The sequence below is a fragment of the Arachis ipaensis genome, chromosome B1, assembly GCF_059453495.1.
Source record: "Arachis ipaensis isolate K30076 ecotype BB chromosome B1, ASM5945349v1, whole genome shotgun sequence".
NCBI lineage: Eukaryota > Viridiplantae > Streptophyta > Magnoliopsida > Fabales > Fabaceae > Arachis > Arachis ipaensis.
In genome coordinates, this window is record NC_142436.1 from 23,074,394 (window position 1) to 23,146,482 (window position 72,089).

General features: G+C 36.7%; 2 protein-coding genes and 1 non-coding gene across 3 annotated transcripts; 1 reads left to right on the forward strand and 2 right to left on the reverse strand.

Annotated features, from left to right (window-relative positions):
• Positions 1–2,798: 2,798 nt before the first annotated feature.
• On the forward strand, positions 2,799–5,857 carry LOC107648310 (putative indole-3-acetic acid-amido synthetase GH3.1). The gene is made up of 3 exons (XM_016352232.3): positions 2,799–3,241; positions 3,376–3,477; positions 4,227–5,857. The coding sequence occupies exons 1-3, from the start codon at positions 2,916–2,918 to the stop codon at positions 5,605–5,607; spliced, it is 1,809 nt and encodes a 602-aa protein (XP_016207718.2). The 5' UTR covers positions 2,799–2,915; the 3' UTR covers positions 5,608–5,857.
• Positions 5,858–30,934: 25,077 nt separating this feature from the next.
• Positions 30,935–31,472, reverse strand: LOC148575956 (uncharacterized). Its single transcript, XM_088502630.1, has 2 exons — positions 31,283–31,472; positions 30,935–31,149 (listed from the first exon to the last, which is right to left on the reverse strand). The coding sequence occupies exons 1-2, from the start codon at positions 31,470–31,472 to the stop codon at positions 30,935–30,937; spliced, it is 405 nt and encodes a 134-aa protein (XP_088358756.1).
• A 31,124-nt stretch (positions 31,473–62,596) lies between these two features.
• Positions 62,597–62,704, reverse strand: LOC148575957 (small nucleolar RNA R71). Its single transcript, XR_015904319.1, has one exon. It is a non-coding gene; the product is annotated as a small nucleolar RNA R71 (small nucleolar RNA).
• Positions 62,705–72,089: the final 9,385 nt, after the last annotated feature.

A 72,089-nucleotide genomic window follows, 5' to 3' on the forward strand; every position in this document is an offset into this window, starting at 1 on the left:
AAAATACATCCAAATTTCTTCGTGTTACACCCAAATTTATTGCAGATACAGAAAAATATTTTCTCTAATGCAGCATTTTTTTTTCTTCTTCTTTTTCTTATTTTTTTCTTTCTTTTAGTTAAATGAATGTAATTTCATCATCTTCCAAGTAATTTTGCAGCATTATGTGTTTCTTCTTCTTCTTCTTCTTTATTTGATTTTTTTGTTTTTATTCTTGTTAAGAGAGTAAAATAAGAAGAAAATTGAGAAGGTAAAACAAAAAAAAAAGATGAATAAAAAAAGAAAAAGAAGATGGTGATGATAATGATGAAGATGATAAAAAAGAAGCAGTAGAAGATGAGAAGGATGAAGATGAAGAGTTTTGAATTATGGAGAACTTATTAGAATAAAAATACACACAAATTCTTAAAATACACCCAAATATCTTCGTGTTATACCTAAATTTACTGCAAATATAGAAAAATGTTTCCTCTAATGCTGCATTTTTTCTTCTTTTTTTCCTTTATTTCTTTATGTCTTTTTAATTGAATAAATGTAAGTTCATCCTCTTCCAAATAATTTTGCAGCATTATATGTTTCTTCTTCTTCTTTGTTTGATTTTTTTATTTTTATTCTTGTTAAGAGAGTAAAACAAGAAGAAACTTGAGAAGGTAAAACAAAAAGAAAAAGATGAATAAGAAAAAAAGAAGAAGATGGTGATGATGATAATAAAAAAAAAAGAAGCAGTAGAAGATGAGGAGGAGGAAGAGGAAGAGTTTTGAATTATGCAGAACTTATCAGAATAAAAATACACCCAATATCTTTGTGTTACACCCAAATATCTCCGTGTTATACTTAAATTTGCTGTAAATATAAAAAAATATTTCCTTTAATGTTACATTTTTTTCTTCTAAATTGAACCACACCTCAGCCACTTGATTGGATTCAAAACAATAAAAAGAGGAGAAGAAATTCCGATGAAAAAAGAGGGAGAAAGAGGAGGAGGAGGAAGAGGTGGTGTTGATGACGACAATAACGAAAAAGAAAAATAACGAAGAAGCAGAAGAAGAACGTGCAGTAACAAGAAGAAGAAGAAGAACGTGCAGTAACGACACAAACCGCGTGAATATAAATGACTTATAAAGATTTGTATAAAAAAATGCTTATAAGTGGAGAATAATTCGGTAGGATAATATAATAATGATTAATTAAATCTCTCATTAAAGCAATCAAATTATTTTCATAAAATAACACTAGATGCATAATCGACATTACCATTAATGTGTGATTAAAAAATCATAATAATATCCTTATACTATCAAAACATAAAAGCGAGATTTTGCTATATGGTGAACAAGATTTCATTAAGGCCTTTAAAAAGAAAATAAAGTAATATTAATGCCAATTAAAAGATATTATTTCATTAGTCTTTAGTACAATTAATGTATAAAAAAATTATTTAATAAATGACAAATTAATATGTGATAGTGGCGTGAATTTTAAAAATAAAAAATATTTGATAACAAAAAAATTAATAAAAAATAATCAGAATTTTTTTAACTTATTTAATATTCATTAATTATTGTAATAATTAATGAATATTAAATAAGATAAGTTCTAGTTATTTTTTTTTGTCTTTTTAGCATTATGATTTATAAATAAAAAAGTCTAAAGAACCAACTATAATATTAGTCAACCTTCTTTTATTTCTAATTTTAAAATTTAAAAAATTAGAGTAATATAAATTTTTTTTTATAACAGACTTGTATTTAACTAGTTGGCCGAAATTAGTTTCTCTTTTAATTGGTCTCTTAACAAAACCGTTAAAAATATAATACAAATGATATAAATAGAACCAAAATTAAAAAATTTTTGACTGTTTTTAGCTGAATTTTGTTCACAAATATTTTCGCTTAAATATTATCACAATTTCATAGCTACTTAACACATTGTTTGGATTAAAAGATAGAGTATGAAAGAAAAAAAAAATATGAAGAAAGGAATTTGATGAAAATGTAAATTTTTTGTTGTTTATTTGAATGAAAAAGAAAAATGAAGTGGAAAAAAAATAATGTACCACCAAAATATTTTTCTAAAAAATGAGATTGAGATTAAAAAAATGTATAAATAAATATAAAATTATTAATTCACTCTTTGATTAATTAAAAAATAAAAGACATAAGACTACTAATATAATTTTTTTCATATATTTTTTTATCTGAACAATACATAAAATAATTTATTTTTTATTTTCTTTTTTTTCTTTATTTTTTATTTTCTTTTCTTCCATTCAAACAATATGTGAGTCTATCAACACCTTCGAAAGTCCAAACAGAAATCCACCACTTTGTTGTTGATTATTTTGAGCCGAGTGATAGTGTTTGTAATAACATCTGGCTCTGCAAGAGAAAAAGCCGTTGCCGCCTTCAGCTTCGGTATCCATCACTTTCGAAGACCAACAAAAAACGATATTGCCGCGTGTTTCAGACAAGTGATAAATCAGGCTCATACAAGTTATTGATGACGTGGCACAACATTGGGCCCTACATGTCGGTTAAAGTGTCGAAACCTTGCGTGGTTCGTGGCCCACATGTCCCATACTTACGCTACAAACAAAATAATGAAAAATACTAAAAGTTCATATCTTGTCCCCCTAACCTAGCTAGTATTCAAGTGTAACAAGTAGAAGTAGAACGAATAGTATTTGCTTCCTGCTACCTACATGCACGTTTTCAATTTTTCATTATTTTTTTTCAATTCAATTAATTTTAGACCGCCAATATCACTCTATAAATACCCACATCTCATTTCACAAATCCATTGCTCCCATTCTTCTAAGTTTCTCACTCACCTCTATCGACCTAGAGCTATATAGCTAGCAATCCCATTTTCATTTGCAAAGCCCATTCCTCTATATACTTCAATTAGTTATTATCATGGCCATTGTTTCTGAGTTCTCATTGTCTTCTCATTATCTTGGTTGTGATGATGAGAAGAATGCTAAGGCTATTCAGTTTATTGAAGAAATGACCCAAAATCCTGACAGTGTGCAAGAGAGGGTACTGGCTGAGATTTTGGGCCAAAACGGCGAAACCGAATACCTGAAACGGTTTCAGCTTACTGGTGCAAAAGACCGTGAGACTTTCAAGTCTAAGGTTCCTATTGTTAGTTATGAAGATTTGCAGCCTTATATTCAACGCATTGCTAATGGCGACCGTTCCCCTATCTTATGTGCTCACCCAATCTCTGAATTTCTCACTAGGTATGTACACATAGTCACATACATTTTGAGATGTATTAGTCATATTAATTAGTATATTATAATTCTTTATTGTTTTTGTTCTTTTAATTCTGCTCAAGTAAATGCGAATTGTGACTATTGTGAATTGCATGCAGTTCTGGAACTTCCGGTGGAGAAAGAAAATTGATGCCAACCATTGTTCAAGATCATGACCGCCGTCAATTACTTTACAGCCTCCTCATGCCAGTGATGAGCCTGTAATTCTCTTTTCTTTCACTAGTTAATTCTTATATATTGTTAAAAATTTATCAGATATTCTAAGAAGATAAAATTTGCTGCATACCATTCCTTACCTAGTTAAACACTCCTATTAAAGATGAAGAGATTTTTCATAGAAAAATATGACAAAATATAGAGAAATAATATTTTTTTATCAACTTAAATAATAGGTTAAAAAAAGTTAATTTTAATTTCAAAATTTAAATTTGAATTAATTAGGTTTATTTTAAATTTTACTTGAATTAATTTTTTTATTTTAATTTTAATTTTAAATTTTAAATTTTTATTTTTAGAACATGTATTTAAATTTACTTAATGAACTTGTGATGATTTTTTTCTATAATATGTATTAAATACAAATTTAAAAAAATGAATAAATCATGAAAAGTATAATAAAATTTAAAATATGTTAATTTAAAACTTTAAATATCGAATCTTCAATTTCTAAAAATTTATTAAAATGTTTTTTTTTTTAGAAAATTACAGTTTTATATTTGAGCTAAAATGATAAATTCAGATGTTTAATTTATTGGAATTCATGTGAATTTGTACGAGTTTATCAAGTTGAGCCAAATTTATCTAGATGTCAGTCAACAAGAGAGTTAGCTTGTTGGTGATGCAATATACTCCAGAGCTCATAAAAGTTGAAGAGTTGAAAAAAAAAAAAAATCGTATGACTTTTACGTTTTTCAAGTTAATTAACACAAACATGCATGGTTTTTCACAGATACGTGCCTAATTTGGACAAAGGCAAAGCTCTCAACTTCCTCTTCATCAAAGCAGAAACCAAGACCCCAAGTGGCTTAGTGGCACGCCCAGTGCTTACCAGCTATTACAAGAGCGACCACTTCAAGAACCGACCCTACGACCCATACAACGTCTACACCAGTCCAAACGAAGCAATCCTTTGCCCAGACTCCTTCCAAAGCATGTACACTCAGATGCTATGCGGCCTCATCATGCGCCACGACGTCCTCCGTGTCGGTGCCGTCTTCGCCTCCGGCCTCCTCCGCGCCATCCGCTTCCTCCAGCTAAATTGGGATCAATTAGCACACGACATCGCCACTGGGACCCTAAGCCCCAAAATCACCGACCATTCTCTCAAGGAGTGCATGTCCAAGATCCTGAAACCGGATACGGAGCTTGCCAATTTCGTCAGAAACGAATGCGTCCAAGAAAATTGGGAAAGAATAATCACAAGAATTTGGCCTAACACGAAGTACCTTGACGTGATTGTAACTGGCGCCATGGCGCAGTATATTCCAACGCTTGATTACTACAGCGGTGGGTTACCTCTAGCGTGCACCATGTATGCCTCGTCGGAGTGCTACTTCGGGCTTAACCTTAAGCCTATTTGCAACCCCTCGGATGTTTCTTACACCATAATGCCGAACATGGGTTACTTCGAGTTCTTACCCCACAACGACTCAGCTTCAGCGCGTGGCTCCCACTCGCCAGAACCGCGCCTGGTGGATCTAGCCCAAGTTGAATACGGAAAGTTGTATGAGTTAGTTATAACTACCTATTCGGGGCTGTGCCGTTACCGTGTAGGGGACATTCTCCAAGTCACGGGGTTCCACAACAAAGCGCCGCAGTTCCGGTTCGTGAGGCGAAAGAACGTCTTATTAAGCATCGACTCGGATAAAACCGACGAGGCGGAGCTCCAGAGAGCTGTGGAGAGTGCGTCGACGCTCCTGAAGGAGTTCGACACGAGCGTAGCGGAGTACACAAGCTTCGCCGACACGGGTTCCATCCCTGGACACTACGTGATATACTGGGAGCTTTTGATGAAGGAGGCTTCGATGGCACCATTACCAGAAGAGGTTCTGAACCAGTGTTGCTTGGCGATGGAGGAATCGCTTAACTCGGTCTATCGACAGGGAAGAGTGGCGGACCGTTCTATTGGGCCGTTGGAGATTCGTGTTGTGAAGAGTGGAACGTTTGAGGAGCTTATGGACTATGCTATTTCGAAAGGCGCGTCAATTAACCAGTACAAGGTTCCGAGGTGCGTGAGCTTCACGCCCCTAACGGAGATACTAAACTCTAGGGTGGTTTCTGTGCATTTTAGCCCAGCTGAACCGCACTGGACTCCAGAACGACGCCGTTGAATGGTTACCCTGAAGTGGTACAAAAGGAGAAGAACAAAAGGGGTGTTTGTTATGCGCTTTTGCACAGTGTTGTCTTTCTATGTTACCTTTTTGTTTCCCACTTCTACTAGTTGGCATGTGGCTAGTGGAAATTGAACAGTTAGTTGGTTGTCTGCGTTCATGAAATAATTGCAGCTCGGTGCATTATGTAATTGTCATTTATATGTTGGCGGCCACTTAAATGAAGTAATGAAAAATGACTTATGCTGAAGTTGTCCTTTTGATTGAGACAAGTGTCTCACATAATTTACTTTTTAGTTTAGTTTGATTTTAGTTATAGTTTATTTATGGTATAGTTATCAGAATCAAATCGGGAATTGATTTGGTCATGCGATTGGGTTATTGAGTTACTAATTTAACCGATGGGTCATTGATTTACTTGGTTGACTCGGTTATAATTAAACAAAAATAAAAAATTATAAAAATAAAAATAAAAATAAAAATTAAATACATATTTTTAAAACATATATTAATGATTAATCAAATATCAATTATAAGATATAATTTATGGTGTAAAAACAGATAATAAATTAGTCACTAGTATAAAATAATTTCTCAATTTAAACGAACGAGAGAAAATAAAAGATAACATAACCAATATCAATATATCAATATGTTTATATATTAGATATTGTTACTTATTTAGTATCCATGTCAATCCATACTTAAAAGGATAAAAAAAAAATAAAAAAATCATTCATGGTTTATTATATATTTAGTTTTTGTTACATCCTATAACATATATTGAAAAGAATGTTATTCTCATAGTGGAATTCTTACGTGTCATCTTCCAGGTTCATTCTCAATTTTCTGATAAGTGTGTTCATCATTAAAATTTCCATGTCTTCGGTCATTAATATCATGACTTTTATTACCATAATACCACTTGCATCAAGCTATTTTCATTACACCACATTTCTTATGACTTTATCTGAGCTTTTTATCCTCCTTTTTCAATTTGCTTTATATGTACAAATAACCTGAAATTTTCAAATTTCAAATTTTAAATTCAAAATCAAAATTATTATTCTTTCCTTTCTTTGTTTTCAGTTTTATCTCTTCCTCCTCTTATTCGGTTCTTCTCCGTCTTCACCTTCTTCACCTTCAGTTCCTCTTCCTTTTTTCTCCTCCGTTTACTGATTCTGTTTTTGTATAATCTTCTTCTTCTTCTTCCTAATTTAAGTTGGAGGTGGAGATTATAGAGTTCATGTACGCACCAAGGCAAAGTTACGGCCATGGATGAGGTTGTGACAGCTATGGTGGTGGATCATAATATGGCGGTGGTGTTGCAGTGAGTGCGGTGGAGTTTGTGGTGGTCATCGATGATGTGGTGATAGATACGGAGGACGCAGCGGCGAAAGAGAGCAAATCATGGAAAGTACTGAGTCGCGCGGCCACAGCACATGCAATGACACTATGAAAGAGAGCACAACAGCAATTTGATATTTTTTATATTTTTCTTTATCTTTCTATCCAGTTATTTCACGTATTCATCTTCATTTTCAATACGTTCCTGATGTCTGTTCTTTTACATTTTTTCAAATTTTAATTCCAACAAAATATGCATGTAATTTGAAATTAAAATTTGAATTTTAAATATGTGCAACCTTATCAAGCATTCAATCCATCTCTCAGATAATCAACTTTCGATTTTCTTCTTACCATAACCGTCTTTCTTTCTCTATCTTCTGTAATGTCTTTCTCTCCTAGAACTATATATCTTTTCTGCATCACTTTTTTTTTCTTTTATTTTTGTTCTCTCTGTCTTCTCTTTGTCAAGCGGAAAGTTCTTGATAGTATTATGGCACGGTATTTGTTGTAGGGAAGCAAAGGAAAAAAGTAGAGACACGATAGGGAGGAGCGAGAGATGCATACTGGCATCGACAACAATGGAATGATTCCGATGGTGATAGATGGCACGGAAGAGAACTCACAGTTGTAGCACCGAGAGCGGCCAGCAACGGTCTTGGTGCGATGATTCTGTATGCTCTGCTTATGTAAGTAGTCGTCGTCTTCTTCAAATGAAAGTATATACAAGATTTCTAATTTTATCCCTACTCGTACAGTCATACACTCCTTTTTTTTCAATATTATTTTTTATATAAAATGTGCCTTCTATGATGAAGTTAAGTGTGTTCCTTATTATTTGATCTGATGTATATGTTCTAATTTTGGTAAGATTTGAAATATTATTGTCGTTGTGCAGAGCTTCTTTGTCTGGTGTGGAGTTGTTGATGCAGAAAATCCAGAACCTCATTGTTGTTGTCGGGATTCTATTTGTATTTCGCTAAAAGGTTTTAATCTCTTTTCCTTTTATATTCAATTTACATCCAATATACAAAATTAAATGAGATTTCAAAGTAATGCAGCATGAACTATTCATTTTTCCTTTAGTTTTTGATGTCCTGGATTTTGTATTTTCAGAGTAATTTAGAAACTAAGGCAAAAGAAGTTCTTGCTGTGTAGCTACTGTGGAAGGTTTGCATCCATTCTATTGTGTTTTTATTACTAATTTTTTTTGTTCAATTGCTAAAATTTGTTGTTTGCTTTTGCTTATTATTATTCTTCTACTTATTATTTCCGTATCTCTTCTCCTTCCTCTCAAACTTGGCTATGTTCTTTACTCTTCAAGGTGGTAGTTTCAATTTTTTATTTTTAGGTCTTTTTCCTTCTAAAACTGGGTTAATTTCTTTTCCCCCCACGAACCATTTGAAAAAAATTGTGGAACAAATTATGGGATACCACCAAGATTTAAGCTTTGTTGCTTTCAACGTAGTTTCAGTTTTTAAGGTGGTTCGTAATTATGTACATTTTACCTGCTTAATTCTGTTTTGAAATGTCTTTACATTTGGTTTTCAGGATTTAGGGCTTTATCCCAGAGTAATTGATGGGACCATCGGTATATTTGCTATTTAAGTGTGTTTAATTAACTGCTCTATTTAAAATTTTTGTTTTCTGCCTTTGAATTAGATTCTACATTGATTTTTTGCTTTTCTCATTTACTGATGTCACTGTGAAAGATAGAAAATAGAAGAGGATAATAATGATCATGCTTAGTAAAATATATAATAGTAATTATAATTATAATTATCCAGAGTGCCAATACCGAATTAGTACATGGCACTACTAGCCTCTATTAAGTATAAGAGCGATTTTGCTGGCGTTGATTTCATGTTTAATATAACTTTTAGATGGTGCCAGGTTCTCCTTCCTCTTAGATAAAGGAACTAATTAGCTTTAGGGTAATTTGTACCCTAGGAAACTTTGAAAATTTTATATTTATGTTAACTTTACTACATGATTATGTACTTCTTTCTGTGCTTAATATTGCGTGCGTTAAACTATTTTCATTACACCACATTTTTTATGACTGTATCTAAGCTTTTTATCCTCCTTTTTCAATTTGCTTTATATGTACAAATAACCTGAAATTTTCAAATTTCAAATTTTAAATTCAAATTCAAAATTATGATTCTCTCCATTCTTTGTTTTCAGTTTTATCTCTTCCTCCTCCTATTCGGTTCTTCTCATTCTTCACCTTCAGTTCCTCTTCCGTTTTTCTCCTCTGTTCACTGATTCTATTTTTGTATAATCTTCTTCTTCTTCCTAATTTAAATTAGAGGTGGAGATTATAGAGTTCATGTACGCACCAAGGCAAAGTTACGGCCGTGGATGAGGTTGTGACAGCTATGGTGGTGGATCATAATATGGCGGTGGTGTTGCAGTGAGTGCGGTGGAGTTTGTGGTGGTCATCGATGATGTGGTGATAGATACAGAGGAGACAGCGGCGGAAGAGAGCAAATCATGGAAAGTACTGAGTCGCGCGGCCACAACACATGCAATGACACTATGAAAGAGAGCACAATAGCAATTTGATATTTTTTATATTTTTCTTTATCTTTCTATCCAGTTATTTCACGTATTCATCTTCATTTTCAATACGTTCCTGATGTCTGTTCTTTTACATTTTTTCAAATTTTAATTCCAACAAAATATGCATGTAATTTGAAATTAAAATTTGAATTTTAAATATGTGCAACCTTATCAAGCATTCAATCCATCTCTCAGATAATCAACTTTCGATTTTCTTCTTACCATAACCGTCTTTCTTTCTCTATCTTCTGTAATGTCTTTCTCTCCTAGAACTATATATCTTTTCTGCATCACTTTTTTTTCTTTTATTTTTGTTCTCTCTGTCTTCTCTTTGTCAAGCGGAAAGTTCTTGATAGTATTATGGCACGGTATTTGTTGTAGGGAAGCAAAGGAAAAAAGTAGAGACACGATAGGGAGGAGCGAGAGATGCATACTGGCATCGACAACAATGGAATGATTCCGATGGTGATAGATGGCACGGAAGAGAACTCACAGTTGCAGCACCGAGAGCGGCCAGCAACGGTCTTGGTGCGATGATTCTGTATGCTCTGCTTATGTAAGTAGTCGTCGTCTTCTTCAAATGAAAGTATATACAAGATTTCTAATTTTATCCCTACTCGTACAGTCATACACTCCTTTTTTTTCAATATTATTTTTTATATAAAATGTGCCTTCTATGATGAAGTTAAGTGTGTTCCTTATTATTTGATCTGATGTATATGTTCTAATTTTGGTAAGATTTGAAATATTATTGTCGTTGTGCAGAGCTTCTTTGTCTGGTGTGGAGTTGTTGATGCAGAAAATCCAGAACCTCATTGTTGTTGTCGGGATTCTATTTGCATTTCGCTAAAAGGTTTTAATCTCTTTTCCTTTTATGTTCAATTTACATCCAATATACAAAATTAAATGAGATTTCAAAGTAATGCAGCATGAACTATTCATTTTTCCTTTAGTTTTTGATGTCCTGGATTTTGTATTTTCAGAGTAATTTAGAAACTAAGGCAAAAGAAGTTCTTGCTGTGTAGCTACTGTGGAAGGTTTGCATCCATTCTATTGTGTTTTTATTACTAATTTTTTTTGTTCAATTGCTAAAATTTGTTGTTTGCTTTTGCTTATTATTATTCTTCTGCTTATTATTACTGTATCTCTTCTCCTTCCTCTCAAGCTTGGCTATGTTCTTTACTCTTCAAGGTGGTAGTTTCAATTTTTGATTTGGGTCTTTTTCCTTCTAAAATTGGGTTAATTTCTTTTCTCCCCACGAGCCATTTGAAAAAAAATTGTGGAACAAATTATGGGATACCACCAAGATTTAAGCTTTGTTGCTTTAAAAGTACTTTCAGTTTTCAAGGTGGTTCGTAATTATGTACATTTTACCTACTTAGTTCTGTTTTTAATTGCCTTTACATTTGGTTTTTAGGGTTTAGGGCTTTATCCTAGAGTAATTTATGGGATCATTGGTATATTTTCTATTCAAGTGTGTTTAATTAACTGCTCTATTCAAAACTTTTGTTTTCTGCCTTTGAATTAGATTCTGCATTGATTTTTTGCTTTTCTCATTTACTGATGTCACTGTGAAAGATAGAAAATAAAAAAGGATAATAATGATCATGCTTAGTGAAATATATAATAGTGATTATAATTATAATTATCTAGAGTGCCAATACCAAATTAATACATGGCACTGCTAACCTCTATCAAGTATAAGAGCGATTTTACTAGCATTGATTTCATGTTTAATATAACTTTTAGATGGTGCCAGGTTCTCCTTCCTCTTAGATAAAGGAACTAATTAGCTTTAGGGAAATTTGTACCCTGGAAAACTTTAAAAATTTTATATTTATGTTAACTTTACTACATGACTTTGTACTTCTTTCTGTGCTTAATATTGCGTGCATCTTATTTTTAATTAATATTGTTACAATAGAATATAAAATAAGGAGAAAACTATTAACAGAATACAACTTGAGCAGTCAATTTCTGTGAATTTCATTTGGACTCAGCCTTTAGACTTTTTAACCAGTTTGTGCTATTATTGGGGGAATCCTTAGGTAGGTATGTTATTCAACCATATTTCTTTCAGGTTTCCATAATATCTATAACGGACTAAATTGAGTATTCTTACAATATCAAGGCAATATTTGGGAAAGGAGATTCTCTCAACAACTTTTTATTTTTTTATGCTTTTGATGGGAAGGGAATGATAGAGAACATTCTCAATTTAAATTCTCTAGTAATTTATGACTGAAGCACCACAAACCTTAAGAGTAGAAGGTTAACACTGTCCAGAAGAAATAGACCCTTTTAAGTGCACAATGTTTTGGTTATTGTTAGCTATTAATTTATATTTTTAGTTGCTAATTTGATTAGGCTAATTTCAATTTACTGTTAGAGTTTTCTTGCTGTAGGAGATACAAATGAAATGATTATTTGTTCTACGTGGGCATTGGGCATACCATTAAAATGTTTCTTTGAATTAATGAAACCCGATGGTTAAAGCCTTTTCTTTATAGAGAATGGTAGTTGGTAAACGTGATGTATATATTTTTATATAAATCACAAACTCAAATTTTATTCTCACATTCTCTCTGATATGGTACTCATGTCAATCTTTTATAATATTTTGGTATCTTGCGACTTTTTTGAATGAAAGCTGTTATGTACATATCAGTTTGTGAAATTACTTTTCACTATGTGCGTGCCTTTTAGTAAGTGCTCTGAATTCAATATCATCATTTTATACTATTTTTGTCGATGAAAAAAAAAATGATGATAAGAAGTTAATCTCAAGAAGAACAGACTCTGTTAGCTTCTATTAATATAGGATGAGAGCAGACAAATTGAATAGTGTTGCATTTTGGACTGAATATTTCTCACCTTTCTTCTCATACGATTCAATTTGGTTTATATCATGTTAAGTTTATCTTCTCAATTTTTTATTTAACCATTCTCATGGTGAGAAATCACTGGTCTTGATAATGATGTTGTCTTGATATGTGAGAATTTTTGTTCATTATTTTTGGAGAAAAATTGATGAAAATTCATCTCATGTTCATCTTATAACAATTTTGTTTGGTTGAATCTCATTTTTTATTTTTATTCATGTTTTATTTGCTTTATTTTTCAGCATTTCAGTTTCTGGTATTAAAGCTTTCAAAGTATCTTCTTTTTTTTTCTTAAAAGGGAAAAAAAATAAAAAAAAGAACAATGGGTTTGGTACATATGAGTTTTGGAACAAATGTAAAAATTGAAAAATAATGGAAATGATGGGATGATTTTGTATAGTTTTCATGATTTAGAAAAAATAAAAATCAAGTTTGTTATTATAATACAAATTGGGTTGTACTTTGATTTTAGATTTTTTAGTATTTGTGTTGATTTATAAACTTTTCTTTTATGGACTTTAATATTAAATTATTTTATTCACAATTTCACTATATAATTAAATTATATTTTTGATTTTATTTTATATACTCTTGCATTCTTCTAATAAGTAAAATCACATATCTTTATTGCTATGATCCAATTTAATATAAAAGGTTCATGTTAAATACTTAATCTAATAATATTTTAATATTAAATATTTTTCATTAAATTTATCATACCCGTGCATCGCACGGGACACTTCACTAGTATATTACGAAGAAGCAAGATGGCATAGTGGCAAGGGAGAGGGGTTGTATTATTGTCAATCCGTGTTTGAATCTCCCCAGCTGCATTTTTAGAATTGTTGTGGATGGAGAGCTCTTACAGTGGTTCAGCGGCGTGCAGGTGCATGGTGGACCCGTGCGGGTTTAGTGGGGTCTGAAGCTCAAACCGGCTGGTTTTTAACGAGTTTGACCACTGTTAACCGGTTCAATTACATGTTCGTCTCAACTCACTAACCGAACCGGCCAGACCACTGGTTCACTGGTTTTTCAATCCGATCCGGTTCTGATAACTATGATTTATTGAACCATATTGAACTATATCATAGGTGATCCTGCCCAAATTCGAATATTTTAGGGTTAATTTGGTGTGATTTTACCAGTCTCAGATTGGATAAGGATCTCAAAAATAGACCTGATCATTATTTAGGATTGGATCCAGGTCAAAACGAACTCGATTTCACCCGACCCATGTGCACCCTAGGAGGACTAAAAAAAATATACATATTTTTAAATTAATTCCAATATTATGTTATATAATTATAAACTTATTGTTTTGTTTTTAATCATATTTGTTGAATTAGAAAATAGATCAAAGAAACACGAAATTAGAATTTATGGACAAATTCAAATTTAAGTATGGTTATCAACTTTGTAACAAGTATTTTTACTTCTTTATAAATGAGTGCATTATAATTTTTTGACATAAAATTTATCAAGATCCATACTTCACCTGGACGAGATCCGGTTTTAGCAAGGTTGCGAGAACCAGACCGGTCAATAAACCGATGAGGTCACTGGTTTAATGATTCACTGGTTCAACCGAAGTTCAACCGGAATTCAACCGGTTTAATTAAATATTAAATAAAATTGTTAAAAAATCTATATATAATTTTGAATATACAAATTCAATAATTTCTAGCTTAATAAAATTTAAAATTTCACAATTTTACATCATAAATTATCCACAATTTAATATTAGAAGTTCACAAACAACTTTAAATATCAAAGTTCATAACGAAAAACAACCAAAACCCACATAAGAACAAACACATAATGTTCTATTATCAAAAGAAACATTAACAAACAAGTTTTTTACTAATCAAAGGTACAACTCATTACAAATCATAATCATCATTAAGTATTCTAATATCTCCATCATAAACAGGTAATCCAAAGCCACCATCTTCAAAAGTACCACCAAAAGAAGCTGTATTTGAAGAATCAGCGACAACATCAGGCATATCCACATCAACTTCCACATCTCCTCCATCTAATAAAATAAAATAAAAAACCAAGAAAAAAATCAAATTTATAACTTTACAACATATATCTTTAGTGAATAAAACAAGTTTTACAAGGTGGTATTTCATTCTATATATCCCCCCTCCATTGTAAGTATTCAAGCAGAAAATACATGTATATTGAACCTTGTTATTTTTGTCATACTTCACTGTAAAATATTGCCAAGTCGGATCAGATTTACCTCTAGAAGAACCAGGTTGGGATTCTTGAACAACATTGTCTTGTGCTTGTGGATTACTTTGTGATTGTTCTATCTATAACATACAACAAAAAAATATATATGATCATGAACAATTACTAAACTGGCAAAAATCAATAACCCTAGCAAACAATTACTAAACCAGCAAACAATAACCTCAACAAAAAAAAATTATAAACAGAAACAAGAAATAAATCAATAACTTCAACAAACAATTACTAAACCAACAAACAATAACCTCAGCAAATAATTACTAAATCAGCATACAATAACCTCAGAAAAAAATTATGAACAGAAAATCAAAAATAACAAATAAGTGATAAATCAATAACCTTAGCAAATCAATTACCAACAAATAACAAGTATTATCAAAATCAAGTGCTAAACACCGAGGAGATGGCTAATAAGTTTTTATCGGTTAACACAGAGAAGGCGAGGTCAGCAAGGAGGAAGGCGAGCGACAGTGATGGTGACTATAACATCCTACCACACAGAGCTTTACGCTTAAGTCGTAAAACAGAGGTGATGTGGTATTACGACTTCTAAGTTAATATATATATATATATATATATATATATATATATATATATATATATTATAATAGAAGGAATATAATATATGAGGAGCCTTGAAGAATAGGTAAACCAAAATCGCAAAATTAAAAGCGCAACGCTCAGAAATAACGTGACTTGCGTACGAAGAAACTACGGTTCATGAACATATACATACAGAAAGTAAGAACAGAGCGTCAAGAGTACAGAATAACAAGCTCCTAACTCAGCCTGCAAAGCTAAGGCTGGCTGGAGAATATTTACATACATATATACTTAACCCAAAACCCGAAATACATGTATAATAAATCATGGTTTTCTATAAAACTCTAAGAGGTGCAAAATAAAACAAGTTATCAGGAGAGTTCTATACATATGATCACGTATATAAACTATACATCAAAATAAAGCCCCAACATCCACTTTGCTGCAGAACTCCAGACGCCTAGCGAGGTGCCTCTCGACATGCATCTGAAAACACAGAATATTCGTATAGAATGAGAACCGGGGTTCTCAGCATGGTAAAGGTGCCACGTACATAAGATGTAAGGTCCTGGAAATGCTAGAGACAATCCTAGAATGCCGACACTCTGATTATAAAACTTAAAGAACTAAAACAGAAACCATGAATTAGGGTGGTTCTCTAACACTTTCTAAACTAAACTAATTCCTTAAATCTAACTTAAACTTAACTAGAACCCTAAAATCTCTCCGCCTTCCCTCCGTTTCTCCATCTCTGATGAAATTACAAAGACAAACAAATAGACAATGGCAAATACAGATAGAATACAAGTAATACAAATAGAAAATATAACAAATAGCATATTATAATCACTTAGGCAATCCCAATTAATGCACAAGCAAGCAATTCAAACAATATACATATGTTGCATACCTGTCCTCTGGCTGATGAGTCTCATCTGTCGGTTATCAAGCCAACCCAACAAGTCCAGCTGCTAAACCCTGGACTGTCCCCCGACGCGCATCCCCAAGAGTCTATGCATAGCTTTATATATATAATTGATCAACAGGGGGTTAACCTTCCCGGTGTAAGAACCGACTAAAACCATTTTGATAAAATAATAACTTTAGTGCCAAGAATAGATTCAAAATTTAAAAGTTTTAATTTGAAAATAAAAAGGTGAAATTTGATTTTAATGAATTTTTCTGAGTTGGAAAATATATCTGTTTCGAAAAGTTTTGTAAAAATGCGTACTGGCGCTCAAGCTGGCAGTACCGGCTCTAGTCTGTCAGTACTGCGTATTTTGGAAAATAAGATTTTTGAAAATTGATTTATTATTTTGAAAGGATAAAAATAATTTAGAATTGAAAACCGAGCACTAATCTTAAAGGTTTTGACCCAAAATAGGCCAAACCGGACCCAAGGCCCAACATATATAAGCTCATTAAATGAGCTTTTCAGCTCATTTTCCTTCCCAAAAAGAGAGAGGGGCGCAGCTTGAGAAGAGAGGAGAGGTGAGGGTTGGTGGTTACTATTCACCTCCACCTTCCGGGAGCCATAACTTGAGCTACGGACTTCCGATTGATGAGTCGTTTACGGACACGCAAAGCTCTCGTCGAGCTCTTCGATTCTATCTAAGCAAACTTGGTAAGAACTTGCGTCTCAATCTCCAGTTTCAAGCCCTATTTTTTTGCACATTTTTGGGTTTGGTTTTGAGCAAGTTTTGTGGTTTTGCTTGTTTAGGTGATCTCTAGTAGCGGATAATTGTTGGATTTTACCCCTAATCTCGTTGGGTAAGGTAAGGTTTCACTAAACTCTTGTGTTTAGTTGTTTTATGTATCTTAGGTTTATATATATATATATATATATATATATATATATATATATATATATATATATATATACGATGTTAGATTGAGTTTCGGTGTTTGTTGGAGTTGGTTGAGGCTTTGGATCAAGCTTGGTGGCTTCGTTTTGATGTTTGGTGTGTTTGGGAATCGACCAAGGTATGGTTTTGGTCTCCTCTATGTAGTATGTATTATTCATGGATACTTAGGCTAGTTGACTTTAAGATAGAATTGGATGTTATTGGCCTATGAATAATTATTTGTGAATTGATATATTTGTTGGTTGTATTGGATTATTGTGGTTGAGGGTGATTGTTGGGAATTACCGGTATTGATGAGTATTTAGGGTGATTAGTTATTGGTGAATAATGGTGATTTATGAGAATTTAAGGTAATAAGTTAATGTAAAATGTTTGTGGTGGTTTGGAATAAAGGACATTGATGATTATGATGTGTGATGATGTATGTTGATGATGATTTTTGGATATTGAATCTTGTGGTTGATGTTATGTTAAGGTTGGAGAATTATTGTTGATGTGTAATATTGTTGAGAGTTGTTGGTATTGTTGATAATTGATGATGAGTTGCGGAAATGGTATTGATGAATGAGGAGAATTAGGATTGTTTGTGATGATTTTTGATTGTTGGAGAATAATGATTTTGATGGTGTGGGATAGTGTAAAAGGGAGATTATTGATGGTTGAGGTTGAGGAATGAGTGGTAGGAGCTTTTGTGTTGGTTTGGTATTAAATTGGATTGTGAGTAGTTTGGTTTTGAAGTGAGGGTTTTGTTGAAAGTAAGTTTTTAAGGTTTTTGGTAAAAATAGATTTTTGGTGAACTTTGACGGATCATAACTTGAGCCTCAGTTTTCAAAACTGGTTAGGATTTACTTTAAATTAAAGTTCATTGAAAACTCTTCAAATCGATATAAAGTTTGTACAATTTGGATTTTTGTGGAGGAAGTTATGATCATTCAAAGATTGGTGTCAAAATCTGAAATTCTGCAAAATTGCAGAATTTTGTGATTTCTGGTATGTGCGCACGCACAGCCTTGTGCGCACGCACAGCCTTGTGCGCACGCACAACCCTGTGAGATTTTAAACCTGTACGCATGCATAGACCTGTGTGTACACACAGGCAGGGATGGGCATGTTGTTTGTAGCGCTAGTACAGCTTGTGCGCGCACACACCAATGAGGAATTGCAACCTGTGCGTACGCACAGCCCTGCGCGCACGCATACGTTGGGAAGGTCAGTCTGTTAGTGGCGCTAGCACAACTTGTGCGAGTGAACAGACTTGTAAATTTTTGTACCTATGTGTATGCACACCCCTGTGCGTACACACACTTTAAAAATAGTCCTGGGCGTGTGATGGGATATTTTCGCAGAGAAACGAATTTCTCCAAAACACCCAAATCTAACCGGCAAGTGCACCGGGTCGCATCAAGTAATAATAACTCACGGGAGTGAGGTCGATCCCACAGGGATTGAAGGATTGAGCAATTTTAGTTTAGTGGTTGATTTAGTCAAGCGAATCAAGATTTGGTTGAGAGATTTGTGATTTGCAGAATTTAAATTGCATAGAAAGTAAAGGAAATGGGTGAATTGCATGAAATTAAAGAGAACTGGAATTTAAAGTGCTGAATCTTAAAGAGCAAGAAATTAAATGGCAGAAACTTAGAACGCAAGAAATGTAAATTGCAGAATCTTAAAGTGCAAGAAATGTAAATGGCTTGAATTGTAAAGGGAATTGGGAGTTGGATTTGCAGAAATTAAACAAGGAAAAGTAAATTGCAACAAACAGAGAAGTAAAGGATGTCTTGAATCAAACCGGATCTTAAAACAAAAATGTAAATAAGCATGAAAACAGTAAACAGGGAATGGGAAATGGGAAATCCGGATCTCAGGACCCAAGAGACTAGAAAACCAAGTCTAGATCTCAATGCCTTCCTAGATCCAACAAGCACAATTGCAAAGGAAATTGTAAATTGCAAAGAAAGTAGATGAAGAAGCAAGTAACCGAAACTGAAATTCAATTAAGCAGAAAATTAAACAAGATCTCAAGGTGAGATTGAAACAGAATTTCTTCAATTCTCCACCCAAAATCCAAGACAAGAAAAGTAAAGAGTGCTGGGCAAGAACAAGGAAGAAGAGAGATCAATTCTCCTCCCCAATTCTCTTGAATTAAAACAACAATGCTAAGAAATGTAAAAGTGAGCTCTAAGCAAACCGAAAAGAAAGCTATTCTGAAAAACTAAAAGGGAAGCTCTTCGAAAAACTTAAATCCTATGCTATTTATACACTTTCTTCAAATGGTCTTCAAGCTTTCAATTGGGCCTTTGTTCTTGATGGAATTGGGTTGAGAGAGGCCTTGGTTGATTGCTCTTGGAATTTGGAGAAGAACCGAATTGAACCGGGTTGGAATTATGAAAGCTTGAGTAAAAGTTGGAGTAAAAGTTAGGGGCTAACTTTTGCTCCAACTTTTCACATCAGCACCCTTCCTTGCTGATACCAACGTTGGGGCAAAAGTTAGGGGTCTAACTTTTGCTCCAACGTTGGCCTCCCCTTGCTTATTCATGGCGCCAATGTTAGCCAAAAAGTTAGGGGCTAACGTTGGCGCAAACTTTTGTTAGTCCAGGGAGTGTTTTTCATGCGCCAACGTTAGCCAAAAAGTTAGGGGCTAACGTTGGCGCAAACTTTTGCTCATCCAGGGAGTGTTTTTCATGCCAAAAGTTAGCCAAAAAGTTAGGGGCTAACTTTTGCTCCAGCTTTTGTCCAAAAGTTAGCCAAAAAGTTTGAGGCTAACTTTTGGTCCAGCTTTTTGCTTCCTGGTTCATTTTCAATTAATCCAAAAGTTTGAGCTAAAGTTTGAGGCAAACTTTTGCTCAAACTTTTTGTCCTCTCTTCCTCCTAGCCATTCCTTCTTGCTTCAACCTTTCTCCAAGCTTTCTTCACCTATCATTAATCAACCAAACACATCAAAGCTATGCTCAAAATCATGAGATATTCATTCTTTCATAATATGTGACAATTATAGCATAAAACCTCATGAAATAGCATGAATTCATACATGGTTGATTAAATCAAAGGAAACATGAAAATCTACCCAATTGGCTTGCTTATGGCTCAAGAAAGTGCATAATTCAATTGAAAACAAAAGAAAAAGGCTAGTGAAACTAGGCTAAGATGACTTGTCATCAGCATGCGCACGCACACCCCTGTGCGTACGCACACGCCCTGTTTCTTAAATTTAAAACTTGTTTCCAACTATTTCACCTTCCCAACAAGATTATATACTTCTATGACACCATTTTAAGACTATGGGGCTTATCTTCGGGTATTGAAACATGGGAAATGTCCTAGGAGGTTTGATTTGGTGTTATTTTGAAAAGTTAGAGAATGGAGGCTTAGGTTTCTGGTGTACTGAGAATGGGTTTGGTGGATTGCGAAGGAAGAATAGTATATGAATTGAGAAATTGACGAACTAGTGAGTTCGGAATGGAAAGTTATGAATTTATGACGGTTGTGATGAGTTGATAACTTGGAAAGGAATAATGAGGACATGATTGGATTGTTGACAGTGTGCGGAGCCTATATCTCTGGCGTGGTAGATTGTTCTGCTGCATGACGAGTTGTTGTTGAGAAGTGTGCGGAGCTTATATCTTCGGCGTGGCAGGTGTTTTTGTCGCATGACTTGTTGAATGTTTAGAGTGTGCGGGGCCTATATTCCCGGCGTGGCAGATTATTCTGCTGCATGATTTGTTGAGGTTAGTTCCTTCTTTGCTGCAGGAAGTGTGCGGGGCCTATATCCCTGGCGTAGTAGACTCCCTACTGCATGAGTGTGTAGGGCACTATATCTCTGACATAGCAGATTCGCTGCTGCATAAGTGTGCAGGGCACTAGATCTCTGGCATGGCAGAAAAGGCTACATCCGGGAGGATGTGTCGGGTTGGCATTTACGGACCGACAAGTGATATCATGAGCCAATAGGATAGACATTCATCATATGCATCTCTTATTTGCTTGATTGCTTTGATTACTTGAGCTTGCCTAATTGAATAACATGCCTACTTGCTTCTTGAACTACTTGTTATATATGAATATTATCTGTGTTTTACTTGTTTGCATTAATTGTGATTGTCTGGTGCTGAGGAGGTTAGGTAGGTGGTGGCGATGGGATCGCACTGAGGTTAGGTTGGAGGAGGCTGTGGGATACAGTGGTGTGATTAGTATTAGTTAGAATTTCCCTAAGTTTAGATAACCCTGTTTATGGTTTAAGTTCTTTATTTATGTATTTCGTTTAAGCTTGAATATCTGTTTGGTATAAAGCTCTAGGACTGCCTCTGGCATCCCGGGATCTTACATCTTACATTACTGGGTACTGTTACTATACTGAGAACCTCCAGTTCTCATTCCATACGTTGTTGTTGCTTTTTAGATGCAGGTCGCAACCCACCGCAGTGAGTTGCGTGATGGTAGCAGAGCGGAGGATCCTATTCTATTTGCTATCATTTTGGTTATTTTGATTAGTACTCTCACTTTTGTATTTTATTTTGCCTTAGAGGCTTACCTTATGAGAGATATTCTGTATAAGCTGTGTTATTGCCAAAATTCTGTATGTTAGTATTTAACTAGTCGGCCTAAACTCCGCGGGCTGTGGCTAGCATCTTATGATAATTATACTCTTATATTTTGTATATATTATATCTATATCTTGTGGGTTAAGTTGGTAGTTTCGTGTGTACATTTTGCACTTTTCAAATCCTATTTTTAAGCTTATTTCCTTCATCAGACTTCTAGAATTATTATTCTTTATATATTTATGTATGAGCCTTAGAATTGTCGTAACCCTTGATTAACCTTTGCTTTACGGCATGAGGTCAGGCTTAGGGTAATTAGGGTGTTACACCCGGGAATTTATAAGTGCCTGATCACCTCTTATGTCGTAGGGTCAACAGAGTATCAAGACTCAACCTGGAACACATGGTGGCAAGCCACGGTACTTTATCCAGGGAAACTCGTATCTTAGATAATCATTTCATAATCATTCATTATGGCCACATCATCACTTATACATCATATAATTGCACTTTTATACATAACTCATCATAACTCGGAGCAGGTGGGGCAAAACCACAACCCTTGCGTCTACCCAAGGAGCCTCTATACTAACCAACTTGGAGTAAGTGGGATGAAATCACAACCCTTGAGTCTACCCAGGAGGTACGTTCTCATATGCCCAGGAGGAACAAAGGAGGAGATCCTAACCTCCCACTATCTTGCTGGGGGCGATTTTACAATACCAGGAGGAACAAGGAAGGGGATCCTCACCTTCCACCATCTCCTGGGGTCGCACGATTGAGAAAGAGTACTCAGATGTAACATTTATTCCTTTCTTTAGTCAGTTTCATAATTTAAGTAGTGTATACATATACATATACATATGCACCCTGTAACACCCTAGCACACAAGGCCTTACGCTTAAGCCATAAAGCAGAGGTGGTGAGGTATTACGACCTCTAAAAGTAAAATACGTACATAAATATAGTTGAAAGAATTCATATCTAGGAGCCTTGAAGAATAAGCTAAACAAAAGTGAAAACAGAAAATTGTGTCACACTCGCAAGGTTAAACGTAAAACGGATTGGTGAGATCAAAAGAAAGCTGATAACATATACACATATCAGATTTCCAAAACACAGATATCAAGCTCCAGACTCGACCTGCGAAGCTAAGGCCAGTCAGAATATATATATATATATAATCCAAAATAAAACTCAAACTACAAAATAAACACCTGTATTTCCAAGTCAACCTATAGGAGGGACAAAACACAAAATATACATGCGGAGATTCTATAAACATATATACATAACCTAAAATAAAATATGACAGCCCAGAAGATAGTTCTTCGCTTGTAAGGGGGGTATCCAGATGCTCAACAAGGTGCCTCTCGACCTGCATCTGAAAAATAATATAATATATATGGAATGAGAATCGGAGGTTCTCAGCATGGTAAAGGTGCCCGCATAGTTAATATAAAAGGTCCGGGGAAAGCCAGAGGCATTCCTAGAACTCCGACACTCAGAATCAAACTTAAGTGAAATAAACTAAACCAGAAATTAGGTAAGTTATTTAAAGTATTCAAGTTCTGAATCTAACTTTAACCTAATACTTCACATTCTGTCTCCTCCAACCCTCTGAATCACCGGTGAAACAACTCCCGTCACTCCTCCGCCAGACAAGAGGCCTCTTAGTTGCACAGACAAACAATACAGGCAAGGAAAACACAAATAGAATGCAGTTACAACAAATAAAACATATAGCAAGTAGACATAGTAATTCGAATAGACAAACCCAAGTAATACAAACTCAAACAAAGCAAACAAATGCATATGATGTATGCCTACCCTATGGCTGATGAGTCTTATCTGTCGGTTATATAGCCAAACCCAACATGTCCTGGTAGTTAATCCTAGACAAAACACCAAACACGGAGCAAGTGGGACAACGCCGCAACTCTTGCATCTTACCCGCGTACCCAGAGTAGGGGACAACTTCACCCTTGCCTCTTACCCAGGTGGTATTATAGTTCTTAACTCGGAGCAAGCGATGACAAAACTCAACCCTTGCATCTTACCCGGAGTCTCGAACTCTTCTCTGGAGCACGTGGACAACACCACTGCATCTTACCCAACTTATTGACTCTTACCCGGAGCAAGTGGATAATACAACTGCATCTTACCCGGAGTCATATTCAAAAATTCATTCTCATTATCATTACAATTCATTCATATTCATTTAATTTCATAATCAATCTCAGTTCTCATCATTCTTCTTCCTCATAATCAATCTCATCATCAAACACACCTCATCTCAACTACATTTTATTACTATTATCATTATCTTCATCATTTGCTTCTTATTCAAAAATTTATATTCAAAACACAATTCATTCTTTTCTAAATAAAGCAAACTCAAACGTAAGTCTTTTCTTAATAACTCAAAATCAAATTATAAAATCCTTAAACCCAAATCTTTCTAAATAACCACTTCAAACAAAACCTCCAATTTCCATAAAAACTTCAACAGTACCTCCTCTAAAACTCAGACATTTTTCACCCTTCAAGGGTCCCAACTACCTAACCAAACACCTCTCAATTATTCAAATCATTTTTAGTATCAAATTATTTCAAAATCAAACTAATTTTCAATATTAAATCTTTTCTAAGAACCAACCAACTCCAATAACAAACCGTTCACAAAATCGAATCACACATCATAAATCATTTACACAATCCATCAATAATTCATTCAGTTCATTCCTATCTTAAGGTCTTCTAGCCTAAGTTTTCACGTGATATTAAACATTAACTACGAGAAACCAAAATCATACCTTAGCCGATTTCTCTCTAAGCTCGGAACTTCTTAAAAATCTCTCTTTTCACAAGTTCCAAGCTTCCAAACGTCAATTCCTCAAACTTAATTACCTGAATTTCATTTCAAACTGCCCAATTGAACTCCGAATAAACAAGAACATAATCTAATTCACACAATGTCTCTATAATCATCATATGATTCACTAATTCGATATTTCACAAGAGTTCAACAGTTTTTTACCTTACCCACGAATCAATTGGACAAAACCCAGTTATTATCCGCTGCTAGAGTTCACCTAAACCATCAAAATCATTCAATTCCTCAATACCCAAACCCTAAAATCCCAAAATTTAGGAGAGAGAGAACTGAGGGATAAAATGCTAATTTCTTACCACTTTATTCAGATAGAATTAAAGAGAATTCCGAGACGAACACGTGGCCGCTAATGGCTCGTCGATCGGAACTCCAGATTGAAAGTTACGGCCGACGGAAGTTGATAGTGATTAACGCTTCCGTTTTCCCAAATCACGTTCACTCTCTTTTCCTCTCTGTGCAACCGAATGACTGAGAAGAATGGGAGAAAAAGGTTTTTATATAAGTGGGCTTTGGGTTCTTGGGCCCGGTTCAGACCGGTTCAACCAGTTCGGCCCGTTGACCCAATCTTGGGCCAAATTCTTTAAAATTAGTGTCAAAATTTATATTTTAATTATCTCTACTTCATTAAACTATAAAATTTAATTTTCCAATTTCGTTGATTAATAATTAATTCATTAGTTAACTATTTACTAATTACCTGGTGTTTACACACCCTACCTCCTCATACCTAAATAATCACTTCTCAAAATTTCTTTATCATCAAGTTACCACTTATTCTTAGCTTCATGTTATTACTAGGCTTACTAACCAAATCAAGGACCAAAAGAATGAAAATACAGGTTTCAAGGTTTGAAATTAAGCTTTAAAACACAAAATACACATTTGCTGAAATACGGGGCCACGCATACACGTGGAAGTGCAGTTTAGCCCATCTCGCGTACGCTGGACAGAAACGACCCTTTGCAAATGAAGGGTATGCATACGCATACACTGCAGTTTGATCAGAAATGGCTAAGTCTACAGAATTTCAGTTTTACATACCGAACTTCCGTCGCGCATAACTTTCTCGTTTTAAAATATTTTTCATCCGTTCTTCGAACGGCGTAAATTTCACGGACCCAATTTTCATATAAAACAGATTTGAAACAATTTAGGGGTCTAAAAACCAAGTTATGGCTCGTCGAAGTTTGGCCAAAAATCCATTTCACACAAACCTCAAACCTCAATTTTCATTTAAAACCAAACTCAAATCCAACCTAACTATACATATATTCAGCACAGTAGCACACCATTTAAAATGCCAAAATCTCCACATCCCATCTCAATCAATTATACCCCTATATATACAATCTCATACACAAATTACTGAACTAACTAACAAGATCATCATCATTCATCACATATACATGTTCATTTCTTAATACCTTGTCAATTATCACTAATTCATCATGTAGCATTATATTCCATCACCAACATCAATTACCAAGCTAATAATCAACCGATTTCAACAATTATTATCAAGGTACTAAACATTTAACGCATTCATACATTCACACCTAGCCTATGGTCATCTAGCCTAAATTTTCACAAAACCTTACATATTAAATACGAGAAACCAAAACCATACCATGGTCGGTTTCTCCCTAAACTCAAAAACACCAAAAATTCAAGCTTCAAGATTCCCAATCAACTCCAATAATTTCAGCCACCAAAGATTGTTCCAAGAGCTCCAATTTGACAATTTCAACTCTAATTCAACATAAACTCAAACTAGTTCATATAATTGAACAATTTAACACTACGACACACAAAATTGGACACAACACAAGGGTTTAGAGTTTTTTTACCTTATTTATTGATGATTAGAGTATAATCCAACAATTATTCAATGTTAGATTACATCTAAACCACCAAAATCATCAAAATCACTCAAAACTCAAACTAATTTCGCACAAAAAGGGGGGCACATAGAACTGGGTACGAATTTGAGAAAGAGATACTTCTTTGTTTAGATAGAATTGAAGAGGACTCCGAGAAAAATGCGTGGCCACAAACGGCTCGTCAATCGGAGCTTCGGATTGAAAGTTATGGACGAAATGAGTTGGGAGTGAATAGTGTTCTTCCAAGGGTTTTGCTCCCCTTCAACCCACTGTGCTTCTCCCTCTCTCCAGTATTTAATTAGCTGAAAGCTCATTGTGGGTGATTAAATGGGTTGGGCCATGGGCCCAATATGGGTCCGGTTCAATCGGTTCGGCCCAATCTTGGGCCAAATTATTTGAAATTAGTGTCAAAATTTTTATTTTAATTAGCTCTATCCTATTTTACAATAAAATTCACATTCTAATTTCTTTTATTAAAAATTAATTTATTAATTAATTATTTGCTAATTTTGCAGGGTTTACAGCGATGATAGAGGACGCGACACCGGCGAACACAGATAAGGCAAGCTCGGCGATGACAACGACGCGGTGGGGCTGCGATGGTCAAACCTGTCACTGCGGTTGCTGTAGGATGCGGTGGCTGCGCCGATTGGGGGCTGTAGTGGCTTCTATGGTTTGTGCACTCTTAAAGAAGAGAGGAGAGGAGATGGGTTTACGGGGATAACATGAAAGGGACTAAGGTTTTCACTTCAATTTTGCCGTTTTTGTTTTTTTTTTTTTAAGATAAAATGGCGCCGTTTTGGAGGGTTTATTTTCGAACCGAAAACCCTCCAAAAAACCGGTCGGTTCTGCCGGTTTACCAGTTAATCACCAGTTCGACCGATTTTGTAATTGGTTTTTTGCCAGGCAGTTTATAGGCCTAATCAGACCGGCTTGAGGACCGGTTCCCAGTTAACCCAACTGAACCAACCGGTCTGATTCGGTTTTCAAGACAATGGGTTTTAGTGTGGCCCGAATATAGTGTGATTTCATTGGGTCTAGGGTCGAGTAAGGGTTTCAAAAATAGATTCGATCATTATTTAGGGTTGAGTCTGAGTCAAGACGAACCCAATTTCACCCGACCCGATGGAGACCCCTATTATATGGTTTAAAATTAAAAATATCAATATTTTTTTAGGTTAATATTTTTACTAATAAATTTACTTAATTTTTTTCTCCTTCAATAATAAAAATAAAAAACTAAAAAATAAGTTATACATATGAAAATATTTATGGGACCATATATTATAAATAGATATTTGAAATTCAAAGTGAAAATTTGTTCCTCCAATACTTAGTCTTAGTTCATTTAGAATTTTATATTTTTTAATTATTTTATCAACATAATTATATATATGATAAAATTTTATTAGTTCTCCTTTAAAGTGATATTGTATCTGTAAAGTGAATTTAGAGTATGATTTAATCTAAAATTTTTGTTTGTATGTAACACCCTACCATACAGAGCCTTACACCTAGGATATAAAATAGAGGTGACGAGGCACTACGACCTCTAAAATAAAATACATACATATAATAGCAGAAAGAATATAATAAACTAGGAGCCTTGAAAAACATGTAAAACAAAATCGCAAAAATAAAAAAGTGCAACGCTCAGAAAACGAGATAACTTGCGTGCTAAGAAACCTAGAGATTATAGGTGTAACAAGTAGAAAATGGGAATGGAGGGTCAAAAGTACATAATAACAAGCTCCTAACTCAGCCTGCGAAGCTAAGGCTGGCCGGAGAATGTTTACATATATATACATATCCCGAAAACCCAAAATACATAACTAAAAACTTAACTCTCCTCAACCCTCTAGGAGGGACAAAATAAACAAGTTTCTTGGAGAGAAAGCTAAGTACATATATATACAGCTATACATCAAAATAAACCCAAACACTACTCCGCTTCAGAAGTCCAGACGCCTAATGAGAAGACTCTCGACTTGCATCTGAAACAACAACACAGTATGGGGTTCTCAGCATGGTAAATGTGCCATGCATATAATATATAAGGTCTTGGGAATGCCAGAGGTAATCCTAGAACGTCGATACTCAGATTAAAATCCTTAAAGTATTAAACAGAAACCATAAAGGGGGTGGCTTTCTAGAGATATCCAAGCCTAACATAACTTAACCTTAATCCTATTTCCTTTCGCCTTTCCTCTGAACTTCCATATCCAATGGTATACCACACACAGTTAAACAGATAAAATCAAACACAAGAAGAGTATAAGTACTGCAGATAACAATTATACAATTAGCATAGCAAATACATTTAGGCACACTCAGTTAATGCACAAACAAGTAATTTAGGTAATATGCATATGGTGCATGCCTGTTCTATGGCTGATAAGTCTCATCTGTTGGTTATTAAGCCAACCCGACAAGTCCGATTTGCTAAACCTTTGAACTGTCCCCTGACGCGCATCCCCAAGAGTCTATGCATAGTATTTTCTCATGTTATAAATTGCTCAATGGGGTCAACCTTCCCGGGAATTTAGAGTGCCCGGTCACATCTTACGTCGTAAGGTCAACAGAGTATCAGGTCTCAATCTGGAACATGTGGTGCAAGTCACGGTACTTTACCCAAAGAAACCCGTATCTCAGATAATTTACATGTGTAAGCCTCATACATTTCATAGTAATTATAGAAATCAATCATTCAAGCCTTAGCATCTTAAATCATTCATGCATGCATCCCTTTTTACATGATTTCGTCATTTTTAACCTTTACTTCACCCTCAAGTTACCTTAATTTACTAACTCCACCTCATTACTAAGCTTCTTAACCAAGTTTAGAACAAACCATAGGAAAATAGAGGTTTAGAAGTTTGGAATTCAGTTTAAAAACTAAAAGTCTAATTTTTTTTGCATAAAACAGGGCCACGCGTGCGCGTGGGTATGCGTTTAGGCCAAGACGTGTACGCATCGCCTGATTACGTGTACGCATTAGCGCCAGACAGTAGCTACCATCCGCGAATGACGGTTATGCGTACGCGAAAGTCTCATGTCATGCGTACGCGTGGGCGTACGTTTTTCAAAAAAATTTTACCAAGTCTGAAATCTGTAGGTTTTCCATTTTAAATCCTAAACTTCCGACACGCATAACTTTTTTGTTTTAAATAATTTTCCACCATTTTTCAAACAGCGTAAACTTTACAAATCCAGTTTTCATACAAAATAAGTTTGAAATCGTTTGGAAGCCCGGAAGCCAAGTTATGGGTCACCGAAGTTCAACCAAAAACCAAATTTTACAAAAAACCTCAAAACCTCATTTTCTCTTTAAAACTCTTTCCAACCCAACTTATCAAACCTATAATCATCAATATAACACACTTTTGACAATATCACAATAATCTCCACAATCTTACCATTTCTCAATTCAATAACATCTCACTTCAACCCAAATTTCATAAGTTTATCAACAAACATCAACATACCAACCTATATGTACATATTGCCAAAATCACAAGTCCTTCAACATCATCACATCATCATTCATCATTCCAATATCAACAAAATCAAGTGAACACCACACATGCTCAAATTATATCCTTATTACTAATCATTCAATACACATAATCATTCCAGCTTATCCTATGGCTCTCTAGCCTAAGTTTTCACATGACATTATATATTATGTACACGAAACCTAAACCATACCTTGGCCACTTTTCACGTATTAATCAAGGCAACCCACTAAGCCAAAATACAGCTCCAAGGTCCAAAATTACCCAATTAAAATCACTTAGCCTCCACCAAGTTCCAAGGCTTATAATCCAAGCTCCAACATATACATATATACACCTAATACATATATACATCACATACATACTTAAATTCAATACCCAACTCGCATAGGCTAAGAAATTATAGAATTTGAGAGTCCTTACGTTGTCTATATCTTGATTGAACAAAGACCCACAAGTTCCTCAAGCTAAACTTGAACCTAGAGAACCAAAATCACAAATTCTCAACATGGATTCTCACTAATTTTCGAAAATTCAGGGGGTAGAGAGGCTGGAGTGTTAGAGTGAATTACTAGAGAAATTGTTCCGGTGGAATCGTAGAGCTCGACACGGCAAACACGTAGCCGCAAACGGTGCAGCAATCGGAGCTCAGATGAAGAAGTTATAGCAAATGGAGTATTTGAATGAGGGTTTGGAAGCTTTAAGTGTTCTTCCTCCTCATTGAATGTTTCCCAGTGTGAATGAGGCTAGAGAGGAGCAAGGGAAGCTGTGTTGGTAAAGTATGGTTGGGCCTAATTGGGCCATGGGCCTATTGGGCCCGGTTTGACCGGTTTGGCCCGTTCGGCCCAATCTTGGGCCAAATGCTTCGAAATTAGTGTCAAAATTCTCGTTTTAAAGAGCTCTATTGTATTTTAATAATAAGATTTTCATTTCTAATTTCCTTATTAAAATTTAATTTATTGACTAATTATTTACTAATTTTAGCGGGGTTTACATCCTACCCACCTAATTAAGAATTTTGTCTTCAAAATTCAGATTCAGTTACCTGAAAAGAGGTGTAGGTAGTCCTTCCACATATCTGACTCAAGCTCCCAAGTATGCTCTTCAATACCAGCCTGACTCCAAGCTACTTTCACTAAAGAGATCTCCTTTCTGCGTGACCGCTTGATACTGGTGTCATCAATTCTAATTGGAGTTACTGGTAGTGTCAAATCTTCCCTCACTTGAACAGAATCTGGTTCCAGAACGTAACCTGCATTTGAGGTGTATTTACAAAAGCTACGACACGTGAAACACGTCGTGCAGGTTCGAAAGATGCGACGGTAAAGTGATCCTATAGGCCACTGGTCCAATTCTCTTCAGGATCTCAAACGGTCCAATGTAACAGGGATTCAGTTTCTTAGTCTTAATGGCTCTTCCCACTCCGGTGGTTGGAGTAACTTTCAAAAAGACGTGTTCTCCTTCCTCAAACTCCAAAGGCTTCCGCCTTTGATCAGCATAACTCTTGTGACGACTTTGAGCTATAAGCATTCGGCTATGGATCTTCTTTATCTGCTCCGTGGTCTTAGCTATCATCTCAGGCCCTAACAAGTTCCTTTCTCCAGCTTCATACTAGCACAGCCGAGATTGACATTTTCTACTATACAAAGCTTTATACGAAGCCATTCCAATGCTCGCATGGTAGCTATTGTTATAAGCAAACTCCACTAGGGGCATATACCGATCCCAGCTCACCGGCTGGTCCATAACACAAGCTCTCAACATATCCTCCAATGTTTGGATTGTTCTTTCTGACTGACCATCTGTTTGAGGGTGATATACGGTTCTTAGACTCAATTGAGTTGAAGCCACATTTGGTCACCCTGGTGCAACAGAACTACCAGTATCATGGGCTTCCTCATGAAGATCCAAATCAGTTTATATCTGATTTTCTGCAGATTTGTGATATTGTGAAGACAAATGGAGTGAACCCAGAGGTGTACAGACTCATGCTTTTCCCGTTTGCTCTGAGGGATAAAGCAAAGCTATGGCTAGATTCTCAACCCAAGGAGAGTTTGAATACTTGGGAAAAGGTTGTTACTGAGTTTCTTGCTATGTTTTTCCCACCAAAGAAGCTGACTAAGCTTAGGTTGGAGGTTCAGACCTTCAGGCAGAAGGAGGGTGAAACTCTTTATGAAGCTTGGGAGAGGTACAAGCTACTGACTAGGCAATGTCCTCTGGACATGTTCTCCAAATGGACCTAACTAGATATCTTTTATGAAGGCTTGGATGAGATGTCCAAGATGATCTTAGATACTTCTGCAGGTGGTTCATTGCACAAGAAGAAGACACCAGAGGAGACTATTGAGCTAATTGAATTGGTTGCTAGTAACCAATATTTATACTCATCTAACAGGAATCCTGTGAATTCTGAGACCTCTAAGAAGAGAGGCATGTTGGAAGTAGAAGCTGTTAATGCTCTTCTTGCTCAGAACAAGCTTATGTCTCAGCAAATAAATCTACTTACTCAGCAGATGGGTGGCATGCAAGTCTCAGCTATCAACACCCAAAATCCACCTCAAGAGGCCTCCTATGACATGGCAGGTAATTTTGTGCAAAATAATAATTATGATTATACTCAATCCCCTTCTGAACAGGTCAATTACATGGGGAGTACTCCTAGAAATCCCAATAATGATCCCTATTCTCAAACCTACAATCAAGGGTGGAGAAATCACCCAAATTTTGGGTGGAGAGACCAACCTTAGAGACCTCAGAACTTCAACAATAATTCTCGGGGCGGCTTCCAACAGAACAATTACAATAACTGCCAATTTCAATCTCAGCAGCAACAATCACCTCAGCAGGCAAACTCTAAATCCCAAGAAGATTCTAATTGGGAGATGATGAAGAGTTTTGTGCAGGAAACCAGAGCATCAATCAAGAATTTGGAGATTCAGATGGGTCAAATAGCCATAAGAGTTAATGAAATTGATCAGAGGACCACTATTAGCCTTCCTGGTAACACAATTCCAAATCCAAGAGAGTAATGCAAGGCTATCACCTTGATAAATGGATAAGTGGCAATTATGAAAGCACAAGTTAGTGAGGAGCCCGTTGAAAAAGAAGCTCCGGAGAAGAAGAAGGAAGAAGTGGAGCATGTCCCTCCAAAGCGTGCAGACAACCCATTCCCAGACACTCTTGACACTTATCCTACATTGCCAAAGGCTCCTGAGTACAAGCCTAAAATTCCATATCCTCAGAGACTTCAAAAGGAGACCAAGGACAAGCAGTTTTCAAAGTTCTTAGAAGTCTTCAGAAAGTTGCAAATCAATATTCCTTTTGCTGAGGTTTTGGAGCAAATGCCTCTCTATGTCAAGTTCATGAAGGAGCTGTTATCAAAGAAGAAGCCTTTAAAGGGAGATGAGACAGTGGTCCTGACTAAAGAATGCAGTGCCATCATTCAGAATAACTTGCCAAGGAAGATTCCAAATCCAGGGAGCTTTCAAATTCTATGCACCATTGGGAGCACAACCTTTGAGAAAGCCTTATGTGATCTGAGGGCAAGCATAAATCTAATGCCCTTATCTGTGATGAAGAAGCTGCAAATCCAAGAGGCACAACCCACAAAGATAGCATTACAGATGGCAGACAAATCCATGAAGCCTGCATAAGGATTGGTGGAGAATATTTTGGTCAAAGTGGGTAAGTCCTTCCTCCCAGCAAATTTTGTGATTCTTGACACAGGGGAGGATGAGAATGCCTCTATAATTCTAGGAAGACCATTCCTAGCCACTGGAAGAGCTCTGATTGATGTAGAAGTGGGTGAATTAGTGCTTAAAGTGCATAATGAGCAACTAGTCTTTCATGTCTTTAAAGATGTACTTTCAACAGGTGAAGAAGATAGGTGCATGCAGACCGAGCTTATTGATCCAAACCTTCAAGAACTCCCTGATGATGCACAGCAGAAATTGCAGCTCAAACCTCCTTTGGTGACAATCAATAAAATTCCTCCTGACATCAATCTTAAGTTTGGTGTTGGGAATGCATCATCCACCAAGGAGGAGGTTCCCAAAAAGAAAAAAGTACCCAGGGGATGGAGAAATAAGAAGATCCCCACTGAAGGTTTCTCCCAGGAATGAAGGTGGTGTTGACTAAGAATCCAGTGTGGATCTATACAGTAAACAGAATCCTCTCTCTGGAGCATATTGAGCTAATTTATGGAGACACAGGAAAGAAGTTCAAAGTAACGGGTGAAAAGCTGAGCCCCTATGATCCTCCTCCTTAGAGGAGCTGACCGTCAAGGTAGTGACGTTAAAGAAGCGCTTGTCGGGAGGCAACCCGATAATTTCGTATCCTTAGCTATTTTTTTCGTAGTAGTAGTTTTCTTCCTTATTTGATTTTGATTGAGTTCTTACTAATTTTCTGATCATGTAGCTATTTCAGAACAGGAACCGGATAATTAAATTAAAAAAAATATATAGAAAAAAAACACAAAAGCAAAAAAAAAATACAATATAAAAATTTAAAAAAAAGAATACTATATATATATATATATATATATAATATTCTTTATTTTAACTTTTTTTATTCTTTTATCATTTTCCTTTTTTGTATTAATTTTTTTTTCCTCCGTGCACTTTTTATGTCCCTCCTTGTTTTCAGATTTTCTTTGCTTGAGGACAAGCAAACCTTTAAGTTTGGTGTTGATGCTTCGCTTATGAGTTTTCTATTTATTTTTAATGGTACCAAAAGGAGGCGAATCATCTTCACGGAGGAACACAACCTGAAGAATAAAATAACCGCTAGGATAACTAAGGTGGTTGAGTTCCTTTCATTTTTTATTCCTTCCCGCTTTTACTATGTTATGTTCTGGTTTTCTGCTATTTTGCTTTGTTTATTGCATGATCCTTTATTAGTTAGATTCCTAGATTCTAGTTTAGTTTTCTGTTAATTTGCTTTAATTCTGAAAGATGCCTCATGTATTACCCACTGAGCTTGAAATCAAAAAAAAAAAGAAGAAAAGGGGGGTGTAATACATGAGAAATTGAGTTAATTTTAAGAGTAGTCTTATTTACTTAAATGTGGTGGTATTAATTGTAATTCTGAATGAATGATATGAACAGTGCATAGTTAAATTTGAATCAAAGGATGTTGATGTATAAGGAACAGGAATTTAGAGAACTATTATGACTTCTCTGAAATTAATGAAAGTTTAATCCTTGAAGAAAAAGAAATAGCAAAAGAAAAATAAAAGCAAGGTCCAAGGCTCTAAGCATCAATGACTAGGGAGGTCAGACATGATTAAAAGCTCAAAGAGTTATTTCCCTAGTCACATGCTTGTGGTGTTCTTGTGTCAAGTAATCCTTGAGACAAAACATTTAGAGTCAAGATCAATTGCATTTAACAGAGTATGCCAAAGGCTTTGAGCACCACTGTTTGGGAGTAACTAAAAAAATGTATATATCAAAACTCAAAGAGAGTTCCCCAGTTAAATGCTTGTGGTGTTTCTGTGTCAAGTGAAGCTTGAGACAAAACATTTAAAGTCACGGCTAGGCTCAAGGTGTAAAGCACCAAAGAAAAAAAAAGAATCAAAGAAAAATCGTTGTGTTCAAGGGTTAAACTGAGTTACAAAAGATCAGAGAATTCATAATATTATCCGGATTCTAATTCCGAATTACAGTGACATCCTTCCAATTCAAAGGAGAGTGAGATGCCAAAACTATTCAAGATTGCAATTGTAAACCCCACTTTAAGAAGAGACATGAGCTTAATCGAACTCTCATTCTCATGCAAATTCATATCCTAAGCCTATATTAGTTTTGGTTGCTTGAGGACAAGCAATAATTCAAGTTTGGTGTTGTGATGTGTGAGCATCTTCCATATCTTTTTCTAGTGAATTTGGATTTCATTTGTTGAGTTTAATCAAGAATTAATTATCTTTTAGCCACTATGGATGTTGCTTTGATTCTATATAATTCTATTTATTTTAGGTAGCATTTGGCTGGATTTGATGGAGCTTCCGCAGAAAAAGAGAAGAAGGCGAATAATGCTGTCAACCCTGACCTCTCTGCACTCAAACCTGAATAACTCGAGCTACAAAGATTCAATGAATGTGATTCTAGTGGCGTTGGAAAGCTAACTTCTAGAGCTTTCCAACAATATATAATAGTTTATACTTCTTTTCCAACCACGCTGCCAAGGCTGCGCCTAACTTGAGATTTCTCAAGTTAGGTGCAAAACATTAATAAGCATGCAGAAGGATTGGGCCTCCATCAAGTTAGACGCAGCCTGGTGCATGAAATTGTGATCTCTAACAATGGCGCCAAAAACTTAGTACCAACAATCTTAATCTCAACTCTTTTCACAACTCCGCACAACTAACCAGCAAGTGCACTGGGTTGTCCAAGTAATACCTTACGTGAGTAAGGGTCGATCCCACGGAGATTGTCGGCTTGAAGAAAGCTGTGGTCATCCTTGTAAATCTCAGTCAGGCAGATTCAAATGGTTATGAGGTTTTGATAATTAAAATATAAATAAAATATAAAATAAAATAAAGTTACTTATGTAATTCATTGGTGGGAATTTCAGATAAGCGTCTGGAGATGCTTTGTTGCTTCTGAACCTCTGCTTTTCTATTGTCTTCTTCCAACCATGCGTTACCTCCTTCCATGGCAAGCTGTATGATCCTCTTGGATGAAAACAAATCCATATGTGCTGTCACCATATGGCTAATCATCTGTCGGTTCCCGCTAGCGTCGGAATAGGACCATTGTTCTTTTGCACACTGTCACTTGTGCCCTACATTCGTAGGTTTGAAGCTTGTCACAGTCATCCCTTCCCAGATCCTACTCGGAATACCACAAACAAGGTTTAGACTTTTCGGATCTCAAGAATGCTGCCAATGGTTCTAGCCTATACCACGAAGACTCTGATCTCATGGAATGGAATGCTCTGTTGTCAGGAGAGGCAACCATGAATTGTGAACCAGGAGGCCAAGAGATATACACTCAAGCTATTGCAGATAGAACGGAAGTGGTTGTCAGGCACGCGTTCATAAGTGAGAATGATGATGAGTGTCACGGATCATCACATTCATCAGGTTGAAGTGCGAGTGAATATCTTAGAGAAGAAGTAGGCATGAATTGAATAGAAAAACAATAGTACTTGTATTAATTCATGAAGAACAGCAGAGCTCCACACCTTAATCTATGGGGTGTAGAAACTCCACCGTAGAAAATACATAAGTGAAAGGTCTAGGCATGGCCATGAGGCCAGTGGTGCACGAAATTGTGATGTCCAGGCTCAAACAATCCCCGGCAACGGCACCAAAAACTTGGTGCTCTGATCTTAATTCATAATTGCCACAACTTCGATACAACTAACCAGCAAGTGCACTGGGTCGTCCAAGTAATACCTTACGTGAGTAAGGGTCGAATCCCACGGAGATTGTTGGTATGAAGCAAGCTATGGTCACCTTGTAAATCTCAGTCAGGCAGATATAAAGTGATAATGGTGTTTTCGAATATTATATAATAAAATAGGGATAGAGATACTTATGTAATTCATTGGTAGGAATTTCAGATAAGCGAATGGAGATGCTTTTCGTTCCTCTGAACCTCTGCTTTCCTGCTATCTTCATCCAATCAGTCTTACTCCTTTCCATGGCTGGCTTTATGCAAGGGCATCACCGTTGTCAGTGGCTACATCCCCTCCTCTTAGTGAATAATATGCTCACGCACCCTGTCACGGCATGGCTATTCATCTGTCGGTTCCCGATCATGCTGGAATAGGATTCACCTTCCTTTTGCGTCTGTCACTAACGCCCAGCACTCGCGAGTTTGAAGCTCATCACAGTCATTCAATCATTGAATCCTACTCGGAATACCACAGACAAGGCTTAGACTTTTCGGATTCTCTTGAATGCCGCCATCATTCTAGCTTACGCCACGAAGATTCTGGTTAGGAGATCTAAGAGATATTCATTCTAGCTTATCTCATGTAGAACAGAAGTGTTTGTCAGGCACGCGTTCATAAGGGAGAAGGATGATGAGCGTCACACATAATCATCACCTTCATCACGTTCTTAGGTGCGAATGGATATCTTAGAAGCGAAATAAGAAGAATTGAATAGAAAACAGTAGTACTTTGCATTAATCTTTGAGGGACAGCAGAGCTCCACACCTTAATCTATGGAGTGTAGAAACTCTACCGTTGAAAATACATAAGTGAAAGGTCCAGGCATGGCCGAGATGGCCAGCCCCCAAAACGTGATCAAAGGATCATAAGGTAATCCAAAGATGATCAAAAGATTGTCAAAAAGACTAGTAAAAGGTCCTATTTATAATAAACTAGTCACTAGGGTTTACATGAGTAAGTAATTGATGCATAAATCCACTTCCGGGGCCCACTTGGTGTGGTTTGGGCTGAGCTAAAGTGTTGCACATGAAGAGGCCATTTGTGGAGTTGAACGCCAGTTTCTGTGCCAGTTTGGGCGTTCAACTCTGGTTTTGGATCCTTTTCTGGCGCTGGACGCCAGATTTGGGCAGAAGGCTGGCGTTGAACGCCAGTTTACGTCGTCTATTCTTGGCCAAAGTATGGACTATTATATATTTCTGGAAAGCCCTGGATGTCTACTTTCCAACGCAATTGGAAGCGCGCCATTTCGAGTTCTGTAGCTCCAGAAAATCCACTTTGAGTGCAGGGAGGTCAGAATCCAACAGTATCAGCAGTCCTTTTTCAACCTCTGAATCTGATTTCTGCTCAAGTCCCTCAATTTCAGCCAGAAAATACCTGAAATCATAGAAAAACACACAAACTCATAGTAAAGTCCAGAAATGTGAATTTAACATAAAAACTAATGAAAACATCCCTAAAAGTAACTAGATCCTACTAAAAACATACTAAAAACAATGCCAAAAAGCGTATAAATTATCCGCTCATCACAACACCAAACTTAAATTGTTGCTTGTCCCCAAGCAACTGAAAATCAAATAGGATAAAAAGAAGAGAATATACTATAAATTCCAAACTATCAATGAAACAGAGCTTCAATCATATGAGCGGGACTTATAGCTTTTTGCCTCTTGAATAGTTTTGGCATCTCACTTTATCCATTGAAGTTTAGAATGATTGGCATCTATATGAACTTCAGATTTCGAATAGTGTTATTGACTCTCCTAGTTCAGTACGATGATTCTTGAACACAGCTTCTTTATGAGTCTTGGCCGTGGCCCTAAGCACTTTTTTTCCAGTATTACCACCGGATACATAAATGCCACAGACACATAATTGGGTGAACCTTTTCAGATTGTGACTCAGCTTTGCTAGAGTCCCCAATTAGAGGTGTCCAGGGTTCTTAAGCACACTCTTCTTTTGCTTTGGACCTTGACTTTAACCGCTCAGTCTCAAGTTTTCACTTGACACCTACACGCCACAAGCACATGGTTAGGGACAGCTTGGTTTAGCCGCTTAGACCAGGATTTTATTCCTTTAGGCCCTCCTATCCACTGATGCTCAAAGCCTTGGGATCCTTTTTATTTGCCCTTGCCTTTTGGTTTTAAGGGTTATTGGCTTTTTCTGCTTGCTTTTTCTTTTTCTTGCTATTTTTTTTTCTATTTTTTTTTCGCCCCTTTTTTTTTTCTGCAAGCTTTGTTCTTTGCTGCTTTTTCTTGCTTCAAGAATCATTTTTATGATTTTTCAGATTATCAAATAACATGTCTCCTAGTCATCATTCTTTCAAGAGCCAACATATTTAACATTCTTAAACAACAACTTCAAAAGACATATGCACTGTTCAAGCATACATTCAGAAAACAAGAAGCATTGTCACCACATCAATATAATTAAGCTAAGTTCAAGGATAAATTTGAAACTCATGTACTTCTTGTTCTTTTGAATTAAAACATTTTTCATTTAAGAGAGGTGATGGATTCACAGGACATTTATATCTTTAAGACAAAGTTACTAACTACTAATGATCATGTAATGAAGGCACAAATATAGATAAGCACATAACATAGAAAACGAAAAACAGAAGGAAGAAGAACAAGGAATGAATCCACCTTAGTGATGGTGGCGTTTCCTTCTTGAGGAACCAATGATGTCCTTGAGCTCTTCTATGTCTCTTCCTTGTCTTTGTTGCTCCTCCCTCATTGCTTTTTGATCTTCTCTTATTTCATGAAGCATGATGGAGTGCTCTTGATGTTCCACCCTTAGTTGTCCCATATTGGAACTTAATTCTTCTAGGGAGGTGTTGATGTGCTCCCAATAGTTTTGTGGAGAAAAGTGCATTTGAGGCATTTCCGGAATCTCATGGAAATGAGCTTCTTGCGCCTCTTGAGCTCCATGACTGGGCTCTCTTGCTTGCTCCATCTTTTTCTTGGTGATGGGCTTGTCCTCTTTAATGAGGATATCTCCCTCTATGTCAATCCCAGCCGAATTGCATAGGTGGCAAATGAGGTGAGGGAAGGCTAACCTTGCCATAGTGGAGGACTTGTCAGCCACCTTGTAGAGTTCTTGAGGTATAATCTCATGAACTTCCACCTCTTCTCCAATCATGATGCTATGGATCATGATGGCCCGGTCTATAGTAACTTCAGACCGGTTGCTAGTGGGAACGATTGAGCATTGAATGAACTCCAACCATCCTCTAGCTATAGGCTTGAGGTCCAATCTTCTTAGTTGAACCGGCTTGCCTTTGGAGTCAATCTTCCATTGAGCTCCTTCTACACATATGTCCATAAGGACTTGGTCCAACCTTTGATCAAAGTTGACTCTCCTTGTGTAGGGGCGTGCGTTCTCTTCCATGTATGGCAAGTTGAACGCCAACCTCACATTTTCCGGACTAAAATCTAAGTATTTCCCCCGAACCATTGTAACATAGTTCTTTGGGTCCGGGTTCTTACTTTGATCATGGTTCTTGGTGATCCATGCATTGGCATAGAACTCTTGAACCATTAGGATGCCGACTTGTTGGATGGGATTTGTTAGAACTTCCCAACCTCTTCTTTGAATTTCATGTCGGATCTCCGGATACTCATTTCTTTTGAGTTTAAAAGGGACCTCGGGGATCACCTTTTTCTTGGCCACAACATCATAGAAGTGGTCTTGATGGGCTTTGGAGATGAACCTTTCCATCTCCCATGACTCGGATGTGGAAGCTTTTATCTTCCCTTTCCCTCTTCTAGAGGATTCTCCGGTCTTAGGTGCCATCAATGGTAATGGAAAAACAAAAAAGCTATGCTTTTACCACACCAAACTTAGAATATTGCTCGCCCTCGAGCAATAAACAAAAGAATAGAAGAAGAAGAAGAAGAGATATGGAGAGGGAGAGGGAGATGTGGTTTCGGCCAAGGAGAGTGTAGAGAGGTGTGATGTGTGAACTTGATGAAGAATGGAGGGCTTTATATAGGGAAGGGAAGGGGGGAAAGGTTTCGGCCATATGGGTGGGTTTGGGTGGGAAATTGGTTTTGAATTTTGAAGGTAGGTGGAGTTTATGAGGTAGGTTTATTGGGAAGAGTGGGTGGATGTGAGTGGTGAAGGTTTAGTGGGGAAGAGGGATTGAGGTGATTGGTGAGGGGTTTTTAGGGAAGAGTGTTTATGGGGTTGTGTGAAAGAGAGTGGTGAGAAGAAGTGAGTGGAGGTAGGTGGGGATCCTGTGGGGTCCACAGATCCTGAGTGGATCCTGTGGGGTCCACAGATCCTGAGGTGTCAAGGCATTTACATCCCTGCACCAATTAGGCATGTAAAAATGCCTTTGTACCCAACTCTGGGCGTTCAGCGCCAGGTTGGTGGCCATTTTGGGCGTTCAATGCCCATCTGTGTGCCATTTCTGACGTTGAACGCCAGAACCATGCCTGTTCTGGCGTTCAGCGCCAGAACCATGCTCTGTTCTGGCGCTGAACGCCAGACAGATGCTCCTCCAGGGTGTGATTTTTCTTCTGCTGTTTTTGATTCCGTTTTCAATTTTTATATTTATTTTGTGACTCCACATGATCATGAACCTAAGAAAATATGAAAAACAATAAAAATAAGAATTAGATAATCATTAGGTTGCCTCCCAACAAGCGCTTCTTTAATGTCAATAGCTTGACAGTGGGCTCTCATGGAGCCTCACAGATGTGCAGAGCTTTGTTGAGACTCTCCAACACCAAACTTAGAGTTTGGATATGGGAGTTCAACACCAAACTTAGAGTTTGGTTGTGGCCTCCCAACACCAAACTTAGAGTTTGACTGTGGGGGCTCTGGTTGACTCTGCTTTGAGAGAAGCTTTTCATGCTTCCTCTTCATGGTTGCAGAGGGGGATCCTTGAGTTTTGAATACAAGGGAGTTCTCATTCCATTGAAGGAATATTTTACCTCTGTCAACATCAATCACAGCTCTTGCTGTGGCCAGGAAAGGTCTTCCTAGGATGATGGATTCATCCTCTTCCTTTCCAGTATCCAGGACTATGAAATCAGTAGGTATGTAAAGGCCCTCAACCTTTACTAATACATCTTTTACTTGTCCATAAGCCTGTTTTCTTGAGCTGTCTGCCATCTCTAGTGAGATTTTAGCAGCTTGCACCCCATAGATTCCCAGTTTCTCTATTACAGAGAGGGGCATGAGGTTTATCCCTGAACCAAGGTCACACAGAGCCTTGAAGATCATGGTGCCTATGGTACAAGGGATTATGAACTTTCCAGGATCCTGTCTCTTCTGAGGCAATGTCAGTTGATCCAGATCACTTAGTTCATTGATGAACAAGGGAGGTTCAACTTCCCAAGTATCAATGCCAAATAATTTGGCATTCAGCCTCATGATTGCACCAAGAAACTTGGCAGTTTTCTCTTCAGTAACATCCTCATTCTCTTCAGAAGAGGAATACTCATCAGAGCTCATGAAGGGCATAAGGAGGTTCAATGGAATCTCTATGGTCTCTAAATGAGCCCCAGAGTCCTTTGGTTCCTCAGAGGGAAGCTCCTTATTGACCACTGGGCATCCCAGGAGGTCTTCCTCCTTGGGATTCACGTCCTCTCCTTCCCTTACAGGTTCGGCCATGGCGCTTATGTCAATGGCCTTGCACTCTCCTTTTGGATTCTCTTCTGTATTGCTTGGGAGAGTACTAAGAGGGATTTCAGTGATCCTTTTACTCAGCTGGCCCACTTGTGCTTCCAAATTTCTAATGGAAGACCTTGTTTCATTCATGAAACTTACAGTGGCCTTAGATAGATCAGAGACTAGATTTGCTAAATTAGAAGCATTTTGTTCAGAGTTCTCTGTCTGTTGCCGAGTTGATGATGGAAAAGGTTTGATATTGCTAAACCTGTTTCTTCCACCATTATTAAAGACTTGTTGGGGCTTTTGATCCTTCCATGAGAAATTTGGATGATTTCTCCATGTTGAGTTATAGGTGTTTCCATAAGGTTCACCTAAGTAATTTACCTCTGCTATTGCAGGGTTCTCAGGATCATAGGCTTCTTCTTCAGAAGATACCTCTTGAGTACTGTTGGATGCAGCTTGCATTCCATGCAGACTCTGAGAAATCATATTGACTTGCTGAGTCAATATTTTATTCTGAGCCAATATGGCATTCAGAGTATCAACTTCAAGAACTCCCTTCTTTATAGGCGTCCCATTATTCACAGGATTCCTTTCAGAAGTGTACATGAACTGGTTATTAGCAACCATGTCAATGAGTTCTTGAGCTTCTGCAGGCGTTTTCTTTAGGTGAATGGATCCACCTGCAGAAGTGTCCAGTGACATCTTTGATAGCTCAGATAAACCATCATAGAATATATCCAGGATGGTCCATTCTGAAAGCATGTCAGAAGGACACTTTTTGGTCAACTGTTTGTATCTTTCCCAAGCTTCATAGAGAGATTCCCCTTCTTTCTGTCTGAAGGTTTGAACATCAGCTCTAAGCTTGCTCAGCTTTTGAGGAGGAAAGTACTTGGCTAAGAAAGCCGTGACCAGCTTATCCCAAGAGTTCAGGCTGTCTTTAGGTTGAGAATCCAACCATAATCTAGCTCTGTCTCTTACAGCAAAAGGGAAAAGCATGAGCCTGTAGACTTCAGGATCTATTCCATTAGTCTTAACAGTATCACATATCTGCAAGAATTCAGTTAAGAACTGAAAAGGATCTTCAGATGGAAGTCCATGAAACTTGCAGTTCTGCTGCATCAGAGAAACTAATTGAGGTTTCAGCTCAAAGTTGTTTGCTCCAATGGCAGGAATGGAGATGCTTCTTCCATGTAAATTGGAATTAGGTGCAGTGAAGTCACCGAGCATCTTCCTTACATTATTATTATTTTCGGCTGCCATCTCCTCTGCCTGTTCGAAAATTTCTGAAAGGTTATCTCTGGATTGTTGTATTTTAGCTTCTCTTAATTTTCTCTTCAGAATCCTTTCAGGTTCTGGATCTGCTTCCACAAGAATGTTCTTATCCTTGCTCCTGCTCATATGACAAAGAAAAAGGCACAGAAAAATAATAATAATAATAGAGATCCTTTATACCACAGTATAGGGATCCCTGTGTGAGTAGAAGAAGATGGGGAGATAAAGAATGTGATGTAAAGGAAGAAACACAACTGTACGAATGGAAGAGATGTGAGATGAGATGTTAGGATATGAATGAATAAATAGAATGAGATGGGGGAGGGATAATTTTCGAAAATAATTTTTTTTAAAAAAGGGTTAGTGATTTTCGAAAATGGTTTTTTGAAAAATGTTTAGTATTTTTTTTTTTTCGAAAATTTTTGAAATCAAAAATAAAAAAAATAAAAATAATTAGTTAATTAAAAAGAGATTTTTGAAAAAGAGGGGAGATATTTTCGAAAATTAGAGAGAGAGAGAGTTAGTTAGGTAGTTTTGAAAAAGTTAAGAAACAAACAAAAAGTTAGTTAGTTAGTTGAAACAAATTTTGAAAAGATAAGAAGTTAGGAGGTTAGAAAAGATATTTTGGAAAGATATTTTTGAAAAAGATAAGATAAGAAGATATTTTTGAAAAGATATGATTGGAATTAGTTTTGAAAAAGATTTGATTTTTAAAATCTCAATTAATGACTTGATTCATAAGAAATCACAAGATATGATTCTAGAACTTAAAGTTTGAATCTTTCTTAACAAGCAAGTAACAAACTTCAAATTTTTGAATCAAACCATTAATTGATTATGCTATTTTCGAAAATTTAATACAAAAATAAGAAAAAGATTTTTGAAAAATATTTTTGGAATTTTCGAAAATAGCTAAGAATTTTGAAAAGGATTTGATTTTTGAAAAAGATTTTGAAAAAGATAAGATTTTCAAATTGAAAATTTGATTTGACTCATTGGCAACAACTTGATTTTTAAAAATTTTTGAAAAAGTCAATCCAAATTTTCGAATTTGATGAGAGAAAAAGGGAAAGATATTTTTTTTGATTTTTGAATTTTTATGAAAAACATGAAAATTATGCAATGCATGAAATTTTTAGATCAAAACAATGAATGCATGCAAGAATGCTATGAATGTCAAGATGAACACCAAGAACACTATGAAGATCATGATGAACATCAAGAACATAATTTTGAAAAATTTTTAATGCAAAGAAAACATGCAAGACATCAAACTTAGAATTCTTTAATGCTTACGCACTAAGAATTCAAGAATGCATATGATAAACATGAAAAGACACAAAACAAAAAATCATCAAGATCAAACAAGAAGACTTACCAAGAACAACTTGAAGATCATGAAGAACACCATGAATGCATGAAATTTTCGAAATATGCAAGATGCACATGCAATTGACACCAAACTTATGATGTGACTCAAGACTCAAACAAGAAACAGAAAAATATTTTTGATTTTTATGATTTTCTAATTTTTTTGGATTTTTTTCGAAAATTAATTTGAAAAAGGAAAATAAGGATTCCAAAATTTTTAATATGAATTCCAGGAATCTTGCCATGTTAGTCTAAAGCTTCAGTCCAGGAATTAGACATGGCTCACTAGCCAGCCAAGCTTTCAATGAAAGCTCCAGTCCAAAACACTAGACATGGCCAATGGCCAGCCAAGCTTCAGCAGATATGGATACTTTTCATGTATAGAATAACTAAGTGTGTGAGAATCTCTTCATTTGTGATGGTAAGTTGAAACCCCAGTCCAAAAAGTTAGACATGGCTTACAGCCAGCCAGGATTCAACAAATCATCATGAAACACTAGAATTCATTCTTAAAAATTTTGAATAAAAAAAATTTTTTTTTTTTGAAAACATTTTTATAAATTTTTTTTTTCGAAAACGGATGAGAGATTTTAGAAATATTTTTGAAAATTTTTTGAAAAGAAAACGAAAAGAAAATTACCTAATCTGAGCAACAAGATGAACCGTCAGTTGTCCAAACTCAAACAATCCCCGGCAACGGCGCCAAAAACTTGGTGCACGAAATTGTGATGTCCAGGCTCAAACAATCCCCAGCAACGGCGCCAAAAACTTGGTGCTCTGATCTTAATTCATAATTGTCACAACTTCGATACAACTAACCAGCAAGTGCACTGGGTCGTCCAAGTAATACCTTACGTGAGTAAGGGTCGAATCCCACAGAGATTGTTGGTATGAAGCAAGCTATGGTCACCTTGTAAATCTCAGTCAGGCAGATATAAAGTGATAATGGTGTTTTCGAATATTATATAATAAAATAGGGATAGAGATACTTATGTAATTCATTGGTAGGAATTTCAGATAAGCGAATGGAGATGCTTTTCGTTCCTCTGAACCTCTGCTTTCCTGCTATCTTCATCCAATCAGTCTTACTCCTTTCCATGGCTAGCTTTATGCAAGGGCATCACCGTTGTCAGTGGCTACATCCCCTCCTCTTAGTGAATAATATGCTCACGCACCCTGTCACGGCACGGCTATTCATCTGTCGGTTCCCGATCATGCTGGAATAGGATTCACCCTCCTTTTGCGTCTGTCACTAACGCCCAGCACTCGCGAGTTTGAAGCTCGTCACAGTCATTCAATCATTGAATCCTACTCGGAATACCACAGACAAGGTTTAGACTTTCCGGATTCTCTTGAATGCCGCCATCATTCTAGCTTATGCCACGAAGATTCTGGTTAGGAGATCTAAGAGATATTCATTCTAGCTTATCTCATGTAAAACAGAAGTGTTTGTCAGGCACGCGTTCATAAGGGAGAAGGATGATGAGCGTCACACATAATCATCACCTTCATCATGTTCTTAGGTGCGAATGGATATCTTAGAAGCGAAATAAGAAGAATTGAATAGAAAACAGTAGTACTTTGCATTAATCTTTGAGGGACAGCAGAGCTCCACACCTTAATCTATGGAGTGTAGAAACTCTACCGTTGAAAATACATAAGTGAAAGGTCCAGGCATGGCCGAGATGGCCAGCCCCCAAAACGTGATCAAAGGATCATAAGGTAATCCAAAGATGATCAAAAGATTGTCAAAAAGACTAGTAAAAGGTCCTATTTATAATAAACTAGTCACTAGGGTTTACATGAGTAAGTAATTGATGCATAAATCCACTTCCGGGGCCCACTTGGTGTGGTTTGGGCTGAGCTAAAGTGTTGCACATGCAGAGGCCATTTGTGGAGTTGAACGCCAGTTTCTGTGCCAGTTTGGGCGTTCAACTCTGGTTTTGGATCCTTTTCTGGCGCTAGACGCCAGATTTGGGCAGAAGGCTGGCGTTGAACGCCAGTTTACGTCGTCTATTCTTGGCCAAAGTATGGACTATTATATATTGCTGGAAATCCCTGGATGTCTACTTTCCAACGCAATTGGAAGCGCGCCATTTCGAGTTCTGTAGCTCCAGAAAATCCACTTTGAGTGCAGGAAGGTCAGAATCCAACAGCATCACCAGTCCTTTTTCAACCTCTGAATCTGATTGCTGCTCAAGTCCCTCAATTTCAGCCAGAAAATACCTGAAATCACAGAAAAACACACAAACTCATAGTAAAGTCCAGAAATGTGAATTTAACATAAAAACTAATGAAAACATCCCTAAAAGTAACTAGATCCTACTAAAAACATACTAAAAACAATGCCAAAAAGCGTATAAATTATCCGCTCATCAGCCAGCCTCCAAACATTTACAATATATGATAGTATTCGATTGATCAAAAAAACTCCAAAATAAATCTCTAAAAGTAGTTTTTATACTAAACTAGTAACTAGGGTTTACAGAAAATGAGTAACTAAGTGCAGATAGTGCAGAAATCCACTTCCGGGGCCCACTTGGTGTGTTCTTGGGCTGAGCATTGAAGTTTTCACGTGCTTAGGCTTTTCCTGGAGTTAAACGCCAGCTTTGGTGCCAGTTTGGGCGTTTAACTCCAATTCTGGTGCCAGTTTGGGCGTTTTACGCCAAGATATTTTAGGCTGACTTTGAACGCCAGTTTGGGCCATCAAATCTCGGGCAAAATATGAACTATTATATATTGCTGGAAATCCCAGGATGTCTACTTTCCAACGCAATTTAGAGCGCGCCTATTGGGCTTCTGTAGCTCTAGAAAATTCACTTCGAGTGCAGGGAGGTTAGAATCCAACAGCATCTGCAGTCATTTTTCAACCTTTGAATCAGATTTTTGCTCAGGTCCCTCAATTTCAGCCAGAAAATACCTGAAATCACAGAAAAACACACAAACTCATAGTAAAGTCCAGAAATGTGATTTTTGAATAAAAAATAATAAAAATATAATAAAAAGTAATTAAAACATACTAAAAACTATGTAAAAACGATGCCAAAAAGGGTATAAATTATCCGCTCATCACAGCCCATGGCCAAGTTAGGCGCAACCATCAAGCCCAACACGCCCTTCCTCACTTCATTCACACCAATTAAGGCACAGCCCATCACCAAATTAGGCATGGATCCTGCGAAGCAAGTGGTCCCCACCCATCAAATGAAGAGTTGCTGATTATTTTGATTTAAATTCAAATATTATTTTTAGGAAAAGATATTATTTTAGTTTTAGATAATAGATTTTAAATTATTAGGATTAGATATAAAAGGGATTCCAACAGGGTGATTCTAGAATAACATTATTCCCATTTACAATTTACAATCCTTATTTTCACTCTGAACTATGAGCAACTAAACCTCCACTGTTAAGGTTAGGAGCTCTGTCTATTGTATGGATTGATTTTATTATTTTTCTATTTTAATTCATGTTTTGATTTATATTTAAGAATTGTTTTTGTTCTTTATTTTATGAATTTGGGTGGAACGGAAGTATGACCCTCTTTCTAATTGAGTTCATGTATAACTTGAAAAAACTCTTTACTTGAACAACAGCTTGAAAACAACTTCTCCTAAATTTCTAGTTTATCTGGATTTAACGGGATACGTGACATATAATCGTTTTATTTTTGGGTAATTAGAGTTTTTGTGGCATATAAACTGGAATTTGATCATGCAGCTTCTAATTGGAATTAATTGACCAAGGAATTGGCAGTTAATAAATTTTAGAGGAGACTAGAAAGGTCTAAGGAATTAGGGTCTAGTCACATATAGTTTGCCATAAATTAAATCCTACATGATTAAAATAGTTAGTAAGAAAAGTTAATCCGGAAGAATAGATAACTCTGAAACCTTAACTGTTTTCTCCATATTTTATTCCCAACCCATTTACTTTACTATTTTATTTTCTGCACGATTGTTTAATGCTCTTTGAATATTCAAACACTCTTTTCTGTTTGCCTGACTAAGTCTATCACTCAATTATTGTTGCTTTGATCCATCAATCCTCGTGGGATCGACTCTCACTCACCTGAGGTATTACTTGGTATGACCCGGTGTACTTGCTAGATAGTTGTGGTTAGAAAACCCGCACCATGAGCCGACTTGGTCAGTCGATCCACAACTACCCAAATGGCATCACAACCCGTTCGAGTTCTAGATAAACCCAACACGAAGTCCATTGCAATACTCTCCCATTTCCACTATGGAATCTTCAAAGGCTGAAGGGTTCCTGATTGTCTCTGATGTTCAATTTTAACCTTCTGACAAGTTAGGAACTTGGAAACGTGCGACGCCACATGATTTTTCATTCCTAGCCACCAGAACATCGTCTTCAGATCTTGATACATCTTGGTACTTCCCGGATGGATTGAGAATACGCTCTTATGAGCTTCCTTCAAGATGCTTTGTCACAAGTCTCCGACATCTGTCACAATAATTCGGTCCTTGAACCTCCATAAACCATCCTTATCTTCTGACACTCTCCACTGTTTGCCTTGCTCAATTGCCGGTAAAATCTTATACAATTCTTTGTCATTTTGATGAGCCTTTAGAAGTTCAGCTTTGAAATCACTTGAAATCTGTAATTGACTTAAGCACAGAGTCCCAAACTCTTCTCTGACTTCCAGTTTCAACTCTTGGAATGCTTTTAGTAACTCTTCCTCTCGTAACATCATCCATGCAGCACATAGAGACTTTCGACTCAAGGCATCTGCCACAACATTTGCCTTTCTAGGATGGTAGTTCAACTCAAAGTCATAGTCTTTCAGAAGCTCCATCCACCTCCTCTGACTCATATTTAAATCCTTCTGCTCAAAGAGGTACTTTAAGCTCTTGTGATCTGAGAAAACTTGAAACTTAACGTCGTAGAGATAGTATCTCCAGATCTTCAGAGCAAACACTACAGCAACAAGTTCTAAGTCGTGAGTCGGATAGTTCATCTCATGCGGCCTTAACTTCCGTGAGGCATATGCCACGACCTTACGGTGCTATATCAGCACGCACCCTAAACCCTTCAGTGATGCATCGCAGTACACTTTGAACCGTTCACTCGGCTCGGGCAACACTAACACATGTGCGGTAGTCAATCTCTGCTTTAATGCAAGAAAACTCTCCTCGCACTCAGGAGTCCAAACAAAAGGTACATCCTTCCTAGTCAGCTTGGTTAAAGGTAAGGCGAGCTGTGAAAACCTCTTAATGAATCTTCGATAATAACCCGCCAAACCTTGGAAACTCCTGATCTCTGTCACTGAAGTTGGTCGCTCCCAATTCATCACTGCTTCAACCTTAGCAGGATCTACTGCTATCCCCTGCTTGCTCACCATGTGGCCAAGAAACTTCACTTCAGTTTTTTAGAACTCACACTTAGATAGCTTAGCATACAAATTCCTATCTTTCAAGATTTGCAGCATAGTTCTTAGGTGACATGTATGCTCATCTTCTATCTTAGAGTAAATAAGAATGTCATTGATGAACACAACAACAAACTTATCCAGATACGGATGGAAATTTCTATTCATGTAATCCATGAATATTGCCGGAGTATTAGTCAATCCGAAAGACATCACTGTGTTCTCATAATGACCGTAGCGCGTCCTAAAGGCAGTTTTGGGAATATCCTCATCTCTGACCCTTATTTGGTGGTATCCGGATCACAGATCAATCTTAGAGAACACACCGACTCCTTGTGACTGGTCTATTAGGTCATCAATTCTTGGCAACGAATATTTTATTCTTTACAGTAATCTTATTCAGCTGTCGATAATCAACATACAAGCGCATACTTCTGTCTTTCTTCTTTACTAATAGCACTGGCACTCCCCACAGAGAAACACTCGGCCAAATAAAGTGTTTACCCAACAAATATTCTAGCTGAGACTTCAGTTCGGCCATTTCTAGAGGTGACATCCGATAAAGAGCACTCGAGATTGGACCGGCTCCAGGCACCAACTCAATAGCGAATTCAACCTCTCGGTTAGTGGAAATTCGTCAATATCGTCCGGAAACACCTCTGGAAACTCACAAACAACCAGAATTTGCTCCAATCTTTGATCATCACCCGAAACACCCACAATTAATAACATAATACACTGACATTCAGCCCCAGAAAAATTCACCATCATAGAGTTCAAGTAATAGCTATTCGCCACAACCGGTCCTTCCGTGTCTTCCGGCATAAAGCATATTGATTTCTCAGAACAGTCGAGCAGAACATGGTTCTTAGATAACTAGTCTAACCCCAGAATGAGATCAAGACCAGTCATCGGCAGACAAATCAGATCATGCATGAATTCACGTTGTTGTACTCGAAACAGAACTTGTGGACATCCTAACCTAGTCACCATAGCTTCATGGGTAGCATTATACACCTTTAAATCATAACCCAAGACCATGATTTTCAATCCTAACTCATCAGCCTTTTCAAATTCAATGAATGAATGAGTTGATCCAGAATCAAACAATGCACTTAAAAGTTTACCGGCTATCTCACAGTTATCTCTAATCAGTGTCTCTGACCCCTCAGCGCCGACTGCAGAAGTAGTATATACTCTCCCTGGCTACTGCACCCTGCCAGTCTCATATTTCTTCTTTTCTAGGAAGCTTTGAGCCAGGTGTCCGGGTTACCCGCAGAAATAGCACACTCCCATACCCAATCTGCATGGAACTTCTGGATGATGCTTCCCGCACCTCTGACAGTTCAAGTCTTGTTGTGGCTATTTCCCAAATCTTCTTCCCTGATTAGTATTGTGAGTTGGCCTCCTGAAGTTGCCTTGCCCCTGATTGTTTTGAGGGACAAAGCCTCCACGTTTGAAATTTCTTCCCCTCGGTGCAAAGTTTCTCCCCTGATTCCTCTGAAAAGGCATTCTTGTGCTTTCTTTCTCTACTGTCGCCTTCCTCACACATTCTTCAGCCACTCTACTCTTATTTACAAGTTCAGAGAACACTCTGATCTCCATTGGTGCAACGGAGCTCAGGATATCACTCCGAAGACCTCCCTCATACTTGATGCACTTCCACTCAGCAAAATCCTCTAAGGCACCTTGACAAATGCGAGAAAATTGACACAGCTCTTCGAACTTTCTAGTATACTCAGTGACAGTCATCTGGCCTTGTCTTAATTGCATCAATTCAAGTTCTTTGGCGTTTCTGACTGAATTGGGAAAGCACTTCTTATAAAACTCTATTTAGAACATATCCCAAGAAATGACAACCCCATCAGGCTGCAGAATACATCGCGTGCCCTGCCACCAATGCTAATCCTCACCTTGCAGCTGATAAGTTCTAGACTCAACCCACTACTCTTCAGGAACCTGCTGTGCTTGCAGTGCCCTCTCCATAACCTGTATCCAATTGTCCGCATCGGTGGGGTTTAAGGTTCCTCTGAAGGTCGAAGGATGAACCTTCAGGAAGGAGGAAAGTGTCATTGGGCCATCTTCATTGTTATTCCCATGGTTCCCATTGTTTATCTGGTTTCCAGAGCTTCGGCTATCGCTTGCATAGCCGCAGCCATGTTCCCCAGGGCAGCCATAAAGTCTACAGGGTTAGGATTATTCCCTGTTGCTTCAGGAGTAGCATTTCCTATTCTGCCACTACCTCGCCGACGACCGCGTCCGCGAGTCAACATGTGGTCCCTATACACACCAAACAAGTGATATCAAGTTGATCAGTCTCAATATCGCAAGTCTAGTGCTTTAAGTTCCAAATGCATGGTCATGAACATTTATGCCATATATATCAGTTAGATATCCTAATAGCACATAGACACATACATAGAGAATGCACAAAAGCATAGTCAGTCCGTCCCTCAGGCTCTATAGGAACAAACTGCTCTGATACCATAATGTAACACCCTACCACACAGAGATTGACACCTAGGATGTAAAACAGAGGTGGCAAGGCACTACGACCTCTAAAATAAAATACATATATATAATAGTAGAAAGAATATAATAAACTAGGAGCTTTGAAAAATAGGTAAAAAAATCGCAAAAATAAAAAAGAACAATGCTCAGAAAATGAGATTACTTGCGTGCTAAGAAACCTAGAGATTATAGGTGTAACAAGTAGCAAATGGGAATGGAGGGTCAAAAGTACAGAATAACAAGCTCCTAACTCAGCTTGCGAAGCTAAGGCTGGCCGGAGAATGTTTACATATATATACATATCCCGAAAACCCAAAATACATAACTGAAAACTTAACTCTCCTCAACCCTCTAGGAGGGACAAAATAAACAAATTTCTTGGAGAGAAAGCTAAGTACATATATATACAGCTATACATCAAAATAAACCCAAACACTACTCCACTTCAAAAGTCCAGACGCCTAGTGAGAAGCCTCTCGACCTGCATCTGAAACAACAACACAGTATGGGGTTCTCAGCATGGTAAAGGTGCCACGCATATAATATATAAGGTCTTGGAAATACCAGAGGCAATCCTAAAACGTCGATACTCAGATTAAAATCCTTAAAGTATTAAACAGAAACCATAAAGGGGTGGCTTTCTAGAGATATCCAAGCCTAACATAACTTAACCTTAATCCTATTTCCTTTCGCCTTTCCTCTGAACTTCCATATCCAATGGTATACCACACATATTTAAACAGATAAAATCAAACACAAGAAGAGTACAAGTACTGCAGATAACAATTATATAATTAGCATAGCAAATACATTTAGGCACACTCAATTAATGCACAAACAAGTAATTCAAGTAATATACATATGGTGCATGCCTGTCCTATGGCTGATGAGTCTCATCTGTCGGTTATTAAGCCAACCCGACAAGTCCGGTTTACTAAACCTTTGGACTGTCCCCTGACGCGCATCCCCAAGAGTCTATGCATAGTATTTTCTCATTTTATAAATTGCTCAATGGGGATCAACCTTCCCTGGAATTTAGAGTGTTCGGTCACATCTTACGTCGCAGGATCAACAGAGTATCGAGTCTCAATCTGAAAGACGTGGTGGCAAGTCACGGTACTTTACTCAAAGAAACCCGTATCTCAGATAATTTAAATGTGTAAGCCTCATACATTTCATAGTAATTATAGAAATCAATCATTCAAGCCTTATCATCTTAAATCATTCATGCATGCATCCCTTTTTACATGATTTCATCATTTTTAACCTTTACTTCACCCTCAAGTTACCTTAATTTACTAACTCCACCTCATTACTAAGCCTCCTAACCAAGTTTAGAACTAACCATAGGAAAATTGAGGTTTAGAATTTTGGAATTCAGTTTAAAAACTAAAAGTCTATTTTTTTTTTTGCATAAAACAGGGCCACACGTGCGGGTGGGTATGCGTTTAGGCCAAGATGCGCACGCATCGCCTGATTACGCGTACGCATTAGCACCAGGCAGTAGCTACCATCCGGGAATGAAGGTTATGCGTACGCAAAAGTCTCATGTCACGCGTACGCGTGGCTGTACGTTTTTCCAAAAAATTTTACCAACTCTGAAATATGCAGGTTTGCCATTTTAAATCCTAAACTTCCGACGCGCATAAATTTTTTATTTTAAATAATTTTTCCTTCATTTTTCAAACAACGTAAACTTTACAAATCCATTTTTCATACAAAACAAGTTTGAAATTGTTTAGAAGTCCGAAAGCCAAGTTATGGGTCGCCGAAGTTCGGCCAAAAACCAAATTTTACAAAAAAACCTCAAAACCTCATTTTCTCTTTAAAACTCTTTCCAACCCAACTTATCAAACCTATAATCATCAATATAACACAGTTTTGACAATATCACAATAATCTCCACAATCCTACTATTTCTCAATTCAATAACATGTCACTTCAACCTAAATTTCATAAGTTTATCAACAAACATCAACATACCAACCTATATGTACATATTGCCAAAATCACAAGTCCTTCAACATCATCACATCATCATTCATCATTCCAATATCAACAAAATCAAGTGAACAGCACATGCTCAAATTATATCCTTATTACTAATAATTCAATACACATAATCATTGCAGCATATCATATGGTTCTCTAGCCTAAGTTTTCACATGACATTATATATTATGTACACCAAACCTAAATCATACCTTGGTCACTTTTCACGTATTAATCAAGGCAACCCACTAAGCCAAAATACAGCTCCAAGGTCCAAAATCACCCAATTAAAAGCACTTAGCCTCCACCAAGTTCCAAGGCTTATAATCCAAGCTCCAACATATACATATATACACCTAATACATATATACATCACATACATACTTAAATTCAATACCCAACTCACATAGGCTAAGAAATTGTAGAATTTGAGGGTTCTTACCTTGTCTATGTCTTGATTGAACAAAGACCTACAAGTTCCTCAAACTAAACTTGAACCTAGAGAACCAAAATCACAAATTCTCAACATGGATTCTCACTAATTTTCGAAAATTAAGGGGGGTAGAGAGGCTGGAGTGTTAGAGTGGCTTACCAGAGAAATTTTTCCGGTGGAATCGTAGAGTTCGACGCAATGAACGCATAGCCAGAAATGGTGCGGTGATCGGAGTTCGGATAAAGAAGTTATAGCAAATGGAGTATCTGAATGAGGGTTTGGAAGCTTTAAGTGTTCTTCCTCCTCATTGAATGTTTCCAGCGTGAATGAGGCTAGAGAGGAGAAAGGGAAGCTGTGTTGGTAAGGTATGGTTGGGCCTAATTGGGCCTTGGGCCTATTTTGGGTCCAGTTTGATCGGTTTGGCCCGTTCGGCCTAATCTTGGGCCAAATTCTTTAAAATTAGTGTCAAAATTCTCGTTTTAAAGAGCTCTATCCTATTTTAATATAAGATTTTCATTTCTAATTTTTCTTATTAAAATTTAATTTATTGACTAATTATTTACTCATTTTAGCGACGTTTACATTGTACATATAAATAAATAATAATTAGTGATCTGATCGAATAAAAAATTGAGTATCATTTAATTAAGTTCATAATTATAACAACAAGAAAAAATGTTAATTAGTTCTTAATATCAAATTTAGAGTCTAATTTGATGTGATGATCTAAAGTTGTATTTTGCACTTCTAATTAAGTATCAACAAGTAGTGAGATTTTGAATTTTTGATCGAACTTAAAGTATTATTACATGTAAATTTTACTCTAGCACTCAATTCTAATAAGTGTTATTTTATTTGTTCTTGAGATTTAATATAGACCACAATTTGATGTAAAGTTCATTCTTAAACCTCTAATTAAGTGTGAGTTAGTGATTTAGATTAAATTTGGAGTATCACTTTAATTTTGATGTGGCATATATGCTCTTATACATAAGTATCACTTAGTAATTTGAATTAAATATAGAATATCACTTCATATATAACTAACTGTGATTATTATGAACATAAATTAAAAGTTAATTTGTTCTCCAAACATTATTTAATGTGAATTTTGCTATCATTTCTCTAATTAAATGTTGATATCAAGTTGAGAATATTAATTATTTCATATCAAGTTTATTCTTATATCCAAAAATTAGCATCAATTTGTTTTTAATGGGATTAAATTTAGTATATGAATTGATATGAATTTTTATACTAAAAATCTTAAAAAATTTACTTAAATTTACAATATGATTTGATCTGAAAATTTTGTTTATACATATAAATAAATGATAACTAGTGATCTGATCATATAAAAATTTGAACATAATTTAATTTGAAGTTCATAATCATAACAATAAAAAAAAAGTGTTAATTAGTTTTTAATATCAAATTTAGAGTATGATTTGATGTAGTCATATGAAGTTTTCTTTTGTACTTATAATTAAGTGTGAATTAGTAATTTCAATTAAACTTAAAGCATTATTATATATGAAATTTACTCTTACACTGAAAATTAATATTAATTAGAAGTTGAGATTCAATATAGAACATAATTTAATGTCAAGTTCACTGTTAAATCTCTAATTAAGTGTGAATTAGTGATTTAGAATAAATTTAGAGCACTATTTTATGTAAATTAATGATTAAGATAAATTTTAAAAATTAATTTTGATATGAAATAATGAAATATACTCTCATACATCTATCAATTAGTAATTTGAATTTAATACAAAGTATCACTTCATGTATGATTATTTGTAAACCTAAAACTAAAAGTTGATTTGTTCTTGAGATGATATTAGAATATTATTTGATGTGAATTTTACTATTGTTTCCCTAATTAAGTGTTGATATCAAGTTTATAATATTATTTTATAGAAAATTTACTCTTACATCTAAAAATTAGCATCAATTTGTTTTTTATGAAATTAAATTTAGAACATTGATATAAATTTTTTATTAAAGATTTTTAAAAAATTACTTAAGAAAATCTTTTAAAAAATTACCGAAACAAATTTTTATTGTATTGGGTTATTTATGTTTTAAAAAAAATAAAAAATTAATGTGTTTTCGAAATTAGATATATATGTCAATTAGTAATTATGGTTTAGGGTATTTAACATTATAAAAATTCAAAGATGAATTTGTGAATTTGTATTAATATCTGATTTGTGGATACAAAAATAGTTTGCAATCAATAAAATATCATTCTACATTCTTTTTATTCTTTCATTAAGACACAAATTAAAAAAAAAATAATAATAAATAAATTTTTTTAAAATACTCTTATTATCTACTTTTTCTTTCAAACCATGGTAAATACTAAAGGAGTTCCCTCTAATCTTTTGGAAAACCCCAATCCCCAGTCCTAACACATTTTGACATTTTGCATCACTAACCCTAACCCTAACTCCAACCCTAACCCCAACCCCCTTTGCAAATTCCCAAATCTATGCAGTTGATGGGGTGGCTACTAGCAACATTGACCACGTGGACCTACATTCCGCTCTACTTACTGATGAGCGGATAATTTATACGCTTTTTGGCATTGTTTTTAGTATGTTTTTAGTAGGATCTAGTTACTTTTAGGGATGTTTTTATTAGTTTTTATGTTAAATTCATATTTCTGGACTTTACTATAAGTTTGTGTGTTTTTCTGTGATTTCAGGTATTTTCTGGCTAAAATTGAAGGACTTGAGCAAAAATCAGATTCAGAGGTTGAAGAAGGACTGCTGATGCTTTTGGATTCTGATCTCCCTGCACTCAAAGTGGATTTTCTGGAGCTACAGAACTCAAAATGGCGCGCTTCCAATTGCGTTGGAAAGTAGACATCCAGGGCTTTCCAGCAATATATAATAGTATATACCCTGGCAGAGTTTAGATGATGCAAAAGGGCGTTGAACGCCAGTTCTACGCTGTAGTCTGGAGTTAAACGCCAGAAACACGTCACGAACCAGAGTTGAACGCCAAAAACACGTTACAACTTGGCGTTCAACTCCAAAAGAAGCCTCTGCACGTGTAAACTTCAAGCTCAGCCCAAGCACACACCAAATGGACCCCAGAAGTGGATTTATGCATCAATTACTTACTTCTGTAAACCCTAGTAACTAGTTTAGTATAAATAGGACTTTTTACTATTGTATTAGGGATCTTTGATCAGTTTTATGCTATCTTAGACTTTCATGGGGGCTGGCCATTCGGCCATGCCTGGACCATTACCACTTATGTATTTTCAAACGGTAGAGTTTCTGCACTCCATAGATTAAGGTGTGGAGCTCTGCTGTTCCTCATGATTTAATGCAAAGTACTACTGTTTTTCTATTCAATTCAACTTATTCCGCCTCTAAGATATCCATTCGTTCCCAAGAACATGATGAATGTGATGATTATGTGACGCTCATCATCATTCTCACTCATGAACGCGTGCCTGACAAACACTTCCGTTCTACATGCAAACAAGCTTGAATGAATATCTCTTAGATATCTAATACAGGGGACCGAGTCCGAGTTATTAGTATCTTCGTGGTATAAGTTAGAACCCATGGATGGCCATTCCTGAGATCCGGAAAGTCTAAACCTTGTCTGTGGTATTTCGAGTAGGATCTGGGAAGGGATGGCTGTGACGAACTTCAAACTCGCGAGTGCTGGGCGTAGTGACAGATGCAAAAGGATAGTAAATCCTATTCTAGTATGATCGAGAACCTCCAGATGATTAGCCATGCCATGACAGAGCATTTGGACCATTTTCACAAGAGAGGATGGGATGTAGCCATTGACAACGCTGATGCCCTTACAGAAAGCTTGCCATGGAGAGGAGTAAGACTGATTGGATGAAGACAGTGGGAAATCAGAGATTCAGAGGAACGAAAGCATCTCTATACGCTTACCTGAAATTCTCACCAATGAATTACATAAGTATTTTTATCTTTATTTTCTGTTTATTTATTATTATTATTCGAAAATACTATAACCATTTGATATCCGCCTGACTGAGATTTACAAGGTGACCATAGCTTGCTTCATACCAACAATCTCCATGGGATCGACCCTTACTCACGTAAGGTTTTATTACTTGGACGACCCAGTGCACTTGCTGGTTAGTTGTGCGAAGTTGTGAAGTCATGTTTGGACCATGGTATTGTGCACCAGTTGTTGGCGCCATTGCCAGGGAGAGAACGAACAACAAATTTTACAACCTCAGAGTAACAATTTCGCATACCAAGTTTTTGGCGCCGTTGTCGGGGATTGTTCGAGTTTGGACAACTGACGGTTCATCTTGTTGCTCAGATTAGGTAATTTTCTTTTTGTTTTATTTTCAAAAATTTTTCAAAAAAAATCTTTCAAAAATTTCTCATCTGTTTTCGAAAATTATTCTAAATTTTTAAGAATGAATTCTAGAGTTTCATGGTAACATGTTGAAGCCTGGCTGGCTGTAAAGCCATGTCTAAATTCATTTAGACTGAGGCTTCCAAGTCATCATTACAAGAGCAAGCTAGTTGTTGCTAATAAAATTTGTTATTGTATGACTGATTTGTATCTTCTAAAGCTTGGCTGGCTATTAAGCCATGCCTAACCCTCAGATTGGAGCTTTAGACTAAGAGTACAAGATTTCTGGAATTCATATTAAAATTTTTTTTTGAAATCCTTATTTTCTTTTTCCTATATGTTTTTTCGAAAATAATATACAAAAATCCAAAAAAAAATTAATAAAATCATAAAAATTAAAAATATTTTATGTTGTTTGTTTAAGTCTTGAGTCAATTTTTAAGTTTGGTGTCAATTGCATATTTTCTAAAAAATTTTTATGCATTTTTCGAAAATTCATGCATTCATAGTGTTCTTCATGATCTTCAAGTTGTTCTTGGCCAGTCTTCTTGTTTGATCTTCATATTTTCTTGTTTTGTGTCTTTTCTTGTTTTTCATATGCATTCTTGCATTCATAGTGTCTATACATGAAAAATTTCTAAGTTTGGTGTCTTGTATGTTTTCTTTTCTTGAAAATTTTTCAAAAATAAGTTCTTGGTGTTCATCTTGACATTCAAAGTGTTCTTGGTGTTCATCTTGACATTCATAGTGTTCTTGCATGCATTCATTGTTTTGATCTAAAAATTCTCATGCATTGAGTCCTTTTCATGTTTTTCTCTTTCTTCATAAAAAAATTCAAAAATAAAAAAATATCTTTCCTTTTTTTTTCTCCCATAAATTTCGAAAATTTGGATTGACTTTTTCAAAAATTTTTAAAATTTAGTTGTTTCTTATGAGTCAAATCAAATTTTCAATTTAAAAATCTTATCTTTTTCAAAATCTTTTTCAAAAATCAAATCTTTTTCATTTTCGAATATTTTAAAAAAAATTTTAAAAAATCTTTTTCTTAATTTTACATCATATTTTCAAAAATATCATCAACAATTAATGTTTTGATTCAAAAATTTCAAGTTTGTTACTTACTTGTTAAGAAAGATTCAAACTTTAAGTTCTAGAATCATATCTTGTGATTTCTTGTGAATCAAGTCATTAATTGTGATTTTAAAAATCAAATCTTTTTCAAAACTAAATTCAATCATATCTTTTCAAAAATATCTTTTTATCTTATCTTTTTCAAAATCATATCTTTTTAATCATATCTTTTTAAAACATATCCTTTTCAAAAAATTGATTTTAAAATATCTTTTCTAACTTCTTATCTTCTTATCTTTTCAAAATTGATTTTCAAATTTGTTTCAACTAACTAATTAACTTTTTGTTTGTTTCTTATCTCTTTCAAAACTACCTAACTAACTATCCCTCTCTAATTTTCGAAAATACCTCCCTCTTTTTCAAAAATTCTTTTTAATTAATTAATTGTTTAAATTTTAATTTTAATTTCAATTCTCCTTTAATTCTCGAAAATCATTAACTCTTTTTCAAAATTAAATTTCGAAATTTCCTCTCTCTCATCTCCTTCTATTTATTTATTCATTTACTAACACTTCTCTTCATCTCAAATCATTGCTCTTATCTTCACCCTTGTGTTTGGATTATCCATTCTTCTTCACTCTTATTCCCTTTTCTTCTAACAACAAGGGAACCTCTATACTCTGGTAAAAAGGATCCCTATTATTATTTTTCTGTGCCCTTCTTTGTCATATGAGCAGAAGCAAGGACAAGAACATTCTTGTTGAAGCAGATCCTGAACCTGAAAGGACTCTGAAAAGGAAACTAAGAGAAGTTAAAATACAACAATCCAGAGACAACTTTACAGGAATTTTCGAACAGAAAGAGGAGATGGCAGCCGAAAATAATAATAATGCAAGGAGGATGCTTGGTGACTTTACTGCACCTAATTCCAATTTACATGGAAGAAGCATCTCCATCCCTACCATTGGAGCAAACAATTTTGAGCTTAAGCCTCAATTAGTTTCTCTGATGCAACAAAACTGCAAGTTTCATGGACTTCCATCTAAAGATCCTTTTCAGTTCTTAACTGAATTCTTGCAGATATGTGATACTGTTAAGACTAATGGAGTAGATCCTGAAGTCTACAGGCTCATGCTTTTCCCTTTTTCTGTGAGAGACAGAGCTAGAATATGGTTGGACTCTCAACCTAAGGATAGCCTGAACTCTTGGGACAAGCTGGTCAAGGCTTTCTTAGCCAAGTTCTTTCCTCCTCAAAAGCTGAGTAAGCTTAGAGTGGATGTTCAAACCTTCATACAGAAGGAAGGTGAATCTCTCTATGAAGCTTGGGAGAGATATAAACAACTGACCAAAAAGTGTCCTTTTGACATGCTTTTAGAATGGACCATCCTGGATATATTCTATGATGGTCTGTCTGAATTAGCTAAGATGTCATTAGATACTTCTGCAGGTGGATCCATTCACCTAAAGAAAATGCCTGCAGAAGCTCAAGAACTCATTGACATGGTTGCTAATAACCAGTTCATGTACACTTCTGAGAGGAATCCTGTGAGTAATGGGACGCCTCAGAAGAAGGGAGTTCTTGAAATTGATACTCTAAATGCCATATTGGCTCAGAATAAAATATTTACTCAGCAAGTCAATATGATTTCTCAGAGTCTGAATGGAATGCAAGATGCATCCAATAGTACTCAAGAGGCATCTTCTGAAGAAGAAGCTTATGATCCTGAAAACCCTGCAATAGCAGAGGTAAATTATATGGGTGAACCTTATGGGAACACCTATAACCCCTCATGGAGAAGTCACCCAAATTTCTCATGGAAGGATCAACAAAAGCCTCAACAAGGCTTTAATAATGGTGGAAGAAACAGGTTTAGCAATAGCAAGCCTTTTCCATCATCCACTCAGCAACAGACAGAGAACTCTGAACAAAATACCTCTAATTTAGCAAACTTAGTCTCTGATCTATCTAAGGCCACTCTAAGTTTCATGAATGAAACAAGGTCCTCCATTAGAAATTTGGAGGCACAAGTGGGCCAGATGAGTAAAAGGATCACTGAAATCCCTCCTAGTACTCTCCCAAGCAATACAGAAGAAAATCCAAAAGGAGAGTGCAAGGCCATTGATATAACCATCATGGCCGAATCCAAGGAAGAAGGGGAGGACGTGAATCCCAAGGAGGAAGACCTCCTGGGACGTCCAGTGATCAATAAGGAGTTCCCCTCTGAGGAACCAAAGGAATCTGAGGCTCATCTAGAGACCATAGAGATTCCATTGAACCTCCTTATGCCCTTCATGAGCTCTGATGAGCATTCTTCCTCTGAAGAGAATGAGAATGTCACTAAAGAGCAAGTTTCCAAGTACCTTGGTGCAATCATGAAGCTAAATGCCAAATTAATTGGTAATGAGACTTGGGATGATGAACCTCCCTTGTTCACCAATGAACTGAGTGATCTGGATCAACTGAGATTGCCTCAGAAGAAACAGGATCCTAGAAAGTTCCTAATACCTTGTACCATAGGCACCATAACCTTTGAGAAGGCTCTATGTGACCTTGGGTCAGGAATAAACCTCATGCCACTCTCTGTAATGGAGAAACTGGGAATCTTTGAGGTGCAAGCTGCTAAAATCTCATTAGAGATGGCAGACAACTCAAGAAAACAGGCTTATGGACAAGTAGAGGACATATTAGTAAAGGTTGAAGGCCTTTACATCCCTGCTGATTTCATAATCCTAGATACTGGAAAGGATGAGGATGAATCCATCATCCTTGGAAGACCCTTCCTAGCCACAGCAAGAGCTATGATTGATGTTGACAGAGGTGAATTAGTCCTTCAATTGAATGAGGACTCCCTTGAGTTTAAAACTCAAGGACATCCTTCTGTAAACATGGAAAAGAGGCACAGTAAGCTTCTCTCAAAACAGAGTCAACCAGAGCCCCCACAGTCAAACTCTAAGTTTGGATATGGGAGGCCACAACCAAACTCTAAGTTTGGTGTTGAACTCCCATATCCAAACTCTAAGTTTGGTGTTGGGGAGTCTCAACAATGCTTTGAACATCTGTGAGGCTCCATGAGAGCCCACTGTCAAGCTATTGACATTAAAGAAGCGCTTGTTGGGAGGCAACCCAATTTTTATTTATCTAATTCTATTTTTATTTTTATTGTTCTTTCATGTTTTATTCGGTTCATGATCATGTGGAGTCACAAAATAAATAGAAAAATCAAAAACAGAATCAAAAACAGCAGAAGAAAAATCACACCTTGGAGGAAGGGCTTACTGGCGTTTAAACGCCAGTAAGGAGCATCTGGCGTTGAACGCCCAAAACAAGTAGCATCATGGCGTTCAGACGCCAGGAATGCACACTGAGGAAAGCTGGCACTGAACACCAGAAACAAGCATAGAACTGGTGTTCAACGCCAGAAACATACTGCATCTGGGCGCTGAACGCCCAGAACAAGCACCAATTCAGCGTTTAAACGCCAGAATTGCATGCAAAGGCATTTTACATGCCTAATTGGTGCAGGGATGTAAATCCTTGACACCTCAGGATCTGTGGACCCCACAGGATCCCCACCTACCACCACTCGTTCTCTTCTCTCTTCTCATTCATCATCTCTTCCCAATAAACACTCTTTCCCAAAACTCTTCACCAATCAACTCAATCTTTCTTCCCTATTACCCCTTCACCACTCACATCCATCCACTCTTGCCCATAAACCTACCTCATAAACTCCACATACCTTCAATTTTCAAAATCAAATTCCCACCCAAAACCACCCCATATGGCCGAAGCTTAACCCCCCTCCCTTCCCTATATAAAGCCCTCCATTCTTCTTCATTTTCACACAACACAACCCTCTCTTCCTCTTCTTGGCCGAAACACAACCTCTCTCCCTCTCCTCCATTTCTTCTTCTTCTTCATCTCTTCTTTCTTCTCTTGCTCGAGGGCGAGCAATATTCTAAGTTTGGTGTAGTAAAAGCATAAGATTTTTGTTTTTCCATTACCATTGATGGCACCTAAGACCGGAGAATCCTCTAGAAAAGGGAAAGGGAAGACAAAAGCTTCCACCTCCGAGTAATGGGAGATGGAAAGATTCATCTCCAAAGCCCATCAAGACCACCTCTATGATGTTGTGGCCAAGAAGAAGGTGATCCCCGAGGTCCCTTTCAAACTCAAGAAAAATGAGTATCCAGAGATCCGACATGAGATCCATAGAAGAGGTTGGAAAGTTCTAACAAACCCCATCCAACAAGTCAGAATTCTAATGGTTCAAGAGTTCTATGCTAATGCATGGATCACTAGGAACCATGATCAAAGTAAGAACCCGAACCCAAAGAATTATCTCACTATGGTTCGGGGGAATTACTTAGATTTTAGTTCGGAAAACATGAGGTTAGCGTTCAACTTGCCAATGATGGAAGAGAACGCACGCCCCTACACAAAGAGGGTCAACTTTGATCAAAGGTTGGACCAAGTCCTCATGGACATATGTGTGGAAGGAGCTCAATGGAAGATTGACTTAAAAGGAAAACCGGTTCAACTGAGAAGACTGGACCTTAAGCCTATAGCTAGAGGATGGTTGGAGTTCATTCAATGCTCAATCATTCCCACTAGCAACCGGTCTGAAGTTACAATAGACCGGGCCATCATGATCCATAGCATCATGATTGGGGAGGAAGTGGAGGTTCATGAGATTATACCTCAAGAACTCTACAAGGTGGCTGACAAGACCTCCACTGTGGCAAGGTTAGCCTTTCCTCACCTCATTTGCCATCTATGCAATTCGGCTGGGATTGACATAGAGGGAGATATCCTCATTGATGAGGACAAGCCCATCAGTAAGAAAAGGATGGAGCAGACAAGAGAGCCTATTCATGGATCTCAAGAGACGCATGAACAAGCTCATCACCAAGAAATCCCTGAGATACCTCAAGGGATGCACTTTCCTCCACAGAATTTTTGGGAGCAAATCAACACCTCCCTAGGAGAATTAAGTTCCAACATGGGACAACTAAGGGTGGAACATCAAGAGCACTCCATCATACTCCATGAAATTAGAGAAGATCAAAGAGCTATGAGGGAGGAGCAACAAAGACAAGGAAGAGACATAGAAGAGCTCAAGGACATCATTGGTTCCTCAAGGAGAAAACGCCACCATCACTAAGGTGTAGTCCTTGTTCTTAAATTTTCTGTTTTTCTTTTTCTTTATGTTAAGTGCTTATCTATGTTAGTGTCTTATTACATGATCATTAGTATTTAGTAACTATGTCTTAAAGTTATGAATGTCCTATGAATCCATCACCTCTCTTAAATGAAAACTATTTTAATTCAAAAGAACAAGAAGTACATGAGTTTCGAATTTATCCTTGAACTTAGTTTAATTATATTGATGTGGTGACAATACTTTTTGTTTTCTGAATGAATGCTTGAACAGTGCATATGTCTTTTGAAGTTGTTATTTAAGAATGTTAAATATGTTGGCTATTGAAAGAATGATGATAAGGAGAAATGTTATTTGATAATCTGAAAAATCATAAAAATGATTCTTGAAGCAAGAAAAAGCAGTGAATACAAAAGCTTGCAGAAAAAAGAGAAAAAAAATATAGAAAAAGAAAAAGCAAGCAGAAAAAGTCAAAAGCTCTTAAAACCAAAAGGCAAGAGCAAAAAGCCAATAGCCCTTAAAACCAAAAGGCAAGGGTAATAAAAAGGATCCCAAGGCTTTGAGTATCAGTGGATAGGAGGGCCTAAAGGAATAAAATCCTGGCCTAAGCGGCTAAAACAAGCTGTCCCTAACCATGTGCTTGTGGCGTGAAGGTGTCAAGTGAAAACTTGAGACTGAGCGGTTAAAGTCAAGGTCCAAAGCAAAAGAAGAGTGTGCTTAAGAACCCTGGACACCTCTAATTGGGGACTTTAGCAAAGCTAAGTCACAATCTGAAAAGGTTCACCCAATTATGTGTCTGTGGCATTTATGTATCCGGTGGTAATACTGGAAAACAAAGTGCTTAGGGCCACGGCCAAGACTCATAAAGTAGCTGTGTTCAAGAATCAACATACTGAACTAGGAGAATCAATAACACTATCTGAACTCTGAGTTCCTATAGATGCCAATCATTCTGAACCTCAATGGATGAAGTGAGATGCCAAAACTATTCAAGAGGCAAAAAGCTACAAGTCCCGCTCATCTGATTGGAGCTATGTTTCATTGATAGTTTGGAATTTATAGTATATTCTCTTCTTTGTATCCTATTTGATTTTCAGTTGCTTGGGAACAAGCAACAATTTAAGTTTGGTGTTGTGATGAGCGGATAATTTATACGCTTTTTGGCATTATTTTTAGTATGTTTTTAGTAGGATCTAGTTACTTTTAGAGATGTTTTTATTAGTTTTTATGTTAAATTCACATTTCTGGACTTTACTATGAGTTTGTGTGTTTTTCTGTGATTTCATGTATTTTCTGGCTGAAATTGAGGGACATGAGCAAAAATCAGATTCAGAGGTTGAAGAAGGACTGCTGATGCTGTTGGATTCTGACCTCCCTGCACTCAAAGTGGATTTTCTGGAGCTACAGAACTCAAAATGGCGCGCTTCTAATTGCGTTGGAAAATAGACATCCAGGGCTTTCCAGCAATATATAATAGTCCATATTTGGTTGAGTTTAAACGATGCAAAAGAGCGTTGAACGCCAGTTCTACGCTGCAGTCTGGAGTTAAACGCCAGAAACATGTCACGAACCAGAGTTGAACGCCAAAAACACGTTACAACTTGGCGTTCAACTCCAAAAGAAGCCTCTGCACGTGTAAACTTCAAGCTCAGCCCAAGCACACACCAAGTGGGCCCCGGAAGTGGATTTATGCATCAATTACTTACTTCTGTAAACCCTAGTAACTAGTTTAGTATAAATAGGACTTTTTACTATTGTATTAGGGATCTTTGATCAGTTTTATGCTATCTTAGACTTTCATGGGGGCTGGCCATTCGGCCATGCCTGGACCATTACCACTTATGTATTTTCAAACGGTAGAGTTTCTGCACTCCATAGATTAAGGTGTGGAGCTCTGCTGTTCCTCATGATTTAATGCAAAGTACTACTGTTTTTCTATTCAATTCAACTTATTCCGCCTCTAAGATATCCATTCGTTCCCAAGAATATGATGAATGTGATGATTATGTGACGCTCATCATCATTCTCACTCATGAATGCGTGCCTGACAAACACTTCCGTTCTACATGCAAACAAGCTTGAATGAATATCTCTTAGATATCTAATACAGGAGACCGAGTCTGAGTTATTAGTATCTTCGTGGTATAAGTTAGAACCCATGGATGGCCATTCCTGAGATCCAAAAAGTCTAAACCTTGTCTGTGGTATTCCGAGTAGGATCTGGGAAGGGATGGCTGTGACGAACTTCAAACTCGCGAGTGCTGGGCGTAGTGACAGACGCAAAAGGATAGTAAATCCTATTCTAGTATGATCGAGAACCTCCAGATGATTAGCCATGCCGTAACAGAGCATTTGGACCATTTTCACAAGAGAGGATGGGATGTAGCCATTGACAACGCTGATGCCCTTACAGAAAGCTTGCCATGAAGAGGAGTAAGACTGATTGGATGAAGACAGTGGGAAATCAGAGATTCAGAGGAATGAAAGCATCTCTATACGCTTATCTGAAATTCTCACCAATGAATTACATAAGTATTTTTATCTTTATTTTCTGTTTATTTATTATTATTATTCGAAAATACTATAACCATTTGATATCCGCCTGACTGAGATTTACAAGGTGACCATAGCTTGCTTCATACCAACAGTCTCCGTGGGATCGACTCTTACTCACGTAAGGTTTTATTACTTGGACGACCCAGTGCACTTGCTGGTTAGTTGTGCAAAGTTGTGAAGTCATGTTTGGACCATGGTATTGTGCACCAGTTGTTGGCGCCATTTCCAGGGAGAGAACGAACAACAAATTTTACAATATCAGAGTAACAATTTCGCATACCACTTACCTTGATCCTTCTTCTGTGTTGGTACTCATTTCTGCTCGTGGGAGCTGTGCTCGTGTTCTTCTCTGCTTGGAGTCTTCTGCTCACATGCTTAGTCTCTCTGCCTCTGAAGTCTAAAGCCTTATCCCCCTCCTGGGTGCTCCCATGCTTGTTCGTCTACTCTCTTGATAGCCGAAGAACGTCGCGAGTTAGTTTAGGTAGGCGGTCTCCGGCTATTGTGTTTCTAGCTTTCCATTGTGTACTGTCTAGTTCTACTGGCTTTCTGTTATTCTTATATAATGGTTTTACTAGTTTGTGTTTTAATAGTTTTCTTCTTGAATTACTTGAAGAACATAAGTAAAGTTGCTCCCTGGATCATTTACATGATTCTTTTGGCATTTGAAATAGTTGAATGTTGATTGATAGTGTTGAAGTAGGGCTAAAATTGCTGTCAAGCTAAAATATTGAGGTATGCTTTGAACACCAACATCTCATTCCATTCCTTCTTTTTTTTTTAATGCATAAAATGTTTTAAACTTGAATACTCATGATGACCATCATCTTTGGTTATGATTTTTAATCGTTATCTTTTTTGTTTAATTTTTATTTAATTTCCATTATCATCCACATATATAAACAAGTGAAACGAATTTCTATTTTTTTTATTTTTTTATTTTCTTCTACTTCCTTTAATTTCTTGCTATTTAGGTGACAAAGGAAAAGGCGGGGGATAGAATCATTGCACTCCAACAATTAATGTTGCCATTTGGAGAGGTGGGTTTTCAAAAGTATTGTGATGGAATCTATTTCTATAGTCTCATTAGATGTTATCAAATCTATTTCTATTTCAATAGTTTCTATTTGGTGTATCTCTTGATGCTCTTGTTTGTGTTTCAAGGAAACGAATTCTTTTAGTGATTCCCTTACGAAGTTTGTTCAAACCATTGTTGCTAAGGAGATACGTGCTTTATCCTCCACAATAAGTGACTAGGGAAAAAAGATCGATGCAATCTTGGCCATTGTTTTAACTGGACCCAGATCTGTTGCTGTTCATGATGATGATGCTAATGCTTATGAGGATATTACCGTGAGTGGGCCACCTTCATCAGTGATAGCTCAAACAAGCATCGAAAATCATCAAGTTGTCCTTTGGCAAAAAAGCACGAACCAGATTGCGAACCATCTAGTACGTTCAGTGATCATGAAATCAACAAAAACCTGGCTTGAAATGGCATAAGGGTACTGATGATCGGATAATTTATACGCTTTTTGGCATTGCTTTTAGGTAGTTTTTAGTATGATTTAGTTAAGTTTTACTATATTCTTATTAGTTTTTATTCAAAATTCACATTTCTGGACTTTACTATGAGTTTGTGTTTTTTTCTGTGATTTCAGGTATTTTCTGGCTGAAATTGAGGGACCTGAGCAAAATCTTATTCAGAGGCTGAAAAAGGACTGCAGATGTTGTTGGATTCTGACCTCCCTGAACTCGAGATGGATTTTCTGGAGCTACAGAAACCCAAATGGCACGCTCTTAATTGCGTTGGAAAGTAGATATCCAGGGATTTCCAGCAATATATAATAGTTCATACTTTGCTCGAAGATAAATGACGTAAACTGGTGTTCAACGCCAGTTCCATGTTGCATTCTGGCGTTAAACGCCAGAAATAGGTTACAAGTTTGAGTTAAACGTCCAAAACAGGCTACAACCTGGCGTTTAACTCCAGAAACAGCCTAGGCACGTGTAAAGCTCAAGTCTCAGCCCCAGCACACACCAAGTGGGCCCCGGAAGTGGATTTCTGCACTATCTATCGTAGTTCACTCATTTTCTGTAAACCTAGGTTACTAGTTTAGTATTTAAATAACTTTTAGAGATTTATTATGAACCTCATGATATTTTTACACATTTTATATTGTATTTCTGATGGCATGAGTCTCTAAACCCCATGATTGGGGGTGAGGAGCTCTGCTGTGTTTCGATGAATTAATGCAATTACTTCTGTTTTCTATTCAATCACGCTTGTCTCTGTTCTAAGATACTCGCTTGTACTTAACCGTGATGAATGTGATGATCCGTGACACTCATCATCATTCTCAACCTATGAACGCGTGCCTGACAACCACTTCCGTTCTACCTTAGATTGAGTGTGTATCTCTTAGCCTCTTGGTTCATGATCAGAGTCTTTGTGGTATAGGCTAGGATTATTGGTGGCCATTCCTGAGATCCGGAAAGTCTAAACCTTGTCTGTGGTATTCCGAGTAGGATCTGGGATGGGATGACTGTGACGAGCTTCAAACTCACGAGTGCTGGGCATAGTGACAAACGCAAACGGATCAATGGATCCTATTCCAACATGAGTGAGAACTGACAGATCATTAGCCGTGCGGTGACAGCGCATTTGGACCATTTTCATTGAGAAGACGGATGGTAGCCATTGACAACGGTGATCCACTAACATACAGCTTGCCATGGAAGGAGACCTGTGTGTGTGAAGAAGAAGATAGTAGGAAATCAAAGATTCGGAAGACAGAGCATCTCCAAATCCTCAATCTGTTCTCCATTATTGCATAACAAGTATTTTTTATTTTTTGCTATTTGCTCTTCATAAATATAATCACTCTTATCATTGATTTCCTGACTAAGAATTACAAAATAGCCATAGCTTGCTTCAAGCCGACAATCTCCGTGGGATCGACCCTTACTCACGTAAGGTATTACTTGGACGACCCAGTGCACTTGCTGGTTAGTGGTACGAGTTGTGAGAAGTGTGATTT

Excerpts from the sequence above, each read along its gene's own strand:
- LOC107648310 (XM_016352232.3), top strand. The coding sequence starts at position 2,916 with ATGGCCATTGTTTCTGAGTTCTCATTGTCTTCTCATTATCTTGGTTGT. Across the intron at positions 3,242-3,375 it reads ATCTCTGAATTTCTCACTAG|TTCTGGAACTTCCGGTGGAG; the intron begins GTATGTACACAT and ends AATTGCATGCAG. Across the intron at positions 3,478-4,226 it reads CTCATGCCAGTGATGAGCCT|ATACGTGCCTAATTTGGACA; the intron begins GTAATTCTCTTT and ends GGTTTTTCACAG.
- LOC148575956 (XM_088502630.1), bottom strand. The coding sequence starts at position 31,472 with ATGATAGCTAAGACCACGGAGCAGATAAAGAAGATCCATAGCCGAATG. Across the intron at positions 31,150-31,282 it reads GACTAAGAAACTGAATCCCT|GTTACGTTCTGGAACCAGAT; the intron begins GTTACATTGGAC and ends CCTCAAATGCAG.